The 59,089-nt window shown below is 44.4% G+C and overlaps 2 protein-coding genes across 3 annotated transcripts; both read right to left on the reverse strand.

The window, feature by feature from the left end:
* Positions 1-1,681: 1,681 nt before the first annotated feature.
* On the reverse strand, positions 1,682-5,509 carry C7H3orf62 (chromosome 7 C3orf62 homolog). Its single transcript, XM_069472040.1, has 4 exons — positions 5,486-5,509; positions 4,766-5,307; positions 3,419-3,510; positions 1,682-2,346 (listed from the first exon to the last, which is right to left on the reverse strand). The coding sequence occupies exons 1-4, from the start codon at positions 5,507-5,509 to the stop codon at positions 2,081-2,083; spliced, it is 924 nt and encodes a 307-aa protein (XP_069328141.1). The 3' UTR covers positions 1,682-2,080.
* Positions 5,510-5,744: 235 nt separating this feature from the next.
* On the reverse strand, positions 5,745-53,940 carry USP4 (ubiquitin specific peptidase 4). Of its 2 annotated transcripts, XM_069475685.1 has the most exons (22): positions 53,811-53,940; positions 51,749-51,876; positions 44,846-44,976; positions 43,501-43,627; positions 42,729-42,874; positions 42,537-42,598; positions 34,654-34,794; positions 33,733-33,850; positions 30,476-30,649; positions 28,929-29,087; positions 26,687-26,911; positions 25,161-25,244; positions 24,482-24,576; positions 18,749-18,940; positions 18,008-18,096; positions 15,451-15,678; positions 12,255-12,325; positions 11,874-11,992; positions 11,414-11,563; positions 10,236-10,339; positions 7,210-7,298; positions 5,745-6,821 (listed from the first exon to the last, which is right to left on the reverse strand). In XM_069475685.1, exons 1-22 carry the CDS (start codon positions 53,909-53,911, stop codon positions 6,660-6,662), a joined length of 2,895 nt encoding a protein of 964 aa, XP_069331786.1. In that variant the 5' UTR covers positions 53,912-53,940; the 3' UTR covers positions 5,745-6,659. The 2 variants fall into 2 exon arrangements, with proteins under 2 accessions (XP_069331786.1, XP_069331787.1); XM_069475686.1 differs by lacking the exon at positions 34,654-34,794.
* Between the last annotated feature and the right edge of the window lie 5,149 nt (positions 53,941-59,089).

A 59,089-nucleotide genomic window follows, 5' to 3' on the forward strand; every position in this document is an offset into this window, starting at 1 on the left:
TCTATGATGATTTTTGAGTCTTTCCTTGTTTTTCATGACCTTGACAGTCTTGAGTTCTAGCCAGGTATCCTGTAGAACGTCCCCCAATCTGTGTTTGTCTGACATTTGTCTCCTGATCATAAACTAGGGAGATGGAGATTTGGTAAGAATACCAGGGAGGTGAAGCACCCTTCTTATGGCATCCTATCAGGGTGTGTGTCACACTCATGTAACATTACTGGTGAGGTTAACTTTCAACATCTGGTTAAGGTAGTGTATGCCAGGTTTCTCCACTGTTAGCTTGTGATTTTTCTCTTTCCTTAGTCTTTGAGAAAAAGTCATTAAGTCTAGCCCACCCTCAAAGGGTGTTGATAGGGTGGGTGGGAAGGGATGATAATTAAGCCCCACTCCTTCCATAGGAGAGTATACACATCCACGTATATTTGGAATGTACTGTTTTGAGAGTTTTTTAAATATCAGTCTGACATCTCTCCATACAGACAGCCAAGGATGTTGTATTTCTTCTCATTTGTTCCCATTCTTCCTGCTTTGGAAGAAGAAAATGGCCTCTAACTCCACAGGCTGTGAATGCTTATTGAGGGTGCTACCTTCTGCTGGGACTGAGTGGCAGGTGGCCTGGGAGGAGCCTCTGGTTAGCCTTGTCCTCCCCTCCTGCCCCAGGTAGGGCAGTGACCACAACTGGGTGGGAACCAGTGCACACCCACTGGGGAGGCGCACCTGACCAAGTGGCTCGGGTCTAGCTGCACCACAGTTTTTGGGGCACTGGCAGGTCCTGGGCTGAGCTCTGCTAAGGACTGGATGTGCAGCTTCCACCTTTGAGCCAGAGGACTCACTAGACCTGTGGTAAAGGGGTGTTGCTGGCTCTGCAGCCTCTCCTATGCCAGGGTCACTGGCCTAGAAGGTGGCCTGGTGGGCACTCAGCTGTTGGGCCTTTCTCCCCAGCTCTTTGGTTTGTTCAGGCTTCCAGTCTGCCAAACAGCCCAGTGCCAGCCTCCTCGCCCCCATCCTCCTTCCTGATTAGCTCAGAAGGTGGCACTTCCCTGAGACTCAGTTTCTGGGATACATCAAACCTTGCCCAACAGCTTATTAGGTTTCCTGAGAGAACATCATGGCTTTGAAACATATGTCCAAATAATTTCTGATGATGTCCTTTCTTTCCAGGGGTGGAGCTGGAGCCAATAAACTTTTGATACTCTGCTGACCTCAGGAGGGCAATGGCCTGGCTCTTTTCCCCTCCCTGCTCTGTCTTTCCCAGCAGGGTCATTGCCATAGGAACCACCTGTGGTCCCCAGGCCTGAGGTAGGAGGGATGAGGCTCAGGTAGAAAGGTGGACGGGCAGGACCTGTACTTACCTTTCCCACTCCATTCCCCCTCAGCTCAGGACCCAGGTGTCTGGGGGTGTGAAGTGTGGTAGGGAGGCCTCACAGGAATGTCCTGTCAGGAGGAAGCCAGGGATCCTGCCAGCTCTTCTGATTCAACCAGGAGCCCTCTGCAGAAGCCTGTAAGCTGGGCAGGGACAGGGATGGGGGAATTGAGGGGAGGTAGGTCTAGACATGGGGAGGGCATGAGGCCCATGCAGGGAACAGGGAGCTATGTGTACAAAGTATACAAGGAGAGAAAACTGTGTAAGGGTGGCAGAGAGCCCAGGCCAAGGTCTAGATGAACCCTGATTCCTCTGCGTAGGCTGGTCTGGCCCTGGATGGGCTGGTCCCAGGGGTGTACAAAGCCCACCCTGGTAGTGGTTCCTGTACTTCTTTAGGGGCCCATGGAAAAGAACACCAAAAGACACAACAGAGGCCCACAACCCGCACCTACCTTGGGTACTGGGTATATTGAACATTAATTTAAAAAACATATTCAAGATGTCAAGAAAAGTCAAAATCAACAGTAGGAAACATACTAGAGCAACAGAATTCAAAAACTGGGCTCTCAGCTCAAAAAGGGACATAACTGGGAGTTCAAAAAGGTTTTGCGAACCCTTTAAAAAATGTGGCCCCTGACAACCACCATAGCTGCTTCTGCTCAGGCTCCTTAATGGCAGCCTCCTGCTGTAAAGAATCAAAGCTAAGATCAACTGTCCTTAATCCATTTGGTATTTAAAAGAGGTCATCAAATTGTAGTCCTCTTCCAAGTCCAGAACAGTCTCAACTACATTATGATCATCGAAAGCCTGCTTGAGACTACCAGGGTCAGCATCCAGTGCCTTCTGAGGGCTCTCGTCCATAAGCAGAGCCCAGGCTTCCTCCTTGAAGGGTGAATCTTGGCAGCGACCGCACATATGGTTCAACTCATTTTCGAATTCTAGTTTTCCAGCCAATTCTTCAATAGTTCGGATGCTTGTATGGTCTTAAAAATAAGAATATCCAGTGAAACGTTTTTGAAGACATTTCAGGCACAAGTTAAAAACCAAGAATTGAATGGGTGGTCACTCTTCAGGGATTATGCAAAGCCAGGCATTTCTGCCTCAGGGCAGGCAGGCTGCCAGAGTGAGTTGCAAAGTAAGGTGGGCCTGGTGCCTCCTTTCAGGCCCAAGCATTTATCAAGCCCCAACTACCTGCCAGTCTCCAAGAAAGGTGTAAGTGAGAGGATACAGAAATGCACATGCTCATCCTGGCTTTCAGGGACTTTAGGGTAATCAAAATGCTGCCTGCTGCTGGTGAGGGCCAATGAAGATAGTGGGCAGAGGCAATAATGATTTCAGTTCACCTCCTGGGACTATCAGAGGAGACCCAGTCCACTGAAGTCACAGGCTGGCAGGGGTCTTATTAAATACTTTGTGGCCTACAGTGTGTACCTCCCCTCACCAGGCCTCCCTCTCCTCTCCCATAACTAGAGACCTTCAGAGCCAACAGCTTTAGGCAGCGCCCAAGGCTACGTATCCCTTCACTAGGAGCTGTTTGTGTATTGTGTGGGATGAGTCGCTTAAAAATAGGGCACATGTAGTTCACACGAAGTATATATAGATTTGTGTGTAGAAAAAATGTCTGAAAGAATGTATACTATACTATATTAACAGTGGCTATCTCTGGGTGGTAGAATTATAGCACAGCTTTTGCCTTCTAATTTTTCTTCTAATCTTCTACTACCCACCCTAGCTGGACTACTCTCCTTCTCTTTGCCTATGTCCTATTCCCTACAAATCTAAGCTCAATCACCAAGTCCTGGTGGCCACCATCCCTTACCTTATGGGAGTCACTGTAACTAGACACTTATGAAATGACCTGATGGACGCGTCATGATCTTACTAAATGATCAGTTCTATGAGGGTAGGGCTCTGTGCTGTGCAGAGTGTTGTGAGTTAAACAAATAAATAGAGAAGAGAATTTTTTTTCAATCTGAGACATTTGCTGACTCACGGCCAGCAAGAAGGACCTATCCTCCCTCCCAAGGAAAGGACAGACTGGCCCTATGTACTCACCAATCATGTCAAGTAGATCTTTTGTGACCTCTTGGTTAGAATTGTTGAGTGGCATGTTTGAGTCAACCTTCAAATCTTTCTCCATATCTTTCCTGCAGACCTCAGGTGGGGGGTGGGGAGGAAGGTGGGGAATTAGACACTCTTTCAAGAAAATACTAGAGGGAACTCAGATAATCCTAAAGACAAAAACTTACTGGTGATTTCAAATTGTCATTTATACTGTGATTAGAGGGCAATTCATTTATACTGTGATTACAGGACAAAAAGAAACTGCTAAATCAGTGAAGAAATTGACTAATAGTATCATCATAATGACTCATAAGCATTACAGACTGCATTAATGTTCATGAAGACCAACATTATTCGTGGAGCTGAAACAGTTAAATGGTCTCTGTATACCCTGCCTATGGGGCAGCCAAGATGGCAGGACTTTGTCCTTTCATCCTGTCATCCCTTCTCCAAGTCAAGGTGCCTGGGACCAGGCAGTTTGAAGTTACTTGGAAGAAAAAAAGGTCAAGAGGAGACTTTAACCTGGTGATAGTACAAAAAGCTCTAGGGTGGGGAGGGGAGCAGAGGCAAGGATGAAGCCAGGAAGTAGGGCCCAGCCTTTGATTCAGCCTCTCCCAAAAGTGGGCAAAGGAGGGTATCAAAGGCCCCAACTGTCCAGGTTCAAACATAAGAGTTAAGATGGAATTTTTTTGTTTCTACCTCGGGTACAGTGGCTCATGCCTGTAATCCTAGCACTCTGGGAGGCCAAGGCAGGAGGATTGCTCGAGGTCAGGAGTTTGAAACCAGCCTGAGCAAGAATGAGACCCCATCTCTAGTAAAAAAATAGAAAGAAATTAGCTGGACAACTAAAAATATATAGAAAAAAAATTAGGCGGGCATGGTGGCGCATGCCTGTAGTCCCAGCTACTCTGGAGGCTGAGGCAGGACGATCGCTTGAGCCCAGGAGTTTGAGGTTGCTGTGAGCTAGGCTGACGCCATGGCACTCTAGCCTGGGCAAAAAAAAAATATATATATTTTTGTTTCTATAGCATAAATAAGCTTACTTTAAAAACCTGGTTACTTAACATTCATTACCCCTCTGGATACTACAAAGTGGTTTCCATGACTGGTTTAACATCCAGGACTGACAACCAGCCCTTCAACCCAAAAACATACACAAAACATAATTGTTTTCTGGGTCAGATTCTGAAGAATGTCTGTAAACTTCCCAAATACTGTCGTAGAGCTCCCAAGAGGAGGCAGGAGCACTGTCATGAACTAAATCTAGGATCTTCAACATTTTTTCTAGAAACAAGAATCCTCTTAACTGTAGCTATTAAATTATCAAATTAGATTCACCTTAAACTTTCTTTTCTCCAGTTTTCCCCATCTCCTGCAACTCTCCAAAACTGTCTTTCAGGTGCCAAAATAGAGGAATGCATGAGCACATTTTCTTTGCTGGTCAGAGGTTTTCTTTTGGGGCATAAAGCATGTGGTTTTGCATTTACTGGGACATGGTTTGATGCAAAGGCAGGGTTCTCATCCTCAGGAGCACGTGGGACAGCCTCAAAAGGAGCAGCAGCAGAGCAGGCTGCCAAGGGATGTCTTCTGCAGAGGAGTCTGTGCATGGGCAGTGAGAAGGAAAGCGGAGCAGCGTCCAGCTCCGGCCTCTGCTGGCCTGTGCTCTCCTGGGAATGACTGACTCCTTCAAAGGCTCGGTCAATGGCTGCGGTCAGCTCCTTTCTGCATCTTCTTAGTTTTTCAGACATTTTCCCTAAAAGTGACCATGTCCTTATGTAATACACTGGAGATGCACAGAGCAACACAACGATGTTACAAATGAGGTTGCAAACCACCCCTGAATGGGGCGCTCGCCATGATTTCCTTGAGGTTGACCCTCGCTATAGCAGGAGGCCCCGAAGCGGGGCACTTTCTTCCCTTTCCTCCCAGTGTAGGCGGGTGTGGCCCACAGTTCTCTGGGAGAAACTCTGATCTGGCAAGAGCCCCAGGGCCTCGCCCGCCTCCCGTGGTTTCCCGACCCCTGCCGCCCGCCCCACCAGCTCCCACGCTCGGTAGTACCGGCACCCACGGCTGCCCGCCCATAGCCGTGTCCTCACCGCGCAGCGGCAGCGACACCGCCGCCGCCACCCCTGCCAACGGTCACCGCGCACTCCCGGATCGCGCGTGCCCCGAGACCAGCGCCCTCCACCCCCCACGGATTAGGTTAAAGGTCAGACAAAAAAGCCCGGACGACTGTTCTTCAGGCCCACACCCAGGTGGCCGGGAGGGGAGGCATAGGCCCCCACCACACAGACGGAGGCAGCGGGACTTGAGTTCCGCCCCACTGCAGGCGGGGGCGGGGCGGGGCGGGGCCGGGCCGAGCCGGACTCGGCTACAGGAAGAGAGATCTCAAGAGATCTGGGCCGTATCTGAAAGTATCACCCCAAACCGGCATGAGCCAGAGCCCTTTCCAGGCCTGACATCTCCCACAGAGGTTCCCGTTCTCAAGCCAACATGGAGAGAAATGACTGGATGGGACACGGTACCCAGCAGTTTTTGTGTACCGACTTCTTTTAAGTGATAGCTAATAAAAGTTCCACACAATGTCTGTCTCAATTCATCAAGGACAGCGGGGGACACAACAGAACTCCTAGGTTCCACAGGAGGTTGAGGAGCAGGAGACCCCAACACTAAATATCTTCACTTCATTAGGGGAAGAAAGCTGAAAATTCCAAGATTACTCAAAGGAGAAACAAAAATGGGCTTCAGTGGCTAATTTTTAGAAAATTATAAACCCATCTCAGTACACACAGCAAGGGAGAAGGGGACAACACCAAGTTTACTTGAGGCTTGGTTGACTGTGGGCAGACTACTGGGGGGAGTAGTATCCGCATCAGAAGGAGAAATCCAGGAGCTCGGGCAGCCCTGCATGGGCTCTTCACGGCTGCACCACACTCAGAGCGTTCCTAGCCAATCTTTGGAATCCATCAGACATACTCCTGTGTACCCCCACCCTACCCTACTTTTCAGCTTCACAGGTTTTACAGAAATTTCTCACCACCTGTTTAAAAACAAAAATAATTCAGCCTTTTGACATAACCCTTCCAAGTAAACAGGGTCTTTTTTTTTTTCCTTCTGCTCATAAAAAAAGGGAATTTCCTCATCTGGTGTTTAGACTGAACACTAGCAGTCTTCAGAGTGTGAAAGATGTCCTGGGGGACTGCACTGGTGCTGCAGGGTGGCCAAGTCAGTGTCAGTTGGTGTCCATGCTATAAGCCTCGTCATCCCCCAAGCCCTGCTGTGAGCTGCTTGGTCTCGACCCTCCATCAGAGGAACCAGGAAAATTGCTGAGTGAAGGCATCTTATAAGACTCATCATCTCGACGCTGGTAAAATAGCACGTAAGCTGCTTTCGTCTAAAACACAAAAAAGGGGAAAGTCCATTCACTGGTTGGAAAAATCACCCATTTTCCCCAGCTTTTCTTTCACTGTTCAAAACCCTCAGGGATCTGCCACTTTGCCCTATATATCTACACGGAGGAGACTCGGAAGGTCGTTCCACCTAAGGCTGGCTGTGCTATCCCTGCCAGGGTATCAGGAGAAGGCAGGTGCCCTGGACATGGAACCCTGAGGAGAACTTATTAACAGAGGGTCTCAGAAGGAATGGCAGCCAACTCACTCTATCACACCTGGCTCCCACTGTCACATCAGGATGATGAAATGACCAACAAGTCAGACAAGAGACTCTTCCCGGCTTTAATCTGTTAAAGGAATAGTAAGAACCAGGTATCCAGGGCTACTCACCACTATTTGATCCTCAGAGGCCAGTGACACGTTGCTATCATCAAAGTAATACCATTTCCCGTTCAGTTTGTTCTTTGCGTATGCAGTGTCTGCCAAGTCAATAAAGAAAATAGTCTAGCAGTCACCAATTAATCTGGCTTGCACTAAGCACACAGCAAAAACAACTCAAAAACAAAACCCCTGACATTAAAAATAACTTACAGCTTTTGTCTTAACAACCAAAAAACAACTTTTTTCTAATCTATTATTTCTCAAAAAGGCTCTAAAGGCTTAAGAATGGAGTTGTTTAAACTGTAATTCTGGGAAACAAACCTAAAGAATAGATATCCAGTGTCAATCTTCAGGATGGCTATGTGTACTCATCAGAGCAAGAGGACCCATAAAAGGAGCTGATATGTCTAAGATTTAAGCAAAACAATAGCTCTCAAAAGCACATGCCAAGTCAATCCCCCCACCAAGTCAATCCTCCCACCACACGCAGGCAGATGGCTACTACCATCAGCAGAAGGCTCTCAGTGCTCTGGAGCCTACCGACCAGTCCCAGTTAGAGAAACACTGGGTGCTTGGGTTTACAGAGCTGGGATGTGAACAAGAAGCCTTAAATTTATTTTTCTCTAAAACTGTGAGTCAAGAGTCTGGTTGGGTAACAATTCCTCACAATGGTCCAAACATTTCCCACAGCCAATGCTTCCTGTCTTAATTTTTATGCTATTTCCAAGCAGGATGTGTTTATAATAGCAATCCCAGCCGCAATGCTTAATTCCTGCTCCACCCAGACTCTCAGAAACTACAGAATCTAATGAAGATCTGGTTTCTAGGCTCAATTTATTGTATGACTTTGGGCAAGCTGTTTAACATTTCAGTGTAGCACCAACTATACCAAGTGGTGGCGAGGAACATCGGAAAAAGCAACAGAGAAGGTGCTCAGGGCCTGTTCAGGCTATCTGTGCTTGAAGTAACAGCAGCAACAGTGGCTCTCAATCCTGGAGTTCCAACTGTGGGCCCAATGTGAACCCTCACACAACCAGTCTAACCTCATGGATGAGAAAACAGAGGCTGAGAAACTTGCCTGAGTGGTATGTCTGGGTTTTAAGACAGCAGCTAAAATGAATACATTTGACCAGTATGCATGAAAACAGACAGGTATCAAAATTAATTCTGGGAGAAAAAAGCAAGTTGCAGAACAGTGAGCACTGCAGGATATGGTATGATCAGAGATCTTTAACAGCCACTTCAGTATGGCCCCAATTTTCATGCAGGTACAATTTTTATTTCCTAGCCTCTCCTGCAGCTACATGTAGCAATGTGACCAAGTTTACAGCCAATGAGATGTATGCAGAGAAGCTGATGGGGGCATCTGGGAAGTCTGCTTAAAAGGGAAAGTTGACCCTTCCCCCCCCCCTTTTTCTGATGGCATGGAATGTAAGTATGAGGGCTGGAGACTGAGCAGCCATCTGCAGCCAGGTGGGGATACAGTGAATGGAAGGCAGGAGAATAGACCACTAGGCCAAGAGAAAAAGTTTATTAGTGCAGCAGCTAAAACTGGGGTTTAGGGCAGTTCCATAACCTGCTGGAGGTATAAATGAAACTGACACTGCCCACGGTGTCATCTCTTGGGGTCCTAAAAGTGGATGTGCTGGCAGCTGGCCAAAAGGAGATACAGTAGAGGAGATGTGAGCAAAGCCAACTCCTCACTCCAACATCACTAGCACTTTTCCATAAACAAGTAACAAAATGTACTGGGGTCTTTATAAAAGTAAACCTACATGTTATAGGAATTTTGGAAAATAAAGTAGAGCCAAGAGAAAAAAGTAAACATTTTGGTGTCTCTTCTTCCAGGCCCACCCCCTTCCCGCCCCATACATTCCTTTGCTTTTTGGTTTAACATAGTTGTGACACTACCTTCTATAATGATACAATTTGTTTTCACTTAATGTACCATGGACACATCCCATGTTGTTACTCATTTTATTTTGAAATGGCTACGTATTCTTCTACCAAATAGATGGACAATAGTGCCAACTGTTGGTCACCAATGCTGTTACCTTTTCATAGTTAGAAATAGGTAACTATCTTTGTGTATAAAGCTTTTCCCCAATGTCAAGTTATTTCCTTAGACTAAATTCCCAGAGGTAGGGTTACTGAATTAAAGAATATGAAAATTTGGCCGGGCGCGGTGGCTCACGCCTGTAATCCTAGCACTCTGGGAGGCCGAGGTGGGCGGATCGTTTGAGCTCAGGAGTTCGAGACCAGCCTGAGCAAGAGCGAGACCCCATCTCTACTAAAAATAGAAAGAAATTATATGGACAGCTAAAAATATATATAGAAAAAATTAGCCGGGCATGGTGGTGCATGCCTGTAGTCCCAGCTACTCGGGAGGCTGAGACAGGAGGATCGCTTGAGCTCAGGAGTTTGAGGTTGCTGTGAGCTAGGCTGACGCCACGGCACTCACTCTAGCCTGGGCAACAGAGTGAGACTCTGTCTCAAAAAAAAAAAAAGAATATGAAAATTAAAAAGAATTAAAAAAAAAAAAACAGGCCGGGCGAGGTGGCTCACGCCTGTAATCCTAGCACTCTGGGAGGCCGAGGTGGGCGGATCGTTTGAGCTCAGGAGTTTGAGACCAGCCTGAGCAAGAGCGAGACCCCATCTCTACTAAAAATAGAAAGAAATTATATGGACAGCTAAAAATATATATAGAAAAAATTAGCCGGGCATGGTGGTGCATGCCTGTAGTCCCAGCTACTCGGGAGGCTGAGACAGGAGGATCGCTCGAGCTCAGGAGTTTGAGGTTGCTGTGAGCTAGGCTGATGCCACGGCACTCACTCTAGCCTGGGCAACAGAGTGAGACTCTGTCTCAAAAAAAAAAAAAGAACAGAAGGGAAGCAGTATTGAAAAAGTCTACAGTCTGAGGCCTCTGGAACTGTGTAAGTGCGCAGGGCAATGACTGGCACACAGGAAAGACTGGTGAGAGATGACTGGCCAAGGGCATTTCAACATTTCAGAAGAAAGCAGATGCCAATACTTACAGTGACCAACCCCCATGGCTCCATAATGGTTGGACACAGCAATGAGGTCGTACACATAAGGCCTTGCTGACAGGTCACAGACAAACTCAGACATATTCAGACCTCTAAGCACAAAACAAAAACAGCTCTTAAATATGTTAAAATCAGAGAAAGAAGTAACCCAGCAACCCCTTTTATGAAATAGGACCAGAACACAAGGAGGTACTCAAACTGTTTGAGAAGGAATAAATGAAAAGACCATGATAGAAGGCACCCTAGGGTCTGTGTTCTGACCACTGACATATGCAGGTCAGAAAACGAGAGAAGCCTCCTGGGTAACTCCAACACCAGACCAAATGGTGAGGAAATGGTCTGCAGACAGACAAAGACAGCTTTAACACCCATGCAGAAATGGCTAGTAGTAAGAGAATTACAATTGGTGCCACAATAATTTCAACTAAATCCCCAAACAGGCCCCAGAAAGCAGCCCCCACCAGCATTTTGTTTTAAAAATTTCAAGCATACAGAAAAGTCAAAAGAATTTTACAACAAATACTCATCACCTGCCACCTAGATTCTCCTGCTGACAGTTATACTTCATGGATCTATCCATTCCCCCCAGAAAGCATTTTAAAATCTGTATTTTATGGGGAACTCCTATCTTGTTGACTTACTTTCCTGTCTCAGTTACAGATGGAACCCTGGGGCCTGAGAGGATATGAGTAGACAGCCAGTCCCAGTCCTCACCCCAGGAAGAGGACCGGGGTGGGTCTGCAAGCCCACCTGCAGCGCCCGACAATAACCTGATTCTCCCTGGAGTCTCCTCTCTGGGTGTCTTGCCCCTGCTGGAGGAGCAGCACTGTGGTTGTGCTGCCCCTACTGAGGCCGGGCCCCTGCAAGCGATGGATAGGATAAACGGGCCAGTTACATGGCATGAGGGACTTGAGGGGAAGCAGAAATGGCAGAGATGACCACCAGCACCCTGAGCCTGGGGCAGTGCTTCTACCGGAGAGTCTTTTCCCTGAAAGATGGGAAGATGGGGAGGGAAGGGGTAATGACAGTCAAGAGCTGACACCCCAGAGCCCAGCAACACACATCCTAATTTGGAAAAGTTTTTCATGGCAAACTTCTCAGCCAATCAGTGCCCAGATTTCCTGCTGTGTTTCAATTTTCCTAATAGTGCAGTCACAGGAACCCACCTGACTGGGAATTCCACAACTGTGTCGAGTTTATCCCTCCAGTATCTGTTGTAGGAGAAACGTTTGAGGTGGACCACCAGGATCTTGGGCAACGACCACAGGTCAAACTTCTTTGTGGCCTGCTGATGCTTCTTACAGGTGGGACAGTACCTGAAAAGAAAAATTTCCACTTAGCGGGAGAGGCAGGCAGCCAGTGCCATCTGGACACTCCTACAACAGCTGCCATCCTTTCAGGCAGCACTCAACACTACTGCTTCAGGGCAGGGGCCTGCCTTCAAGAACAGCGTGATGGCCTTCTTAATCTGGAAAACATAACTCACAGAGACCTATGTCATAGGGTTGGCCATGTGAAAAAAATGACATGTCCAAATAAAAAGGTTTTTTGTGTGCACAGATGGCCCTAGCAGATCTCAGAGTCCTGCGGGCATGGTGCCTCTACCCAGAGTCAGGAGCTGCATACCAGGGGTCATGCTCCCCAAGGGTCTCCATGGTGGTGAAGAGCTCGATGCAGTCTCTCAGGGCCACTGCGGTCTTCTTCTTCTTCTGTGTCTGCAACATGCTCACATGCTTCTCATATGTCTGTGAGAAACAAAGGATTGAGTTCTGGGACAGACAGATCTTACTGGACCAAGACACAAAGGGCTACAGAAGTTCTCCTGCTTGGAATATAGGGTATTTTCTAGAGCCTCTGAACATAAATTGACAAAATCCTGAAGAATTTTTCATTCTCAGTCTTAAACATAACTTGTTACATTGCTGTCCAACTGGTGAAAGTGATCCTAATACAAACCCAAAATAGAAACCAGCACACCCCACTGACCAGGAACCCTGAGTCACCCACCTCAGATTCTTGCTCATCATAATAAAGGCTCCGGGTCTCACTGTCCCAATCGATGGCCAGTGTGGATCGAGCTGAGGAGGAGGACCAAAGTGTCATTCATAATGGAATGGCAATAGGAGCAGCTCCCCAAGTAGGAGTGAGAGTGGCCACATCAGGCTGCATCATCACCACCTGCTCACCCATCACCAGCCACTGCCAAAAGCAATGCTCTGCCTTGGGCCAGCCCTTCTGAACCCAGCCCCAAAAAGCCTTCGGCAAAGATTTCTTCAGTCCTACAGATAATGCCCACAGGCACTAACTAATTCTGAAAGGTCATGGGTCAAGATGGAGTAACAGGGACCAGATTTACCCTCCCACCTTAAACCACAAAAAAACCTGACAAAATAGATAAAACAATTATTTTCAGACATTAGAGCAGGAGGGAGATCCCTGAGAGAAGAAAACAAAAAAAGCAACCCCTACACTGTCTCCGCTACTGCCTGGAGACAGCCACAGCAGAGAAAGAGGGAGGAAAGATGGGAAGACTGAGTTCAAGAGTCAAAGACTAGAGACTGAGAAGGTGCTTAGAATTTGCAAGACATTGTACTAGAGAGGAAGCTGCACAGGACAGAGCTACGGGGAGAGACAGAGAATCCAAAAATGTCTCAATAAAGCTGTTATTTTAAAAAAAACTGGCCAGGTGCGGTGGCTCACACCTATAATCCCACCACTTTGGGAGGCCAAGGCAGGAGAATCCTTGAGGCCAAGCATTTGAGACCAGCTTCAGCAACATGGTGAGACCCCATCTTTTTTTAAATTTTATTTTATTTACTTTTTTTTTGAGACAGAGTCTCACTCTGTTGCCCGGACTAGAGTGCCGTGGTGTCAGCCTAGCTCACAGGAACCTCAAACTCCTGGGCTTAAGGACTCCTTCTGCCTCAGCCTCCCGAGTAGCTGGGACTACAGGCATGTGCCACCATGCCTGGCTAATTTTTTTCTATATATATTTTTAGCTGTCCAAATCATTTCTTTCTATTTTTAGTAGAGACGGGGGTCTTGCTCTTGCTCAGGCTGGTCTTGAACTCCTGACCTTGAGTGATCCTCCCGCCTCAGCCTCCCAGAGTGCTAGGATTACAGGCGTGAGCCACCGCACCCGGCTGAGACCCCTATCTTTATAAAAAACAGAAAAATTAGCCAGGCATGGTGGCACAAGCCTATAGTCCCAGCTACTCAGGAGGCTGAGGCAGGAGGATCGCTTGAGCCCCAGTTCAAGGCTGCAGTGAGCTATGATCACCACTCCACTCCAGCGTGACTGACAGAGCAAAACCCAGTCTCAAAAAAAAAAGAAAAAAAGAAAGAAAAAATGAGGTATAACAACAATAGTAACAAAAAAAAAAAAAAAGCAAGCACAAAGACAGCTAGTTAACTAGGTAGGTTCTCTTCAATGAAGGGAGCTGAAAGACACAATGATGTTTCTTTAGCTCCTTCCATCCCCACCCTGTGGAGGCGTCCTCACTGGCCAATCATGATTCTCACACACAGCGCACACCACACCCCCGTGGATGCCTCTTCCTTTCTGTACAACAGTGCCCATTACAGGCTCCACATGACAGACAGTCTACAAAATCTAGCTTTCCGAGTCCCAGGCTGGCGGGCATCGCGGAGTGAGGGGTGCTGGCTATCCGCTCTGGGGGTTCGAGGCTAACTGCTCCTTCGCTGTCCCCGCTGCCACCGTCTACACTCCATGTTCTAGAGAGAAAGAGAAGATGGTGGGCCGGAACAGCGCCATCGCCGGTGTATGCGGGGCCCTTTTCATCAGGTATTGCATTTACTTCGACTGCAAGAGACAGAGTGACCCCAACTTCAAGAACAGGCTTCGAGAACGAAGAAAGAAACAGAAGCTTGCCAAGGAGAGAGCTGGACTTTCCAAGTTACCAGATCTTAAAGATGCCGAAGCTGTTCAGAAATTCTTCCTTGAAGAAATGCAGCTTGGTAAAGAGTTACTAGCTCAAGGTGAATACGAGAAGGGTGTGGACCATCTTACAAATGTAATTGCTGTGTGTGGACAGCCACAGCAGTTACTACAGGTGTTACAGCAAACTCTTCCACCACCAGTGTTCCAGATGCTTCTGACTAAGCTTCTGACAATTAGAGAATTATAAGTGCTCAGAGCTTGGCTGAAGATGATGTGGAATGAGAAACAAATGTCAACGTAATAAAATCTCAGTTAAAAATCTTTAAACATTCTTAACTCGGAAATTGAGCAACTCTGGGGGAATAAGGGCAAATATGCTTGTTATGGACTATCCCACACTGAAATCTACCAAAGTTCATGTTTACTTTGGGTAGATCCATTTGTCTGTTTTATTTATTTTTCCCAGTGAAAAGTGTATTTTGATAGAGAGCTTTTCATTTTATAAATACACTACAAGTTACTGGAAAAAAAAATAAATAAATAAAAAAATCTGGTAGGGCACGGTGGCTCACACCTGTAATCCTAGCACTCTGGGAGGCCGAGGCGGGTGGATCGCTCGAGGTCAGGAGTTCGAGACCAGCCTGAGCAACAGCGAGACCCCGTCTCTACTAAAAATAGAAAGAAATTATCTGGCCAACTAAAATATATATAGAAAAAATTAGCCGGGCATGGTGGCGCATGCCTGTAGTCCCAGCTACTCGGGAGGCTGAGGCAGTAGGATCACTTAAGCCCAGGAGTCTGAGGTTGCTGTGAGCTAGGCTGACACCACGGCACTCACTCTAGCCTGGGCAACAAAGCAAGACTCTGCCTCAAAAAAAAAATAAATAAATAAATCTATGACCCTCTTCTGGATGGGTCATATTTGATGAATACTATTACAGAACAAAAGAAATATACGTTTGCATTTACTCTTGTAAGTGAACAAGTTTGGGGAAATGCTGCTACCAAGGGCGGCCACAGGAAGTGTTACTGACCCAGAGCAAAGTTCCGGAGAGTGGATTAAGTGGAGAGAGATCCACTTTCCTTTGAGGTCATCAAGCACAAAGAAGAAAAGCCTGGAAGGGGGGGTGGGCAGTGTCTCTGAAAGTCTTTAGGGGGCTTCAAGCCAAGGATCATACAAGTGTCTACTCTGGAACCACACAAAGACAGTAAAGCCCAATGTAGTAAGTGTCAAATGCAGGATTTTCAAATGGATCCTAAGTCCCCCAAAGCCCAGTTTGAAAGGTCAGAAAAAGTACTTACAGTTGAGTTTAAGTAGTTTTCCATCAGTTCCAAGAGAATTTATGTCAGCTGTTCCATATGAGTTCACAAGACTGAAGGTAAAAAGCCTTTTTGGGCAGAGCTGGCCTTTGACCTTTTTTTGGGTGGTCTCACTGGGGTCACTTCCTGGCTCATCTTCCCCACTGCCTTCTGCTTCTGAAAGCTGCTCTTTACCTTCTTCCTGATGCTCCATTTCTTCCTCATCTTCTCCTGGCACACAAGTGAGAAACAGTATATATATAATGTGCCACCACTTCAATGTTAAAAATTTTATTTAATACCTAATTGTGGGCTGGGCGTGGGGGCTCATGTCTGTAATTCTAGCACTCTGGGAGGCTGAAGCAAGAGGATTGCTTGAGCTCAGGAGTTTGAGACCAGCCTGAGCAAGAGTGAGACCCCCCGTCTCTACTAAAAATAGAAAGAAATGATCTGGACAGCTAAAAATATATAGAGAAAAAATTAGCCAGGCATGGTGGCGCATGTCTGTCGTCCCAGCTACTTGAGAGGCTGAGGCAGGAGGATCGCTTGAGCCCAGAAGTTTGAGGTTGCTGTGAGCTAGGCTTACGCCATGGTACTCTAGCTGGGGCAACAGAGCGAGACTCTGTCTCAAAAATAAAAAAATAAGAACCCTGCAAACCCCATCTCTCATGGAGGTTCCTTTCCCAACTTAACTACTGAGGCAATGGCACTGCTCCTTTATGCACAGGTAAGACTGTCCCACTCCTACACTGGCAAGGAGAACCCTGTCCTGCCTGCTGCCTCTCAGAGAGGGACAGAATCAAAAACTGCCTCAACCCCAATGAGGGAAACACTCTGACACTGTAAGAATTCAGTCCCTGGGCACACCACTGGCTGCCAGTTAGCTGCATAACCTCAGGAACATCCTGCCAGTGCAGTCACAACTAAATGCCATGAAGTGTATATTACAGGATGATTAAAAAAAAAAAAAACAAAAAAGGCAAGGTTCACTGAAAGCAGCTACCCAAAGTCACTCAGAGAATCAGCAGTGAACCTCAAGGTCAGCAGCAACAGGCCTAACAAGGAGCCATGGCAGTAGAGGCTGTAAGTACTTAGTGGTTAAACAGGGTCTGAAGTCTATGCACCAAGACTCACTTGTAGGATTCAAAAGACAATCATTCTTCCTCAATAGAAACTGACGGATGGAATGTCTGAGAAGCAGGACTAGCTATAACAGCACATACTCACAAGGTGTTGTTACTGATAGAGCACCTATTACGTGCCAGGTACTTTACATGATCTCGTTAAGTTATTATCTAGACTCTGTGAAACGGTGCCATTTTGCAGACGGGTAAACCAAGCTTCAAAGGGAGGATGTGATTTGTTCAAGTCCACCCCAAACCTTGAACTGGGGATCACAGTGCCTCAGCTTCCAGAGCACCACAGGTCACACCGGCTCTGCTCAGAGACTACCATTACCACTCTGACACCTCTGTTTACAGGAGCTATGCACAAAATATACTCCATTTCATCCCTTGTGTGAGAACACAGCATTCTTGGCAAGAATAAAAATATGAATATAATAAAACCCACCCGACCCTAAAATACCAAAAATAACTTGGAATATGGAACCCTGTGGTCATTATTTCTAAAGCCAATTCTCACTTTCCAGGATTGGGTATCTTGGAGAAATCTGGGAATTTGTACTTGCAACAGAAAATTTATGGCACTAGCTTGGAGGACATTTCTGATTTTATAGGAATAAAGCCACTGAGTCACCTAAGTCCCAAAAAGAAGAGTGACAACCACAATGCAGATCAGACATGGCTCCCTGGTTAGGCACGAACTTGTGAGCACATGGCCACAGGAGGATAGTGAGGGCTCTAAGTTTCCTGCAATAAGCCTAGACTATTGCTTTTCAGGCTATGACTTGCCTTCTAGAGTCATCCTTCCCTTCTAGAGTCAGCCACCACTTGTGCATGGGTAGGAGGGAGAGACAGAGGAAGGAAGCGGGGGGGGGGGGGGGGGGGGAAGGAGGGAAGGAAGGGAAGGAAATGAGGGAGAAGTGCCCTCTGATTGGCTGGCCAAGACATCTGTAACCCCCAGGGAATGAAAGCTCACCAGCCAGGCTCGGCAGCTCCACACCAAAGTGGTATGTAAGGGCCAAGATAATAGCTCTGCCCACAGAGCTCAGATCGTGGAGGCAGTCAAGGGCTAGGTAAGCACCTACTTTGCAATTCCAACAGATCGGAATTCAAATTTGGGACTCTGCTTCATGACTTGGGCAAGTGACTCAATCCCTCTATGTGCCTGAGGTGAAACACAGCCTATATCGCCAGGTATCTAAGAAGATTCCATGAGGTACAAAGTTGGACAACGGGGAATGGCAGAGCAGAACAATGTAGACCTGGCTCCTAACTCTGCTGTTGTAGGCAGAGCCCCCCATCCAGCCTCAGAGTCTCCCTCTCCCACATGTATAACACCTTCAGAAGACGACGCAGATCAGGAGGGATCTGGTCAGTCACAGCCCCACAGCCCCACAGCCCCACAGCCCCACAGCCCCACAGCGTGGCGTGCTCACCTTCACAGCTACCCCTGGAGCCATTGCAGGCCCCTGGCTCCAAGGGTGAGCTGCCAGACTCATCAGGCAAGGGCTGTTTTATATAGCGGCTTAAAAATAAGAAAGAGAGAAAGGAAAAAATATTGTTAGTTGTAACATTTACCTATTTTTTCCACTATGCAGCTAAGAATAGTTCATAATTTACATATTCAGCTATTCACAAAGCAATTTATGTAAATAAAAGAGGTTTAAAATCATGTAACGGCTCAATAATTAAAGAAATGGAGAAGAACCCAAGAGATTAGATGTCTAATCTATCAAGCCAATGAAGACTCTGAAAGTCTATTTCAAGTTTTCCATGAATGTCACGTGGCATCATCATTTTAAAAAACATTTCCCAGTAATCACAATTAACAGTTACAAAACAATAGTGAAGCACTTCAGAAATACTATTTAATAGCTCTTAGCCATGGGGTTAAAAAAAAAATACTATTTACAAAATGCCATCAAAGGACTAGCTTCCCTAAAACAGGGGACTGACATGATTCCAAGGACCAGAGGCTTGAGTGCCCAGGGTCATGGTGCCTAGGATGTGCCATACGCCCCATCCGACTCCAGCCCTTCCAAGGGAGGTGGAACAGCTGCATTTCTTCCAGAGGTGAGCACAAGGGATCAATACAGCCACTCTGCAAGGGTTGTGACTACTATTACTGGGCCTATCTTGAACTCGGGTAACAACCAAATCCCATTCCTGACACCAACCTGATACGATCACAAACAGTCTGGTACAAAGACTCGAGGGTTAGCTTGTGCTTGGGGACAGAAACCAGCAGTGGCTGCCCATACAGCACTGCCCCGGAGGAAGTGCTTGATGCCCTTGACTTCCTCTCCCTGAAGTAGACTGGAAGTGTGACACATTCTGAGCCATCCATGGAAGTACTGCAGACCTCGTACCTGTGTCAATCACACAAAAAGGCACCTTTAGCAGCAGGTTCCTGTTAGCAATGGGGATCTGAGCTGCAGCTACATGGTGGCCAAGACTATGGTTACTGGGACAAAGCATACTTTAGTAGAAAAGGTGGATAAACCATTTCCACCATGATTTTAGAGGCTGACTCAGGAATCACAAGGAGGATTATTAGCACAACATGAACATACGCAAACCGAGCCTCATGGCTAACCATGAGGCTCCTTCCCCAACCAAAGCCTCATACTCTACGGTCCTTCAACTGGGACGGAACACAGATGATGGCCATCATCCAGACCATCACTCCTCTGGACAGAAAGGAAGATGTGGGGCCCCAGCAACCAAGTTCATCTTTTGTCACCAAGGAGCTCAACATTCAAAAATGCATTCTCAGTGCCCTGCCTTTAGTAAAACCAAACATTGTAAAAGGATGTATACCTGGAACATTAGCCAAAGATACTTTTTTTTAAACAAGGAAGCAAATTTATAAAACTAATTGTCATGTTTGTTCAAAAACATTGAAGTAAAAGAATCATATCTAATTTTTAAAAAATTAGAGATAACCAAAGAAACTGCTAAATACAAATCAACGATTTTGAAAAATGTATCTTACTTAGTGAATACATGGGATTGAGGAGATTTATAGATGTTTTATCCTGGAACAGATGTTACCAAAATTGCTGGCAACCGACTGTAGTCATTCCCTCTTCCTATAGGGGGAGACACAAACTTACTGATTCAATTTTTGAAACTATAAACACACACACAAACACATACAGACACACTCCTCCCCAAATGCCTGGCAAATAGTCCTGACTACAGTTTATGCAGAAAGAATTTCTAAGAATAACTCACAAAATGTCCAAGGTGTGTTCTAAGATAAGGACACTATAGTACAACATGATGGTTAAGAACCAGGCCTTAGAGTGAGACCGGCCCAGGTTCCAGGTCCACTGTTGCCATTTTCTGGCTGCTGAGATCCAGTATAAACACCCTAACTTCTAAGTCTGTTTACTCAGGGACAGTGGTATTACCCACTTTATAGGGTATGGTGAGAATGACATAACTTAGTAGCACAGTGCACAACATGCTCAAAAAATATTAACAGATGCTACTATTGCTTTCATAAGACAATTATCAATTCATGTTTAAAAGAAATTGTGAGGGCCAGGTGCAGCGGCTCAGGCCTATAATCCTAGTACTCCGGGAGGCCGAGAAGGGAGGATTGCTTGAGCTTAGCAGTTCAAGACCAGCCTGAGCAAGAGCAAGACCCCATCTCTATGAAAAACAGAAAAATTACCCGGTCATGGTGGCATGCACCCTATAGTCCCAACTACTGGGGAGGCTGAGGAGAGAGGATTGCTTGAGCCCAGGAGTTTGAGGTTGCTATGAGCTATGATGAGGCCACTCTAGTCAGGGTGACAGAGCAAGACTCAAAAAAGAATTTGTGGTTCATGCCTGTAATCTCAGTACTTTGGGAGCTCAAGGCAGGAGGATCACTTGAGGCCAGGAGTTTGAGGCTGCAGTGAGCCATGATCATGCCATCGTACTCCAACCTGGGCAACAGAGCAAGACCCTATCTCTTAAAAAAACAAAAATCAAAAAAGAATTTGTTTTCCCATTGGTTGGCCCTTAAACCATCTGAAGGCTGGGCGAGGTGGCTCACGCCTATAATCCTAGCACTCTGGGAGGCTGAGGCGGGCGGACTGTTTGAGCTCAGGAGTTCGAGACCAGCCTGAGCAAGAGCGAGACCCCATCTCTACTAAAAATAGAAAGAAATGATTTGGACAGCTAAAAATATATATAGAAAAAAATTAGCCGGGCATGGTGGCACAGGCCTGTAGTCCCAGCTGTTCAGGAGGCTGAGGCAGGAGGATTGCTCGAGCCCAGGAAGTTTGAAGTTGCTGTGAGCTAGGCTGACGCCACGGCACTCTAGCCTGGGCAACAGAGTGAGACTCTGTCTAAAAAAAGAAAAAAGAATTCTTCTACACACATTGAGAACCACATCAGAGATGTCATTAATTCCATAATTCTTGCTTCAACCATCTAAAATAATTTAGAAAATTCAAGAGAGGGATAGTCTTTGATATTTACCCATATTTACTCTTTCTGTTGTTTTCTTTATTCTTGATGTTCCAGATTTCCTTCTTTTATAATTTTTCTATTTGAAGAAATTCTGTTAGCCATTCTTTTAGAGTAAGCCTGCTGGTGACAAAGCCTCTTAGTTTTCTTTCATCTGAGAATGTCTTCATTCCATGAGGTATAGAAGTGTGGTTGACAGTTCTTTTTTTTTCAGCACTTGAAGAATGCTGTGCCACTTTTAGCATCTATAGATAGGCAATTCCCTGCCATTCAAATTGTTGTTCCCTTATAGGTAATGCATTGCTTCTCTCTAGCTTCTTTCAAGATTATTTCTGTCTTTAGTTTTCTGAAGTTTGATTATGATGTATCTTGGAACAGATTTCTTTGGGTTTATCCTGCTTGGGTTTCAATTAGCTTTTTGAATCTGTAGGTTTATATCTTTCACCAAATTTGGGAATTTTGAGTCATTATTTCTCCAAATAATTTTTTAGCTCCAATTCTTTCTCCTGTCCTACAACTCTGATGATATAAATTCTAGATCTTTCATTATTGTCCCACAGGCTCCATTCATTTCATTTCAGTCTATATTCTCTCTGTTCAGATTCAGTAATTTTATTGGTCTATCTTCAAGTTCACTGATTCTTTTCTCTGTCATATTCATTCTGCTCCTGAACGTATTCAATGAGTTTTGTTTTGGTTTTTTTTTTCCCCCTAAGAGACAGGATTTTGCTCTGCCACCCACACTGAAATGCAGTGGTGTGATTATAGCTCCCTTTAACCTCAAACTCCTGGGTTCAAGGGGTTCTCTTGCCTCAGCCTCCCAAACAACCACAAATGCTTGGGATTTTTTTTTTTTTTTCCTTTTCTTTTCTCTGTAAAGACAGGATCTTGCTATGTTGCCAGGCTGGTCTTGAACTTCTGGCTTCAAGTGATCCTCTTACCTCAGTCTCCCAAAGTACTAAGATTACAGGCATGAGCCACTGTGCCCAGCTTCAATGAGGTTTTATTTTGGCTATCATATTTTCCAGTTCTAAAGTTTCCATTTGGCTACTCTTTCTATCTTCTATTTCTCTGATGATACCTTTTTTTTTTAATGTTTCAAGTGCATTCCAATTGCTTGTTGAAGCATCTTTATGATGGTTGCCTTAAAATCTTTGTCAGCTAATTCCAGTATCTGTGTCATCTTGGTATTGGTATCTGTTGATTGTCTTTTCTTATTCAAATTGAGAATTTCCTTGTTCGTGGTATGATAAATGATTTTTGATTATACCTTAAGACATTCTGGATATGCTGCAAAATGATTTTTGTAGGCACTCAGCCTGTTTAAGTATAGTGAATATGTACAGGGTGCATGTTCAGCTCCCTTCTGGGTCCCACTGACACTATCCTGGCAGGGAAAGCAGGATGCTAACTAGTAATACCATGTATACCTCATTTTGCCTCTTTGCTGCCGGGTAGGGTTGGAAGTCCAGCTTCCTGCTTAGCTCACTGATACTATGGGGAGGTAGAAGCAGTTTCTCCTTTGGTATTTGGTTAAAGTAGAACTGATATTATCAAAAAAGGTTTTTGGTTCTGCTAGGCTGCTGTTTTCCTAGTCCTTTGGCTAGAAGGAGCCAGCTTTTCTTGGGGCTGTTTTTATATGTGCCTATTAGCAGATCTTGGTTGCAGGCTTTTCTAGCATCTCATCTGGGATATATTGAAAGCAATAAGGAAACCCAGGGAACTCACTGTCATGTCCTTCCTCAAATCCCAATATCCCTAGACAGTCTGCCACGGCACTCTAGCCCAGGCAACAGAGACTCTGTCTAAAAAAAAAAAAAAAAAAAAAAACAACCATCTGAAAATTCCTTTGTTAGTGGTGGTCTACCAAGTTCCCCACAGAGTGATGTTCCATTCCATTCAGCCCAGGTGTGTGCAAACACACTAGTTTACAGAATTGAGGGAGACCATGTTAAGGTATAATTTGGGATTATAAATGGCTATGAAATTAACAGGGTGTGGTGCCACATGCCTATACTCCCAGCTACTTAGGAGGCTAAGGCAGAATTGCTTAAAGCCAGGATTTTTTTTTTTTTCTTTTCTTTTTTTTTTTTTTGAGACAGAGTCTCACTCTGTTGCCTGAGCTAGAGTGCCGTGGCGTCAGCCTCACTCACAGCAACCTCAAACTCCTGGGCTCAAGCAATCCTACTGCCTCAGCCTCTCGAGTAGCTGGGACTACAGGCATGTGCCACCATGCCTGGCTAATTTTTTATATATATATTTTAGTTGTCCAGCGAATTTCTTTCTATTTTTTTAATAGAGACAGGGTCTCGGTCTTGCTCAGGCTGGTCTTGAACTCCAGAGCTCAAACAATCTGCCCGACTCGGCCTTCCCAGAGTGCTAGGATTACAGGTGTGAGCCACCTTGCCCAAAGGCCAGGATTTCAAAGCTGCAGTGACCTATGATCTCACCACTGCACTCTAGCCTGGGTGACAGAGTGAGACTCTGTCTCAAAAAATAAAAAAAAGGAACAGCTATGAAAGCTGACTTTTCCATGTCCTAGACTTCATTGAAGTATGAGCTGTCAGGGTCTCTGTGCAAGTGTGAACAGAAGTGGATCTTGGGCATGGCCAGAAACTATTCCTTTTAGAATGATCTAGAAGTCACAGGACCTAAAATGTAAAAGGAAGGAGCTATCTCCTTTGTGTAGTACATTCCTTAGCCAAAAGCAGAAACCAAAACAAAATCCTAAAAACCTATCTCAGAAGAGGCATGTTTCTGAGTGAGAGGTAAAGAGGGAGGAACAGCATGGGAGTGCTCAGTATTTCCTGAGCAAGCGGCTGTCTGGGAGCTGCAGGCAAATTTATGCCCCACCAGACTGCACCTAGGAGAGGGACACATACAATGACACAGACCAGCCATGAAGCAGCATGTGGGAAGTGCCGAGAAGACCTCTGTGCTGTACCCACAGAGATGGAAAAAAATGAGTCTCAGAGCTTGCAGAATGTTTGAGCTGAAAATGGCTATTTAAATCAGCCTTCACTGTCATTTCTGAGCTGGAGATGGTGGTATCATAGCACTTATCTGAGGAGCCATACCCTGTGGCAGAGAACGGACGAGATCTTCCTGCACCACACCCCTTCTCCTACCTGCCCATGACCCTCACGCAGCTATGACTCTTCTTGAGAAAGGCATCTCTGATAGTAGGACCATCTGAACGACCACTGAATGGGCCTTCTTCATAGGCAAACTGTGACAAAGGTGGTCTGTGCTGAGGAGAGTTATCAGAATGTCTAGCTCTGCAGAGCCAGTAGGTGCTCAGCACTGAAAGCTGCCCACAATTCCACCCAACTCTTGCACCCAGGCAGGCAATTCCACATGAGCACTGACTGCCAGCACTTCTGCTCTGGAGACCTGAACAAGGCAACATCCCTAAAATGTATCCGCAGAAACTGCAGAGTACTCACACGAAAATGTCATCCCGAGGCATGATGTGGTTTAAACCTTCATCCATTTGGAAAATTTTGTGGAACCGGTGATTATACACATCTGTGACCACCATCTAAGAATCAACAGTAACAAAAAGATCATAGGATGGCTAAGAGTGCCCTTACTAACTGCTTAAAACTCAGAAACAAATGGAAATAAAAAATACCTTACTCAAGTGTGGCCTCTAGAGAAACCCCCACACTACCAGCCCCAGAGCTTGGGGCCAAGGCCCAAGGAGGAGCAGCATGGCTGCCACCAGAACTGAACATGCTAGTAACACCTGCCCTCGAGTGGCAAGAAGGGTGAGGAGTGCTGACCAGAGACCAGTAGTTGTCCAGAAGCCTGTGGGGTATTCCAGGGCCCAAAGGCTCCACATCACCCTCAGCACACAGTGCTGAGAGCAGAGCCTTACTCCTGGCCCTCTGACCATAGCTACTGTAAACACAACAGAAGAAAAACAGTGTTTCCTAGAGCTGGAAAAGACAGTCTCAGCCACAGAGTGCACAGTGAACAACAGCCAAGAGCTGTGAGGCATCCAGACACAACAAATAATCACACCTGTGCTGGCCAATAACAACTACCCCAAAAAGTGGCTTCAAGGCTGAAAGGACTAGGCAGTACCCCTAATAGTGAGTTACACTGATCACCCTGCCTTACGTTTTCTGCAGCAATGCCAGACAGCCTGGAGAGAGCCTCGCACAGGTCAGACACAGCCCCCATCAGCGGCACAGTCACGCGGTACTGCAAGGGAGAGATGGTTAAGGTGACAGGGAGCCTTAGGTGAAAGGGTGGGAGATGAGCTGGGAGGAGCAGGCGTCACCAGGGGCAGAGGTGCCCTTCCAAAAACAGTATATGGTGAGGTCAAGGCCCAGATGAGCCAGCAGCAAACAAGCAAGTCTTCTGTGTTGGCACCTGCCTCAATATTCAGGCATAAAAATGGGCCATCTCTTTCCCTCTTTTAACATTGCTACATTTTATTCTTAACTTTTTGGAGTAGTTTGCTATTTCCTTTAAAGAATTGTTAAAATTATACAAACTGCCATCTTGTCCTACATTATCAGATAAAGAAACTAAAGTCAGAAGACTAAGCAATACAATCACACAGTGAGCTATCAGCAGGGCTGGACACTAAGACCTGCTGTTCACACATGCCACCAGACCTCTTATGCTCAGGCTCTTCTAGCTGATTTTATTTTATTTTTTTAAAGAGACAGAGTCTCAATCTGTTGCCCAGGCTGGCATGCAGTAGTGTGATCACAGCTCACTATAACCTCGAACTCCTGGGCTCAACCTCCTGAAAAACTGGGACTACAGGTGTGCGCCACCATGCCTGGCTAATTTTTTTTTAGAGATGGTGTCTGGCTATGTTGCTCAGGCTGGTCTTAAACTTCTGGCCTCAAGCAATCCTCCCCACTCAGCCTCTCCAAAACACTGGGATTACAGGCATGAGCCACAGCACCTCACTTCTCCTACCTGATTTAAGGGTGGACCTGATTAAGAAAAGTACCCAGCTTCTGGTTCTCCAACATTCAGATTCAAGGACCACTTAACAGGTCAACCAGGTTACTTTACATGTGTGAATGGAGCATGGGGGAAAAAGTGATCGAAAGCCCAGAGACCTTCACAGTAGGCCTTGAACGATACAGGATTACACAAAGTTGTGATAGAGGACAAGGGCACCCATTCAGGCAAACGCCAAGGTGACCCAGAGGCAGCCAACAGAGTTTCTAATGCAGCAGATAGGAGTAATACCATCAGGGTCTGGAGACTACCCACAGTGAGCGGTGCCATGAGGTGGGAATTCTTTTTTTTTTTTTTTTTTTTGAGACAGAGTCTCGCTTTGTTGCCCGGGTTAGAGTGAGTGCCGTGGTGTCAGCCTAGCTCACAGCAATTTCAAACTCCTGGACTTAAACGATCCCACTGCCTCAGCCTCCCGAGTAGCTGGGATTACAGGCATGCGCCACCATGCCCGGCTAATTTTTTCTATATATATATATATATATATTTATTTATTTTAGTTGGCCAGATAATTTCTTTCTATTTTTAGTAGAGACGGGGGTCTCGCTCTTGCTCAGGCTGGTCTCGAACTCCTGAGCTCAAACAATCCACCCGCCTCGGCCTCCAAGAGTGCTAGGATTACAGGCGTGAGCCACCGCGTCCGGCCGAGGTGTGCATTCTGTTACCTGGGTAGGTCTGCAGCGAGGATCAGCAGGAACCAGGAAGACCTCCATAACTCGATCTTTCTTCAAGGGCAGTGGGAGAGTAAGATAGCAAAATGGGTCAAACGTCACAGAAACCTTAGCACATTCTGGGCAAACCAAAGTAGATTTGAAGAGGCCGTGAAAAGTGTCCACAATCACAGAATCATTTCTCAACCTGTGATTCTCCCAGGCTTCCTTTGCCACCACCTGGAAGGAGAAGGGATAGACAGTACATTCTCAACATCTCTCAGTCCTTTCCCCCTGCATACAAGATGATTCCCAACAAACCCTGAAATGGACCAGGAGGTAATCTGTATAGCTTGGTCCAGGCCAGTGAGGGCCTGAACTCAGCCTATCATACTCACACAACATGCCACTTCTGCACCCAACCCCACACTTTTAAATTCAGTGTCAACATGGGATCTACAGGAAATAACAGGTCTGTGTGTCCTCTGATGGAAAACAGAAGCCCTGAGAGCACTGTTAGGCACACAGACCTGACCAGGGCAAGTAAATCCTCCCACAGGGTTTCTAATAATCCAAAGTAAGGCTTTAGGCCGGGAGCGGTGGCTCATGCCTATAATCCTAGCACTCTGGGAAGCCGAGGCGGGAGGATCGCTCGAGGTTAGGAGTTCGAGACCAGGCTGAGCAAGAGTGAGACCCTGTCTCTACTAAAAATAGAAAGAAATGATCCGGACAACTAAAAAATATATATATACAAAAGAATTAGCCGGGCATGGTGGCACATGCCTGTAGTCCCAGCTACTCGGGAGGCTGAGGCGGAAGGATTGCTTAAGCCCAGGAATTTGAGGTTGCTGTGAGCTTGACGCCACGGCACTCTAGCCTGGGCAACAGACCGAGACTTGTCTCAAAAAAACAAACAAACAAACAAAAAAACCCAAACAAACTAAGGCTTTAACCTACACTAAAGTTCAGCTAAATCATGGTATTTCCATTAAGATCTAAATGCTACTTAAAAGCATTCATAATGATCATCCCAATGGGATAGAGTAGCTGAAATACTAAAGTCCTCTTTCATAGATCAGAAAATCAAGGCAGGCCGGACGCGGTGGCTCACGCCTGTAATCCTAGCACTCTGGGAGGCCGAGGCGGGTGGATCGCTCAAGGTCAGGAGTTCGAGACCAGCCTGAGCAAGAGTGAGACCCTGTCTCTACTAAAAATAGAAAGAAATTATCTGGCCAACTAAAATATATATAGAAAAAATTAGCCGGGCATGGTGGCGCATGCCTGTAGTCCCAGCTACTTGGGAGGCTGAGGCAGTAGGATTGCTTAAGCCCAGGAGTTTGAGGTTGCTGTGAGCTAGGCTGACGCCATGGCACTCACTCTAGCCAGGGCAACAAAGCGACACTCTGTCTCAAAAAAAAAAAAAAAAAAAGAAAAAAAAAAAAGATCTAAATGCTACTTAAAAGGATTCATAATGATCATCCCAATGGGATAGAGTAGCTGAAATACTAAAGTCCTCTTTCATAGATCAGAAAATCAAGGCAGGCTGGGCGCGGTGGCTCACGCCTGTAATCCCAGCACTCTGGAGGCTGAGGCGGAAGGATCGCTCGAGATCAGGAGTTCCAAGACCAGCCTGAGCAAGAGCAAGACCCTGTCTCTACTAAAAATAGAAAGAAATTAGCCAGACAACTAAAAATCTATATAGAAAAAATCAGCCAGGCATGGTGGGACATGCCTCTAGTCCCAGGGCTAAGGCCGGAGGATTGCTTGAGCCCAGGAGTTGGAGGTTGCTGTGAGCTGGGCTGACGCCACGGCACTCCAGCCTAGGCAACAGAGCAAGACTCTGTCTCAAAAAAAAAAAAAAAATCAAGGCAAGAAAGTATAAATGCCCTAAAAATATTAATAAATTGTTTTAATACTCATGAATGGATTTTAATGAGAGTAGCAATAATCCTAATGGCCCACACCATAGGCACTTTAATTTTCACAGCGCCTTAATCTCTAGTTCACCAATGAAATAGTAAACAAGCTGACTCTAATTTGAAAAAGCTCAAGAGGGAGCGTGAGGAGTTACAAGAGTTAGGCCCTTTCTGACCTGGAATGTGTTTCTCTACCAGAGACCACAGCCCCATCACTAGCAACAGTGAGAGGCAACTAGGGTCCTGGTACCAATACTCAAAAACCAAAAGGATGTTCCCATACTCTCAGTAGGAGGCAGCTTCTTTGGAATATTATTGTTCAGACATCTTCAACATCATACCGCATCTGGCCGCCCATTGGCATCCTTCAGCTCCAGGTAGGGCTTCTTCTTTACTCGGTTCAGATCTTCATGCAATCCGTCTAGAAGAAAGGCTAACAGCTCCTGAGAATCTTGTTGCTGGTAGCCAGAAAACTGAGGGGCAAAACGTCCCACTTGGGTCTACAACAAAAGCAACAGCATTCAAAGGCACAATATATAAGGAACCAGTGAAATCAAATGGGAAATTGTCATCAAAAATAGCTTTGCAGAGTCAGTTAGGCAGCAAGAGAGAATACCACCTAGCAGAGGAGCCTGATTAACTCCTGAAGAGCCTACAGGAGGCCAGTGGTTCCCACCAGGGAGAAGGCTGGCTCACACAAGACAGCCAGGACAACAAAAGACCTGGAACCTGGGCCATGGCCCTAACCACTAGGGAGGAAGGGTGGCACCTTGAGTAGCCACACTCAAATACTGACATGAATCCTTCTACAATGTTCTTCTCTGGTTCGGAGTCTTTGACTCCTCTTTGAATCACAAATACACACATCTTTCTTATCACATGCTTCATAGAGGCTCCTCAAACCCCAGTGGTGCAGGCTAACAGGATTTCTCCTATTTCAGCATATGGAAGCAAAGCACTTCCCCCTCAGCAGGAAAAAACATTTAGGGCAATGGAAAGCCCAAGCTGCTCCAAGTACCCACTGCAGTTTACCCACCCATAACCTCCCAAATCTTCCTGGCTGAGGAACCCCAGTGAGGATTGCCCCTCAAATCACCTTCCTAAGAATGGTCAGCCCAGTTCCTGACTTAGTGGGGCCAACTCAAACAATAGGGATGCAGGGTGGTCCAGGCTCAGAAAACTTGGGAGCAGCCTACAGATGATACTGAAAGTTGAACTTTTTCTTTTTTTTCCAGACAGAGTCTCATACTATCACTCCAGGTAGAGTGCAGTAGCATCATCACAGTTCACTGCAACCTCAAATTCCTGGGCTCAAGCAATTCTCCAGCTACTTGGGAGGCTGAGGCGGGAAGATCAATTTAGCCTAGGCCTCTGAGGCTGTAGCAACAAGCTATGATAGCGCCACTGAACTTCAGCCTGGGTGACACAAAGAAACCCTGGGGGGTGGGGTGTGTGTGTGTGTGTGTGTGTGTGTGTGTGTTTAAAAAAAGACAAGTGTATGCTTGTGCTAAATTGACTGCATGACAGAAAAAAAGGGTTTGACAATGTGGTGCTTTTAGTCTCAGACCCCATCTTAATCCCAAAATGAAAGTAAAGGAATGCCTCATCATAACACTAAACCATACAAGAAAAAGGAAGTACAGGTGAGTATCCCCAATCTGAAAATGTAAACTCCAAAATGCTCCAAAATCCAAAATTTTTTGAGCACTGAGATGACATTCAAAGGAAATAATCAATGGAGGATTTTGGATATTTTGCATTAGGGATGCTGAACCAGTGAGTATAACGCAAATACATCAAAATCTGAAAAAAATCCCGAAATCCAAAACACTTCTGGTCCCAAGCATTTCAGATAAGGGATATTCAACCTGTATGTATTTCAGCCTACCTTGAACATGCGAGGTGCCACGTGGGCATCCCTTCCAGACCACATCTGCTTTATGAGCTCTGCGTAGGCCTCTGCAATCTCCCCCTTCATCCCCAGAGGGTTGTCTCTGTTGATTTCGGCTTCATACTCATCTTTGAGAAAGTAGTCAGTCAGTGGTGCGGTGTTGCTCAGGCACTGAAACAGAACATGATCAGAGCGTACACTCCTTTTAGGGAGCACACAGATTTACAAGATAAACCAACCTCTAAAGAGCCACTGAGGGTCAATCCCAACAAAATGAGGCACTCAGCAGATTTTCTGAAGGCTTACAACAGTAAGGCATAGATTCAAGGACACCAAGCTCATGGACCCCTTGCAGTGAACCTCATAGGGACAAATTCTGAGAGGATTTCATGTGCACTGCCTAAGACTTTGTCTCTGCTACCTGAGGGCAAAAGCTGAATAATTTTTTATTCAATGGAAGGTAATAATTTTTAAGATAATTTTTTCTTAATGGAAGGGACTGGGAAATTCCAGTGTTTCATGAGAAGACAAAATATAAATAAGCTGAAGGCAAAATGTCTTACTATAGAACCAAAACTCGGGGGGTGGGGGGGTGGCGGGGTGGAATCACAATAATTAGATAGTACAGAAGCCAATAAATAATATCATTAAACAAGTGTATACTAATTCTAATCCTTCAAATTCAAAAATGAACTTGGGCACTGTATCTTATCAAATGCTTTTTCTGTATTTCTATTGAGATAATCAGATAGTTTTCTCCGTTATTCTATTACCATGTTAAATGACACTGATTAATTTTTCAGGTGCTATACCAATCTAATTCTCTCGGCACAACCTTCACTTGGTTATATGTTATTACTTTTATTATCACTGAATCTGATTTGCTAGTATTTTATTCAGGTTATATGTGTCTATGGTCATGAGATATGACAGTCTTTTTTTTTTTTTTCTAGTCAAGCGAAGCACTGGGAGTGGAGAAGAAACAAAAGAAGACAGTCATTTTTTTTTTTCTTTCTTTTTTTAAAACTCCTTATCAGATTTTGGTATCAGCGTATGCTGCCTTGAACAATGATTTGAGGAGTTGTCTCTCCTTCTCCATGGGAGTTTGCATATGATTAGTATCATTTCTCCCTTAGATCTTTGAGCACATTCACTAGTAACATCATCCAGAACAAAAATATTCTTTGCTGTAAGGCTTTTAATTTCTTAATCAATTTCTTTAACAAACTTGGGACTAGTCAGATTTTCTATTTCTTCTTGTGTGAGTTGGATAAATTGTGCTTTTCAAGAAAACTCGCTATATCATCTACATTGTTGTAAAGCAGGCAAAGAGTTTTACTATCCTCTAGTAACCTTTTTAATGCCTATAGGATTTATAGTGATACTCCTTTACTCATCTCTGGCTTTAGTTATTGGTATTTTCTCTCTTTTCTTCCTGATTATTCTTCCTAGGGGCTTATCAGTTTTATCAGTTTTTTCAGAGAATCATATTTGGCTAAACTGTAAATCTTCTCTGTATTTCATTAATTTCTGTTCTTATCTCTACTATTGCCCTCCTTCTGCTTCCTTTGGGTTTCATTTGTTCTTTTCCTAGCATCATGAGACAGATAAATCATGGAATTTTAACCTTTTTCCCCTGAATATTTACATCTAGAGCTATGAAACTCCTCATTATTATTGTCCTCACTCAACAGATGAGGAAAATTGAGGGCACAAAGAGTTGAGAAAACTTGTCCACGAAAAGTCAAATGTCAGGTCTCTTTTATTCAGTACTAGGCTATTCCCACCACACCACAAGTAAAGAAAAATTATTTCCAAACCCAAGGGTTACTAATCTTTTAACAAATCTTTTATCTTTTCTCTCATACTCCAAGAAACTTCAAAGTTAGATTGTAAGTCTTGTGAGGACAAAGCATGTCTGATTTGCTTACCACTTATTCACCATGTGTAGTAAAGAATTTTGCCTTGCCCAAAGAAAAGGTCTAGCTTTTGCTTTTGGTTTCTGGGAAGTAATCTACTGACCTTTGGAATGTTATACCAGATAGGAGTGTCTTTGTTTGCCTGGTAGGCCTTGGGTCATACTGGATAAAATAATAATAGAACTTTGGAGGTGGTGGGGAGGCTGACCACACCCGTATACACTTTGGGTGAGGGCTAAGCATTCCAAAAAGACCAATAATGTGACTTAGAGTAGGGGCTTTGGGTCACATGGTGTCAGTCCACCTGGGTGATCAATCAATTATACTTAAGTAACAAAGTCCCAATAAAATTCTGGACATCAAAGCTTGAGTGAGCTTCCATGGTTGGCAGCACTCCATGCATATCATTATATCTCAATGCCAGGAAAGTAGTAAGTTCTGATTCCACAAGTAGAGAACAATAGAAGCTTGAATTTTTGTTTATTTATTCATCAAATGAACTTGGACCCTCCTAGATTCTGCCCTATTTGCTTCTTCCCTTGGCTGACTTTAATCTGTATCCTTTTCCTACAGTAAACCATCATCATAAGTATAATAGCTTTAAGTGAGTTCTTTGAGCCCTTCCAGCAAATTATCAAAACTGAGGGTGGTCTTGGGAACCTCCAAACTTGTAGCTGGTTTTGGAAGTGAGAGCAGTCTTGAGAACTGCGCCTTCCTAATTTTGAAGTTGGACTCTAACTCCTTGTAGCCCATGTCCATCACAGTGCTGTCACGTGATATATCTGATGAATGAATAATGTTTAATATTTGATGAATGAATAAATAAGGTTTCAAACGGAGGGTTTTAGGATTTTCTCCAGTAAGGGGCATGGGATAAGACAGATATTTTTGGTGAAAAGGTAGTCAGCCTTCAGCAAGACATAATTTAACTTGGCATCAACTACTCTTAGTTCTTCTCTTCCGATCATATACCATCCAGGCAAGTACTTCAGTACTTTCTATGTAGATCATACCCCAATTGTAAACAAAATTCAAAATATTTTTACTGTAAAACCAAACATAAGATTAATTTAGAAGACATATGGGGGCCATAAACACTGAAACTATTCTGTACCAGCCAAGAGATTACCGAAGCACTAACAAGGAGTAGAAACTGAACACACTAAGGGTGCTAAAAAAAAAAAAGAAAGAAAGAAAGAAAGAAAGAAAGAAAAAACAGAAGGACTAAAAGGGGCGGCTGGGGAACCCCTGGCAGAGGATCCACCCAGTACCTTTTCAGGCCTCTCCCACCCAAGTCTCAAGACAGTGTTATTTGGATGGCACTTTCCCCTGTACCTGCAAAGCAGAATTCATGAAACAGGTGTTCCCCAGGTTTCCAAGTCCACAGAGTCCTGGCTGTATATGAGACGATGGGGGCTCCTGACAATTATACGAAGCAGAGAAGCCAGATCCACTGGAAAACACAACCCACATCAACAATAAAAGCAATTGGCTACACACATGTCCTCAGGATACCTTTTGGGGTTCCTCTGGGGCCCCTAGAACTCATGTCTGGTAGTAACCCCATGATGCAAGTTCTCTCTACTCCCCTCTCCAGCCCTCCAGACCTGCCACCACCATTGACTTGACGTGCTAACAGCTGGTAAGCAACACCCTTAAGGAAAGAAATGCTATTTGAATTTTCCCCTCTTAGGTTTTGCCAAATGCTAATTTTGTATCCTTCCAGAAGACTTCCAGGTGACTTTAGGGAAGAACATTTAAGTTACTGAGATCAAGAGCATATATCTGCCACTGCCCACCAGGCCACACCCAGCCTTGACTGGGCCTGAGTGGTCATGCACACTCTTGCCTCACTTTCTTCTTCCACCTTGTCTATGCCATGTGGCAGGTGCTCCTGAAACACATGGAGAAATGATCATGGCCATCCACAGCTGAGAACTGTACCCTCACAGCTATTCTGTCATACGGCCAGCCCATCCCTTCACAAACAAATGCAGTGACATCCCCTGACCCAATATCACCAGTGAGTCGAGCTGTGGGGAAAATACCAGCTCACAGGAGGACAAGCAGCGCAGGTCAGAAACAGGAAGCACACTTTACCATGAGTATGAAATGGAGTGAGAAACCACATGCAGCACGTTCCTGTGGGGAATTCTAACTCCACTATGCTTAGTGTAGCAGCAGATGAGCTCTCCAGGTACAGCCTGGGAAAGGACTCAGAGGGAAGGGAAGCAAAGTGAAAGGGCCTGCTCTTACCCCCTGCTGACACCGGAACTGTGCATCCCAGAGGTGTTAGTGCTATCACCATTTGCAATGGGAGAGGCAGACACTGAGGAATAGGGACTTGCTGATGATTTTGGAGAGGTAGTAAAATTTCTGCTAGGCACAGTGCTTGATCTGGGAGAGAGAAGCAAAAACAATGCCACTGACTTTTTGCAAAGAGCAAGCCCTATTTAATGCCTTAGGTCTCTTCTCAAGAAATAAACATTCTCCATATTCAGTTACTTAAAATAAATTGCAAAAAAACCTGTTTTCATGCTATTTCAAGATAAATTTTATTTAAGAAAGAGTAAAGAAACTAATTGGTCTTCCTGTCTCATTAGTCCACATGGTCATATATTGACTCTTTTAGTGTGATAAACCACCAGATTGATCTTTAGGGCATCCTAGTTTGATTTACAAATCATAAGCTTCCCCGAATTTTAAGAGTTTCCAGTGAATGGCATAAAAAAAAATGGCAATAAGAGATGGCTTTCTCGAAAAATGCTTGACACAAATTAAATAGTTGGCTATAAAGACACTAGAACAGGAAAATGGCAATTTGGTTTCATTATGTCATTCAAGGGGAATCACTTTTGTTTCTTCAAATTTGCCAAATGTGAGTAACCTCTCTGTTTCAAACTCATGTTTCGATATTTTTCACAGACTCTTAAATAATTAGACTTATTCCTACTTTCTGATTAATTAATTCAAGGTCTAATTGCTCCAAATCTTAAACTGCTATCGATTTTATCAATGTACTAGAATCTACATAAGAACATATAGAAGAAAGTGAATCTTTCTGCATTGTTTCAAATATGTTGAACTGTGATTTTCCTTCTAGAATACTGGGTTATTTTTAGAATACAGAAAATTATTGAAAAGATGTGCTGTCCCAGCACAGTACCCAGACTCATGGGATCTGATCTCAATCAGGCTTCCCTGTGAGAAGAAAGTGAAACATGGCAGCAAAGATAAGGTTTGATCCTAAACCCACACCAGCAGTGGGCAGACATCAGGAAATTATCCAGGGGCCTAAGTGGGCATCAGGAACCAACTTCTCCTCCACACTGAGGCACAGTGAGGGAGAGGGAAAGAGGACTGACTCCCCCACCTCTCACCTTCCCATGGGGAAATGCACCATCTGTAATCCTGAAGAGAATTTGCTTCACAGAGCCTCATCCTCACACTGCAAAGGAGTCCAAGAACTCAGGCAACTACATGAAGTGAGACTCATCAGAGCATAGGCCACTCTCTTCCACCACACAGGAGACTAAACATGCATTTCAGGCCTGTCCAACATGATGTCTAACAACATTTCCCAGCCTCCTATGCAGGCAGGAAAGTATGCTGCCCAAGGCTGGTCTGATATGCAATGGCAGACTCACTCAGTCATCTCAGGACTGAAGACAGGTACTACAGGACAGTTCAAATTTTGAGGTACAGAAAATCCAGGTATACAGTCTGACACTCTCCTTTTCAGTAACTGCACTCACTGGTGATTTATTCTATTGCCTTGAGCTTAAAAGGGCAAAAATCCACACAAACCATTACACACATCCAAGACCTGTCAATTTTTAAGAAACAACATTTCTGGTCGAAAGAAAGCGATCCTCTCACCTCAGCCCCCCAAAGTGCTGGGATTATAAGCATGAGCCACCACACCTGCCAAGTTTGTCTTTTGGTCAGTGAGTTTAACCCACCTACAGTGATTCTAATATTGTTATTATACTTAATTGAACTTAATTCAGTCTCCTTATTTCAAGTTTTCTAATTACTGTGTTTTTTAGTAGTTTTTTTCTCCCTTCTTTCTTGTCTTCCATTAAATTTCCTATTGCAGGTAGTTTGCTAGTTGTCTCCTGATAGCAATTCTTCCCTTCTTTTTTAGTTTAAAAATCCCAATTTTTGGCTGGACACCATGCAGTCTTGCTAAAAGGCACTTCCCAGCCTCCCTGGAAGCCAGGTATCATCCTATGACTGGCCAGAGAGATGAAAAGGGAGGTTTGATATATGATTTCTGAGAAATGTCCTTAAAAGGAAGGGGTATGTTCTCCTTCCCTCTTCCGTCTCTCAGCTACTGGAATGCAAGTATAATTACTGCAGCTTTAGAAATTACCCTGGATCAGAAGGTGGCCACTTTAGAAGTAGAAGCCACACACAGTAGAACAATAGGACAAAGCAGTTAGGTTTCGAATAATGCAATTCAGCTGGCACTAACCGCCAACCTCAGAAATTGTTTTAGAAAGATGTCTCTATTTTGTTTAACATGCTAATTTTTAGGTCTTTGTTACCTGCCAGCAAACCTTTCCCAACTGAAACCCTGTGTTTCAAAGTTATAAATTCTAGTTTTATATTTCTACTAGTTGTTCATTAATTTATTAGGAGCTTTAGCTATTTTTATTTTCCCTGATAAATTACTTAAACTTATATTTACCTTTCCTGTCCTATAAGAGAAGCAGTTCAGGACATTCTCATCTTTCTCTGCTCTTTATTACCGCCCATCCCCTCACCTGTCTTCCAGGTTGGGATTACCCAGAATTTATCTCTGGATTGTTATGAATATTGGTTGCTTTCTTAAACCTTGATTATTTTATTAAACTTTTGTTTTTGTAGGTACAAGGTTTCATTGTGTTTCTCAGGCTGGTCTTGAACTCCCAGATTGAAGTGATCCTCCCACCTCTGTCTCCTCCCAAAGTGCTAGAAATACAGGCAGGAGCCACTGCGCCCAGCCTATTTTTAAATTTTATTGAAATATTATATAGACAAGTACCAGCCAGGCAAGGTGGCTCACGCCTATAATCCTAGCACTCCGGGAGGCCAAGGCAAGAGGATCGCTTAAGCTCAGTAGTTTGAGACCAGCCTGAGCAAGAGCCAGACCCCATCCATCTCTACTAAAAATAGAAAAAATTAGCTGAGCAACTAAAAATAGAAACAAAAAATTAGCCAGGTGTGGTGGCAAGCGCCCGTAGTCCTAGCTACTCGGGAGGCTGTGGCAGGAGGATAGCTTGAGCCCGGGACTTTGAGGTTGCTGTAAGCTAGGCTGATGCCATGGCACTATAGCATAGGTAACAGAGGGAGACTGTCTGGGAAAAAAAAAAAAAAAGTATTATATGGACAAGTACCTAAGTCATATGTACAAAAATCAAGAAATTTGCACCAAGTGAATACATCTGTATAACCAGTACTCAGTCCAAGTGACAGTACCCGCCCCCAGGTGTCCTTCTCATGCTCCCTTCAGTCACAATTCTTGCCAAAAGTCACCACTATCCTTGAACCCCAGAGGTTAATTTTGCCTGTTATTAAGCTTTATGTCAACAGAATCATATAGTATTGCCCTGCTTTGTGTCCTCCTTCTCTCATTCAACATTGTTTCTAAGACTTGATGTTGCTGTGAACTGATACACAAAATTCTACTGTGTACATATACTGCAATTTACTTATCCATTCTACTGTTGGTGGGCATCTGGGTTAGCTTCAAAGTTTGCGATTATGACAAGCAGTGATATCACAAACATCCTTGAACAGGTCTTTAAGTGAACATGGCATGTATTTCTGTTGGTTGTAAGCCTAGGAGTAGGATCACTGAGTTGCAGAATATGCATATCATTCTACATTTTTTTGCCTCTTTTTCTAGTGGTCTTGTCTGACTTTTTCTTATTAACTAGTAGGGGTTTCTTTGAGATTGTGGATACAAGTAATTTATGAGACATATATATTGCAAATATCTTCTCCTACTCTGTGCTAGCCTTTTTACTCTTTGATGAATAGATCTTCTTAATTTAAAATTCCATCCACTTCCTCCTCTATAGTTGATGCCACTGTGTCTTGTGTAAGAAATTTTTGCTTACTCTGAAGTCATGAGGTCCTTACTTTTCTGACCAAGACAGCACTTCACTAGTTGTGTACTCTCCCTCACACCTGATGGATTTTACTGCATGCCCCTGGACTCTAGCAGTACTTCTTCCAAGAGGTTTTTAAAGGAGCTCTGTGTGGGCCAGGCAAGGTGGCTCACACCTGAAATTCTAGCACTCTGGGAGGCCGAGGTGGGAAGATCACTTGACCTCAGGAGTTTGAGACCAGCCTGAGCAAGAGTGAGACCCCATCTCTATAAAAATAGAAAAAAATTAGTCGGGCCTGGTGGTGAACGCCTGTAGTTCCAGCTACTCGGGAGGCTGAGGCAGGAGGATCACTTGAAGCCAGAAGTTTGAGGTTGCTGTGAGCTAGGTTGATGCCATGGCACTCTAGCCCAGGTAACAGAGCAAGACTCTGTCTCAATAAAATAAAATAAAATAAAAAATAGAGGAGTTCTGGGTGGAAAACCTTGTCAGAGAAAAATTATTTCAGTTTTTCTTTTTTTTTTTAACCTGACATTGTGAACATAAAAATTATTTCATCTTTACATTTAAATAATAGTGAAGCAGGATACAAATTTCTAAATTGCTTCTGACCCTGAAAAAGTATCCCTTAGATCCACTGCTGCTATTGAGAAGTTTGATATCAATCTGCTTCTTATTCCTTTAAGAGACTTTTTCTTTCAAAGTGATTTAGAATTTTCTCTTCATCTTTGTTGTTCATTTCACCCTACTGTGTCTAGGTTGGGATGATATGTCATGTTTGGTATTCTTTAAATTTAAGATCTTTATGGTTGGTCTGATGGTAGTGGGTTATCAGAACTTATTAATATTAGTGTCACTAAAGTTGGTATACAACCCCCCACTGCTAAATTTGACTGGCTAAAAAAAAATTTAAGATCTTTTATGATTTCTGAGAAATTCTAGGGTCAGTATTTCTTCTAACATTATCTTCCCCTTGCCTTATCAATTTCCTCTCTGTTTCTGAAATCCCTATTATGTTGATAGTGACATACAGATATATATTGATATGGATATATGGATCTTGACGTCCTCCACAGCACCACCTTTCTTCTATTATTTTTCACCTCTTTATCCCTTCATAATGCCTTCTAGAATTCAACCAGCCCATGTTTACTGAGTCTCTAGCTACATCCATTCTGGCTACTCAACCCATCCTCTGAATTCTTTGTTTCCTAGTTTACATACTTGTTCCTGTTTCATGTCCCCATGTTTTTTTTTTTTCTTTCTTTCTTTTTTTTATGAGACAGAGTCTTGCTCTGTTGCCCAGGCTAGAGTGCTGTGGCATTAACCTAGCTCACAGCAACCTCAAACTCCTGGGCTCAAGCAATCCTACTGCCTCAGCCTCCTGAGTAGCTGGGACTACAGGCATGTGTCACCATGCCCAGCTAATTTTTTCTATATATATTTTTAGTTGTCCAGATAATTTCTTTCTATTTTTTTGGTAGAGATGGGGTCTCGCTCTTGCTCAGGCTGGTCTCGAACTCCTGAGCTCAAACGATCCCCCCTCCACCCCCCCCCCACCCCCCGCCTCGGCCTCCTAGAGTGCTAGGATTACAGGCCTGAGCCGCTGCGCCCGGCCCCATTTTCTTGACAATATTTATTACGCTTATTCCATCCTCTTGTGATTCCAGGAACATGAATTCTGCTCCAACTAGTACCAGCTGTCAATTTGTCATTTTCCTTTTATGCTGACTACCCTTGTCAGCCTCTAGTTCTGACTCCTTGTCAGCTGCTTACCAGATGAGATGGCAGTGCTCCTCCATTCACTGAACCCCCCAACAGGCTCCTACCTCACATAGAGGCAAAATTAGAACCCGAGTCTCTCAAGAACCAGGAGGCCTACCACCTCCTCAACTCCTGGGCCTCATCCTCCTCCACCCTCCTATCATGCCCCTTAGCTCCAGCCAAAACAAACTTCTGCTGGTTTTCAACCGGGCATGCTTCTGTCTCAAGACTTCTGTGGCTACTGTCATCTCTACCTTACTATGTTATTGTCCCCATTAAGTACCACACTCATTGCTGACTTCCTTACCTTCTTCATGACTGTGTTCAAATGACACCTCAGTGAGGCTTCCCCGTTATCCTATCTAAATCTGCCCCTTCCCAAAAGCCCAGGACTTGCTAATTCTTCTGCCTGATTTTTTTCCATGGCATATATAAACATTGGACACACAAGATTTTCTTATTTATGTATTTTCTCCTCCTCGAGGATAAAGAGATTGTCTGTTTTTTCACAGTATTCCCAGTGCCCACACCAGTGTCTGACACTAAGTGGGGTAGTGAGGAAGGGCGATATATCTCAGGAATTCCACTCTGGGCTCACTCCCCATTGGCCACGCCTTACCAGGAGACTCTAATCTCAGGTAATCTCAATGAGGCACTGCTCTTTTCCAAAAGCTCTCTCCTTTCACTGGACTCTCTTAGGCCTCTGAGTGTGGCAGGGATAGGGAGAAGCAATGTTGAGAAGAGAAAAAGGCACAATTAAAACGGTCTCCCCTGGCCAGGACTGCACTGAGCTACCAATCTTACCTCACAGACTGGAATTCAATCACCTTTTGTTTCCCTGGGGGGATCTTGCAGTTTTTATGTTATTTTCTCTCAGTTCTGTGGCATTTCTAGTTCCAAGAAGGGAGATGGCTGTCTGGGCTGTATTAGTTTCCTATTCCTATTCCTACAAATTACCACAAACTCAGTGGCTTAAAACAACACAAATTTATTATCTTGCAGTTCTGAAGGTCAGAAATCCTAAATCTACGAACTAAAATCGAGTGTTGGCAGGGCTGAATTCCTTCATGAAGGCTTTGGGGACTTTTGGAGGCTACTTGTATTGTCTGGCTCGTGGCCGGTTAAGTCTTTCTCACGTTCCATCACCCTGACTCTGCTTCCATCCTCACACCTCCTTGTGTGACTCTCCTGACTCCCTCTTTAACTCACAAGAACCCCTGTGATTACACTGGGCCTACCTGGACAACCTCACTGTCTCAAGATCCTTAATCACATTTGCAAAGTCCCAACTAACATATTCATAGGTTTTGGGTTTTACACGTAAACTAACATATTCACAGGTTCTGGGTTTTACAATATAGACATCTTGGTGGGGGAATCATTATTCTGCCTACCACAGACATTTTGTCATCTTGTCAGGAACCAGCGACCAAGGTTTCTTAAACTGGAATCTGTGGCTGGGTTTCAGGGGGTCTATGAAACCCCTGAAACTGTTTGCAAAATGTTGTGTCTTCATGCATGTTTCTCAAGAGAAGGCTTGTAGTTTTCATGGTTCTCAAATCGAAAGCTATGAGCCCATCACTATGTAATGGTCACAGTCCAAGGTCTGACTAAGGAAAAAGGGAAGAGTCCAACATTGTCCCCATAACTATTAGAATGCGGACATGATTTTCCTAATTTACATTATAAAGAATATTTATCACTTCTTTCTTTCCCCTTCTAAAAACATGCACAGTTCCACATACCACATGAACATCTCCTGAGATACATGCACCTAGAGTCCAAGATTAGCAGCTGAAGAAATCCCCCAGCAAGCTAAAGGGCAACAATGGCCACTGGATAGAGTGGGATGGAATCCACCTATCACCTTTAAGTCATACATAAGACCCCATGTCTAAGTCCTCTTCTTTTCCATCAAAGCCTCTAACTACAGGTGGAGAAAATGAAAGAACTTGGCAAATAACAAAGCCAGCTCTTGGCAGAGCAGCAATCTCAGATCCTGGTCCCTCAGATCTCTTCCTCCTCCTCTCAGTCTCAAAAAAAAAAAAAGATGCTCACCACCTTGCTGAGGTATCCTGACAGGTTTCCCTTAGATGGTATGCTGCTTACCAAAGGCCAGGGTCTTCACCCAGGATTGAGGACTCTGGATATGAAACTTAGTGTGTTTTTTTCATCTGATTCAGAACAATTTTTCTTTTCTTAGTACAAGTAACTGCCTCATGAAAGACTGTCTCTCTTACATATATGAGCCCAGACACAAGGGAGATCAAGTTCACTTACTTTGACTGCAGGGTCTGCCTGGGCCACGTGCCATCTTCATTTTGAGGCTCAATGACTAGCACCTGAGTGAAAGGGGAAACTAAATCAGGAGAGTTTACACCACTACACATCCAACATGCTTAGGACCAGATGGTGTGTGTCCACACACCCTGGGCAGAGCTACCTGCTGGGGTATGGCCTGGGCCCTCCTACCTGACCCTGGTATAGCCCAGCATCCTGGACAGTGTTGTCTAGCTTGCTCAACTGCTCATAGGTGTTGCTCATGTATTTGTTCCAGAGCCGTGTTTCACGCTCCGCAGGGATGTTGAACAGCTTTCGCATCTCCTTCTCGATGGTCGCTAAGGACAGGCAGAAACATCACTCAGGGCCTTCTCCAGATGCAAGGCTGAAGATAGCCATGGAAAACCAATGCTCACCCTCCTTCCTTTTTGGATGCCCATAGGTGCTTTGGATCAAAAGTTCTGACTGACCTCAGGCCCTTGATAACCCCTAAAGCCAATCATCTTCCATGGGGATCCTTTTCCATTCATATGCCGAGAAACTTTGCCTATTCTTCTTCTCTGATGATGTGGTTCCCATTTATAGCACAGAAGCAACATAGAAAGTGAGAAAGCTTATCTTTGGACTTAAGACAGATCTGGTCTCAAAAACTAGCTCTGCCACTTTCTTGCTAAGATTTTTTTAATAAGTTACTTTTTAACTTCTCTGAATCTGCATTACTTCATCTTCATTAGCATATGACAAATGGGCAAGGACCACGCTGGGTGTTCTATAGAACAGGATTCCCAGGCTTGGCTCTTCACAAGAATTCCCTAGGGAATAGGCTCCCACGTCAGGACTGGCAACCACAGCCTGAGAAGATCTGCATAGAAAATATGAAGAGGGCACCCCAGCTTCCTTCCCATCAGCCACAATGCCCTGCACTCTCTCACCAGATAATTGGGACCCCAGCCCGGCTGCTCACCAATGGTGTCTGCTTTGCTGAAATGGCAACTTAGCACATTGGTGGGGTCACTGTTCTCACAAAGCTTCAGTTCCAGCAAATACACTTCGACTTTGCAGTGTTTGACAAACAGGCCATGTTCCACAACCTGCAAACAAGAGGCAGGGGTGAAGGTACCATGGCTCCACACCTGGGCAGTCTTGGAAGCAACACATCTCATCAGTAGCAAACCTACTGATGACAATCATGAGTAGAAACTTATGATAATCAGTTTTCTTCAGTGATCAAGGGATCAGAAGTACAGGTTTTTAAAGCCACCAGTGACTGTACCAAGAATTTAAAAATCTTTTTTCCATTCGTTACGAGCAAGAGCATCTTAACAGAACCAGAGAGAAGACTATTCCTCACTGGTTTTAATGCCACAATAGGGCCTCCAGGCAGGTCTCAGGAGGTCAGCTTTGAACAGAAAGGTCTTCTTTCAGACTTAGCAAAAGTATACTCTAATCGACTACTCTTGTCCCTTAAAATACATGCCTAAATATACAGAAAAATTACCTTTCGTATCTACAATAAAGCACTGGGACAACCACCAGATATTACCCAAAGTTCACAAGCTAATTAACCCATTAATTCACAACTAATTATCAGAAGAGCCACAACTTGCCCATAAGGCCAGACACTGCACAAAACAGAAGTCATTGTTCATCTCTAAGTAGGGATCAGGATACCTCCCTTGCAGGATTTGTCAAACTAGAGGACTAGAGAATATAGGTAAAGCCCTACCTCTACAAAATCTTAAAAAAAAAAAAAAGCTGGGCATGGTGGTGCACACCTGTAGTCCCAGCTACTTGAAGGCTGAGGTGGAAGGATCACTAGAACTCAGGGGTTCAAGGCTGCAGTGAGCTATGACTGTGCCACCATGCTCCAGCCTGGTTAACAGAACGAGGCCCTGTCTCCTTAAAAAAAAAAAAAAACTAATTACTCAACAGTTAAAGACTCTAATGGATGGGGAAAAAGAGGTATCAGAAAAGTTTAAAGATAAAGAAGCAGGACATTACTGTATGTCCATATGCCCCAAATGAGCTTTCTCTCATAGAGCCTTCCAGACAGTGCACTGATGGCAGCACTGGACACATCCAAACCACTGGGTAGCTCTGATGTTTGGAGGCCACTCACGTAATATCCTGGGTGAGCAGTCTCACTTACTACTAGTCACAACTACGATTCTCTAAAGAGAACCAGAAACAAGGCCTCAAGCACCTTACGTATGTTCATTTTCCTAGGAAATCAACTTCCTAGGAAGTCAGTATTCCCTAGGGAGCATCAGCAGACACTGACCAGCATTTGTGACAATTCACATACTCACTTTTCTGACAATGGGCTCCTGGCCTTCTACACAGCCATACCAGTTTAGCAATTTATTCCAGGCCTCAGTTGGGACCAATACATAGTCTAGTTCATCAATTAAGTGTTCCTTCAAGGTCTGACTCTCAGGATCTGAAAAAGGAAAACAGCACATAACTCACTACTTTAATCCCCCAAAATGGCTGTTTTACGTGATTCTTAAGTATTTTTCAGAAATAAGAAAACTATTTACAGGAACAGGTACAAAATTCCAAAATTCTGTTACTGGCCATAACACACAGCAGACCTGACTACTCTTTGTCCTCAGCCATATTTTCTCAACATTTTATGAGGAACCTTTATTTCTTCTGTAATTGGAAGAAGAGAGTATAAAAGAGAAAAACTCCAATTGACATTTCCAAAGTGCTTCCAGATTCCAGAATTAAAACTGTTAATCATGAATATTTACCATATTCATAATGATAGCACTTTAAAGTCAGACATCATCTTCCCCTGAAAGATCTATTAAGAAAGCAAATAAATGAGGATTGAAGTTAAATTTATTTTATCAAGAGTCATTTAGCATTATTAGTTTTAAACATTCCAAGTCAAAGGCCAGCTGGACACTCCCCAGTGGGGTGGAGAGAGAATGTACGTAGCATGCTGAACATTCATCTTATATACACCACAGAGAGGCAACATTACTGAGAGTCAGAAGTGAACATCCATGGTCTAAAACACACTCCCTCAAGGGAGGACCAAGGGAAGACTGATCACCTCTCACCAAGGGAGTTTTCCCTGCCAAGCCTGTGTCCATCAACACCCACTCCCAGAACAATTAAAGCCACTGTTCTCTCCCACACCAGTGAAGCCATGAAAAGTGAAAAAGTACCCACAATGGTGTAACTCATCTGCAACTTAAGGCAGACAACATTAAAACAAAAACAAAAACCATACACAGCATTCACAAGTGATTAGGGCTTCCCACCATCCCCCCCATTAGTTTATGCCCCACTCCATCATGTCTTCCAACCTTCTTTAGGGCAGGTTTCCAACCTGACCCACCTCTGCCTTTTTCATTTCCAAGAAAAAAGGAAAGAAACTCAACAACCTTGGAAAAAGAGAGAGAATACCAAGGTAAGACAGATAAATGGATAAACAAGATAGTAAATATATACAACAGAGTATCACTCTGCCTTAAACAGTAATAAAATTCTGATACGTGCTACATTATGAATGAACCTTGAGGATATTATGCCAAGTAAAATAAGTCAATCACAAAGAGACAAATACTATATGACTCCATTTATATGAGGTATCTAGAGTAGTCAAAATAGAAACAAAGTAGAGACCGGGCCCGGTGGCTCACGCCTGTAATCCTAGCACTCTGGGAGGCCGAGGCGGGTGGATAGCTCGAGGTCAGGAGTTCAAGACCAGCCTGAGCAAGAGTGAGACCCCGTCTCTACTAAAAATAGAAAGAAATTATATGGACAACTAAAATATATATATACAAAAAATTAGCCGGGCATGGTGGCGCATGCCTGTAGTCCCAGCTACTCGGGAGGCTGAGACAGGAGGATCGCTTGAGCCCAGGAGTTTGAGGTTGCTGTGAGCTAGGCTGATGCCACGGCACTCACTCTAGCCTGGGCAACAGAGTGAGATTCTGTCTCAAAAAAAAAAAAAAAAAAAAAAAAGAAACAAAGTAGAAATGGTAGTTGCCAAGGGCTTGGGGATAGCGGGTAATGGGTACGGAGTTTCAGTTTTGAAAGATGAAAAAGTCCTGCAGATTGGATGCACAACAATATGAATACACTTAACACTACAGGCTGGGCACAGTGGCTCACACTTGTAATCCTAGCACTCTGGGAGGCCAAGGTGAGAGGATCACCTGAGGTCAGGAGTTCAAGACCAGCAAGAGCGAGACCCCGTCTTTACTAAAAACAGAAAAAATTAGCCAGGCATGGTGGTGTGTGCCTATAGTGCCAGCTCCTCAGGAGGCTGAGGTAGAAGAATAGCTTGAGCCCAGGAATGTGAAGTTGCTGTGAGCTAGGCTGATGCCACGGCACTCTAGCCCAGGAAGCAAAGCGAGACTCTGCCTCAAGAAAAACAACACTACAGAACTGTACACTTAAAAATGGTTAAGGCCGGGTGCGGTGGCTCACGCCTGTAATCCTAGCACTCTGGGAGGCCAAGGTGGGCAGATCGCTCAAGGTCAGGAGTTGAAGACCAGCCTGAACAAGAGCGAGACCCCGTCTCTACTAAAAAACAGAAAGAAATTAGCTGGACAACTAAAAATATATAGAAAAAATTAGCCGGGCATGGTGGCGCATGCCTGTAGTCCCAGCTACTCAGGAGGCTGAGGCAGGAGGATCACTTGAGCCCAAGAGTTTGAGGTTGCTGTGAGCTAGGCTGACTCCACAGCACTCTAGCCCTTGGGCAACAGAGTGAGACTCTGTCTCAAAAAAAAAAAAAGGTTAAGATGGTAAATTTTGTTTGTATTTTAATGTAATTGAAAATAAAATTTTAAAAAATACCGAGAAGAATCCTCCTCATTGGTGAGCCAACTACCCAACTACCTTCCACAGCAGCTCTGTCATGATTTTTTTTTTTTTTTGAGACAGAGCCTCGCTTTGTTGCCTGGGCTAGAGTGAGTGCTGTGGCGTCAGCCTAGCTCACCGCAACCTCAAACTCCTGGGCTTAAGCGATCCTACTGCCTCAGCCTCCCGAGTAGCTGGGATTACAGGCATGCGCCACATGGCCAGCTAATTTTTTCTATATATATTTTTAGTTGGCCAAATAATTTCTTTCTATTTTTAGTAGAGACAGGGTCTCGCTCTCGCTCAGGCTGGTCTCGAACTCCTAACCTTGAGCGATCCGCCCGCCCTGGCCTCCCAGAGTGCTAGGATTACAGGCGTGAGCCACTGCGCCCAGCCTGCCATGATTATTAACACTGACAGATCAAACCTTTTCTGTTCAGGAACAGGACAGTCCAGGGGTAGTACTTATGAGTCTGCTTGAGATAGGAGCTTCCATAAAAAATTGATACCTAATCTCCAAATTTTTCTGATTTGCACATTAAAACTCATAAAAGTTATTCATTTGTTGTCTTACTTGGGGAATACATTTTCTTCATTTCTAATACTAAGCATCATGCAGATCTGCCCACTCGTACCATGCCATACAGCAGGTAGAAATCCTTAAATGTCCAGAAGGAACCAACAGCTTTTAGTCTCATCAAGCCCAAGTGTATCGGTTCTACAAAGCTCTTTTCCCTCTGTGGCTCACTGACAATTTACCCAAACATGTCATTCTTATGACACTATGTGGCAAGTACTGGAAATTTAATGGAGTTTTCAATGCAGTTCACTATTTTCACTCAAAACTGGATCAGTCCAAGAGCATCATGATAAAAATCAAATAGAGGTTATGAAATGAGGATGTATCCTCTACAAATTTCTTCAACAAAGAGGCAACTATGGAGGAAAATGAGAGCACAGTTTGCTGTGCCACAAGGACTCCATCTGATATATAATAGGGGCATGGATGGAAACGAGAGAAAGGGTGGTCTGCAGAAAGCATCAGCAAGGAGATGTTCTTCCCTCTCCTTCCCATACTTTCCAGAGTCTTTTCCAATGCACTCTCATGATCTTAGGCATTGGGCAACCAGGCTGAGACTGGCAGATGACTGACAGCCTAAGAATAATTGGGTGAGGTCCCTTGTTACAACAGGAGGTCTGTTCTCATCTGTGGCAAATGTATCTTGCTCTTGTTCTGTCAACCTATCTTGTTCTGTCTCAATAAACTTCGTTTCACACTTGTAAAAAAAAAAATTATTAGGGTAAACTTCATTTGTCAGAGACTGGTCATTCCTGCACTGTCAATGTTCTACTCTGAATATGCTTCTCACTTCCCAAGCACACAGCTGACATTTCAAGCCAAAGCCCAGTGACATGAAATTGGGGGACCACAGAAGGAATGCTTGCCCTTAGGTGAACATTATGCAAAAAGACCTCAGAGTCCAGCTGGAGGATTTTTGTTACTATTAATATTACTACAGGCATACCTCAAAGATACTACAGGTTCAGCTCCATTCTACCAAAATAAAGCAAATATTCCAACAAAGCAATTCACACAAATTTTTTTGTTTCCTAGTGCATATAAAAGTTAGTTTACACTATAGCCTATTAAGTGTGCAATAGCATTATGTCTAAAAAAATGAATTGGGCCAGGCACAGTGGCTGACACCTGTAATCTCAGCACTGTGAGAGGCTGAGTCGGGGGATCATTTGAGGCCAAGAGTTTGAGACCAGCCTGAGCAACACAGAGAGATCGTCATCTCTACAAAAATTTTTAAAATTAGTCTGGCGTGGTAGTGTGTACTTGTGGTCTTAACTACTGAGGAGGCTGAGCAAAGAGGATCACATGAGCCTAGGAATTTGAGGTTGCAGTGAACCATGATCATGACACTGCATTCTGGCCTGGGCAACAGAGCCAGAGACCCTGTCTCACCAAAAAAAGTAAAAACAAAAAACAAAAACACAGCAATGTACATACTTTAATTATTAATATGTACTTATTGTTAAAAAATGCTAACGATCATTTGAGTCTTCAGTGAGTCATAATCTTTTTGCTAGTGGAGGGTCTTGCCTTGATGTTGATGGCTACTGACTGATCAGATCAGTGTGGTAGTTGATGAAGGTTGGGGTGGCTGTGGTAATTTCTTAAATAAAACATCCATGTACTCGCTGGAGTTAACACTTTTTATTTCCTTCAAGAACATTTCCTTTGCATTCACAATTTGACTAACTGGCTCAAGAGGCCTAGCTTTCAGCTTGTCTCAGCTTTTGAGATGCCTTCCTCACTAAGCTTAATCATTTCTAGCTTTTGATTTAAAGTGAGAGATGTGTGACTCTTCCTTTCACGCGAACATTTAGAGACCACTGTAGAGTTATTAATTGGCCTAATTGCAGTATCATTGTCTCAGGGAATAGTGAGGCTCAAGGAGGAGAGAGACAGGGGAACAGCTGGTTGGTGGGGCAGTCAGAACACAAATATTTATCAGTTATGTATACCATCTTATACAAGCACGGTTCACAGTACCCCAAAACCGTAACAATAATAAACATCAAAAAACACTGATCACAGATCACCATAATAGACACATAAATAATGAAAAAGTCTGAAATGGTATGAGAATTAGCAAAATGTGACACAAAAAGTGAGCACAGGCTGTTGGAAAAATGGCGCCAACATACTTGCTTGATGCAGGGTTGCCACAAACCATTTTGTAAAAGCACAGTAGCTGCAATACGCAATAAAATGAAGCACAATAAAATGAAGTATGCCTAGATTTAAAACCTTAAGAATTCTCCATTTCAAAAAGAGAGGATAAAGGACAAAATGTGAACATGATGCAACGATTCCTTGGGGCAACTTCATTTTATAGCACCACCATCCAACCCACAGCAGGAAACAAAGCAAATGACATTGTTTATGTCATTTAGACATTTTATAACTCTCCTACAACAAAGTCTGAGCTGAAGCACTGCTCATTTTTAAAAATATCCAGGTTAGTGTTTGGTACATGGATCAAGTCTCATGCTTTTTTTTGCCTTCCTACTGCCCTGATTCTGGACACATTCAACAAATCACCACTGTCCTGACTATAAGGAAATCTAAAGTTAGGCAGAACAAAGCCTGGGAAAAACTGTCATCTCAGTTCCTCAAGGTGTACAAGCCAAGCCTTGGTGTGTAACATTATCACTTTTCCCACAGTTAACACTAGGAGCTAACTGTGGTCATAATTCTTGTCTACTGACCTTCCACCTCTTCTTACACTATTTCTATGATAAACATAGCCATCATAAGAATTCTTGGCCGGGCGCGGTGGCTCACGCCTGTAATCCTAGCACTCTGGGAGGCCGAGGTGGGCGGATCTTTTGAGCTCAGGAGTTCGAGACCAGCCTGAGCAAGAGCAAGACCCCATCTCTACTAAAAATAGAAAGAAATTATATGGACAGCTAAAAATATATATAGAAAAAATTAGCCGGGCATGGTGGTGCATGCCTGTAGTCCCAGCTACTCGGGAGGCTGAGACAGGAGGATCCCTTGAGCTCAGGAGTTTGAGGTTGCTGTGAGCTAGGCTGATGCCACGGCACTCACTCTAGCCTGGGCAACAGAGTGACACTCTGTCTCAAAAAAAAAAAAAAAAAAAAAAAAAGAATTCTTGATGAACACCGACGGGTCTAAAATTTGTCCCACTGTGAAGATAATAAAAGATTCTGGTAACCTGTCATGGGATTAGAGTTGAAAGAATAAAAAAAAGTCCGGGCCATGGTGGCTTACACCTGTAATCTCAGCACTTGGGAGGCTGAGGCAGGAGGATCACTTGAGCCCAGGAGTTTGAGGTTGCTGTGAGCTATGATGACGCCACTGCACCCTACCTGGGGCAACAAAGGGAGACTATGCCTCAAAAAAATAAATAAATAAATAAAATAAATTCTGGTTCCCAAATTTCAGATGCAATTTCAAAATGATATCTTATTGGAGTCCACCTGCTCAAGGCCTCTTGGGCATGGCTCCGGGTGAAAAAAAAAAAAAAAAAAAGTAAAAAAAATGATATCTTATTGCTTTCCATTCCATATATTCATCTAAAATCTGAAATCTCTAGTAGAACTAATTTGCAAAGAAAGACATTTAAAATGTTAGAAGCATGCTCTTGTCAGAAGCAGTTAATTTCAGAAGAAAAGCAGCTTAACTGCTCCCTAAGAGTCTGTAAAGTCTTCTGCTATAGATGCAAATTGAGGATACCTGGATACTTCCTCACACTGGAAAGTCAGGCTCACAATGTCCACATTATAGATACACATGACCTGAGGCCACTACCCAGGTGAACATTTAGCTAGAAAAGCAACATTTACTGCACCTGAAAAGAGTCCAGAGTTGTCTATAGGGCCAGGAAACAGGTTATGTTCACCCACATTGTACATATCCCAGCTGTCAAAGCCCACATACTTCTTCCACTGCTTGAACCATCGGCTGTCAATAAGATACCTAGAGAGAGACAAAAATTTACTGTAGCAAAAATTTGAGGTTGTAAGTTTCTAGCCAGGTGCAATGACTCACACCTGTAGTCCCAGTTACTCAGGAGGCTGAAGCAGCAGGATAGCTTGAGCCCAGGAGTTCGAGACCAGCCTGGGCAACAGAGCAACACCCTGTCCCTTAAAATAAAAAAAGTTTCTGCAGCGGCTGCCTTAATCCTTTTTATGGTCTTTCCATGGGGGAACACATAATCCTCACTAAAAACACACTCACTAGAGCAGGAGCAGGGGCCAGGCCCTACATGGCACAGAGGGCCTGGCCCAGGGCAGGCATCCATTAAGTGAAATGATTGCTGAAACAGTGAATAAATAAAAGGAAGAAAATAACTGGTTTCAAAATGCTTACTTAAATGGAGTCTTTCTGTGGGTAAAACCATGTTTGCTAATGAACAAGTCGTTGATTTCATAATGTTCTTTATAGAGGTCCTTATCCAGGCAGACAGTTTTGGTCATACTGCTTTGCTTGACATAACCAGTATTAAACTAATTTTCTTTCTAAAAATGGGATAGTAAGACCAACCGTTTCAGTTTTTCTTTGAAGGACCAAATGAGATATACAAAAATGTACACACATACATGTATGTACATACATATACATACACAAATATACAAACAATACTGCCTAGGTATGTTCATCTTGTCAAAAAGCATTAAGTTGTGCTTCACATTCAACTTACTGCTTTTTACACTTAAATATAAGCAAATCTGATTACATTTTAAAAGTATCACTCTGCTGTTTCACAATTAAGACAGAGGGAGGGGAAAATCTCTCTCGGGTGACAAAGAACAATTATACTGGTTGTTTTTTTATAATTTTATAACCAACAATGTGAGAAGAGATCACGCAGTTTCCCAGAGGCCACAGGAATCTATAAATACATCCAAATCAATAAAATGCTATCTTCCCTCTAAATCCCTTGAGGAATACTTTCCATACAATTTCACTGTGTGATTTTAGTCTATCTTAAAGTTCTCTGCTTCTGCTGAGTATTCTTTGTTACCCCTATGCAGGATAACTGCAAAAGTACCTTGGCTTGCCCTGTATTTCACAGCTTGGCTAGTTCAAGATGAACACCATAAAGCCATATCTGAACTCGTCCTAACCCCAGTGTTTCTCTTTCCTGTTCAATTACCCTGTAGATCAACACCACAAAGGTTCCTTAAAGACGGATATCGCTCAATCATATTCAATGTAAAGCCTAAGGCCTAGTTTTCTACTCCCACACAATAGTCAATCTACTAGTGGAAAGTATTGCCTCTTCTACTAAACAATTTATTAAAAAGCCTCACATCTCAGCCTTTCTCTTCCAAATCCTGGACTTTTAAATCTTCTAACTCTAAGATCTAGGCTATCCTCCCCTCCCACTCTGAGAAACTGCTGCCACAAATATTTTTGACACTTGCTACCAAAGTAATCTAAGGCTTTCAGACATTTGTTCAGCTTCTGACCTTGACATCTGTTCAACAGTTTACAAGTTACAAAGCATGTACTTCTGATCTTCACTTCAACCCACGGAGGGCAGTGAGCTACCGTGCTTTTAACTGTAAGGAACAGAGGTTTTCGCCCAAGGGTACAAAGTAGGTCCTCAGTTGTAAAGGGCTCTCCCCACCCTCACTCCCCTTCTCCACACTGCAGCCCTAGCCCCCGCCAGGCCTGCTTCCTGGGGCTCTGAATGGGCCGAGACGACCCCCCCCAGCCCCACCCGTGCTTTCCCAGAGCTGATCCTGAGGTTCGTCTCCTGAGGGGCAGGTGTCAAGCCACTCTTTCAGAGTCACCAGACACCGCCCCCGCCGGCCCCTACCCAAGGCGAGAAAAAGGGGCCTGGCCTCAGGGCCAGATCCCCGGCCCCCAGCACCGCGCGTCGGAGTGGCGGGCCCGCTGCTCACCACTGCGCTCCCCGCTGGAGCGTAGTCCTCATCAAAGCTCCGACCTCGGACTTCTGGGTCTCCGCATCTGGCCGCTCTCCACAGTCGCTGCCTTCCGCCATCTCGTCCACTGCCCCGACCTAGCCGGCCCGGACATCCGCCCAGCGCACAGCGGGCTATGAGCCGCGCCTACGCACGCACGCACGCACGCACGCACGCCCGCCCGTGCGCGCGCCCCACCCTTGTTCGCGCGGCTGCCTCGAGCGCCTGCCGGTCTAGCTTTTACTCCCTGCCCCCACGCGCAGCTTCTCTCTTCCTCGTGTGGCGTGGAGAGGGAGGCCTACAGTAGACTGTTGGGGGTGGGGGGAGGAGCCGGCACTTCCTCACGCCCTGCCAGCTGCGCTTTGCACCAGCTCCCCGCAGCTCGACTGCCCTGTGGCTGTCGGGCACACCTTTCTCTGCTCTGGGTGGCGCCTGCCACAGCTCCGAAGCTCTGTTCTGCCGGGCAATGTCAGGAGTCAGACATTAGGCCCCGTGACCCTTCGGGCAGCTCACTCCGCCTTCGGGGTTATTCTGGGCCTAAATAAACGCAGGCCAGATGCAAGAAGCCCTGTTATCTAGGTTTTCTCATTTTAAGCCCTACAATTCAGCTGAAGACCCTAGGCGAGTCAGCTGCCCAAACGTGGTATTGGGGTTCCTGCCCCGGCGGCCCTACGGGGATTTCCAGCTGCACCAACACCTTGAGACTGGACGGTGTGGTCTAGTCATTAATAATCGCCTTAAACAACCCGAACGCCAGAATCATCTGGCCCACGGCAAGATTCCATCAGCACGCCACACTGAGCTTCTTGCTTTTTCAGGGAGACAACCAGACAGAGAAGGGTGACAGCAGAAGTCAAAGGAGAAGTCCAGATGTGTACTCCACTTTAGGTGCCCAGGCATCTTCTTGATTGTTACTGAAACAAGATATAATGTCCTGAACACTATGTTTTTCACTCGACCCCACACACCCCCACTTTTTTTTTTTTTTTGAGACAGAGTCTCACTCCGTCTCCCTTGGGTAGAGTGCAGTGGCGTTATCATAGCTGACACACAGCTCTCCCCTCCTGAAGCGGAAAGTAAGCCCAGAGCAAGGCAGCAGCCAGGCAGGTGGCCTAGATGTCTAACAGTTCCTGCCCTTAGAGAAAAATAAGATACATAAGACCAGGTTCCTATCCTCATACAATCTAGTAGATGAGAAGAGAGCTTTCAAAAATAACCCCAGTGACAAGCAGCGTGTGGTAAGTGCCATTAAAGGGAATGAACCAAAGGCTGTAAGAATGTCAGGCACAACCCCAGCTGTAAATGAAAGTCTTTGACTTGAGTAGCATTTGAGGGTGTTCTTGAAGAAAATGTTGGCAGCATGGAGATGAGGGTGCACTTATAGGAGGGAAACTAGAGGGATCGGAAGAGAATTTCCAAAACAGGCAGTACTGGATCAAAGAGTGGGGATTAGGGCAGTTGAGCTGGGCAAGACTACAAGAGCCTCAGGGGATCTAAAACTAGATAGGAGGCCAGAGGGACCACATGTCCTGCCTTAAAAGGCTGGCAGGCATTGTAGGAAGTTTTGGAGCAGAGACAAAACGGCTGAGGGTGCTTTACACCCACAGTGGTGCAACCCAGACAGAAACCCATTAGGAACTTCTCACTGGGGAAGTGGCTCTGAGGAAGAAGAGGAGAAACGGATAAGCCAGGTTCAGTGTTGGGAGTGGAGGAAGGGGAGTTGGCCCAGTAAACGTATGATAGGTCATTTGAACAGATTTACTATTTTTATGTTGGGTTTCATATAATTTAAATTAATTTGCCTTCCCTGAGACTTCCGTAATACACAAATCTGATAACAGAGGCTCCTTGGCAGTTGGATAGATAGCAGGGGAATAACCCTCTGATAGAAACAGATACCAAAAAAAAAAAGAGAGAGAGAGAGAGAGAGAGAGAGAGTAAATGTGGAATTAAAACTAAAACTGCCTTAAATAGGCTGGGCATGGTGGCTCATTCCTGTAATCCTAGCACTCTGGGAGGCCTAGGTGGGAGCATCACTTGAGCTCAGGAGTTTGAGACCAGCCTGAGCAAGAGCAAGATCCCGTCTCTACTAAAATTAGAAAAATTAGCCAGGTGTTAGTGGCAAGCACCTGTAGTTCCACCTACCCTCAAGGCTGAGACAGGAGGATCACTTGAACCCAGGAGTTCGAGGTTCCAGTGAGCTACAATGACACCACTGCATTCTACCAAAGGTGACAAAGTGAGACTCTATCTCAAAAAAAAACAAAAACAAAAAACTGCCTTAAATAACCATGTAGCAATTAATCTTCTACAGATGAGTTGCCACCATGTGATGATGATTCTAGATCTGGGAAGCCAACCCTGACAAGACAAGTCCCCTTCTATGAAAGTTCTTTGAAACTGTTAAAAATGTTATCAAATGAGAAAGAAGTACTACCTTTAGTCCTGTTGTTTATGCAAAAACAAAGTTGGTTACTGACATTAGTTCAGAACCTACATTAGAGGGTGTCTGCTTCTCTCTTCTTTTTTTAGCAGTTTCTCCTGTACCATTTATGGCAGTCTTAAGGAGGATAAGTAGGACAAGTCTCAGCACTACTAGAAAAGGGGACAAAACCTAATTATAAAAAATGAAAAATTTGGAAAATATTTTTAAGCCAGGAACTTTTCAGTGCTATTAAATGGCTGTAAAATAGTGCACTAATTATTAGTAGTTCCTTAAAAATTAAGATTACAAAGTGCTAGTAGTTAAAATTTGAGGAATAAAGTGAACTTGGGGGGGCAAGGACAATATACGTAACATAAACTTTTGTACCCCCATAATATGCTGAAATAAAAATAAATAAATAAATAAATAAAGTGAACTTCATAGTCAGAAGATCATCATTATTTCCAATGTCCTTACTTTGTTAGAGAATTTGCTTGTTTAAAAAGTGTTTTTTTGGCCGGGCGCGGTGGCTCACGCCTGTAATCCTAGCACTCTGGGAGGCCGAGGTGGGCGGATCGTTTGAGCTCAGGAGTTCGAGACCAGCCTGAGCAAGAGCGAGACCCCATCTCTACTAAAAATAGAAAGAAATTATATGGACAGCTAAAAATATATATAGAAAAAATTAGCCAGGCATGGTGGTGCATGCCTGTAGTCCCAACTACTCGGGAGGCTGAGACAGGAGGATCCCTTGAGCTCGGGAGTTTGAGGTTGCTGTGAACTAGGCTGACGCCACGGCACTCACTCTAGCCCGGGCAACAAAGTGAGACTCTGTCTCAAAAAAATAAATAAATAAATAAATAAAAAAGTGTTTTTTTTTAATGGAGAACTAGAAACAAATAAGCATGTGCCTGGTGTTGCGGCTATTGTGGGAGTGACCTAGGGGCTTGAGAGGAAATGAGAAGAGTGAATGATTCAGCTCAGGAGACATCTTAGGCCCAGGGCTGTGTTCTCTATTGAACAACTTCACCTTAGGGAGAAGTGTAGGCCTAGCAGGGTACCCAGGTCCCAGAAATGGACAATTCATACATTGCCAGGAAAGTTTGGGCCGCAAAACCAGAAAAGAAAGGGTTAGGTAGATAGCAAGGGATCTCTGACTCTCCTAGGGACAAAAGCAGGTGCCTTGCTTTGATGCTGCCTTGAGCAATTGCCCCACCAGGAGAAGGACAAAGGTGCCGCCCCCCAATTCCCCACTCCCATCTTGGTGCTCCCCCACCTTAATCCTGCCCCAAGCAACTGCCACACCTGGGGAGAAGGAAGAACCCTGCCAATCTGTAAAACAATGCTGGAATTCCCCAACCCTGGGGCCCCAGCAGCCCAGGCACAATAGGATCTGCAAAGAGACCTAGAGTAAACTAAGGCTAATTATCCTGTGGTTAACTGTCCATAAAAGTGGTTCAGTGGTGACATCTGAACCATGAGCAGGGCCTAATCCAGACAGTATAAAACAAGACTCCAGAACATTCATTACCAGAGCCTCTTGTTATGACAGGGGGCCCATTCGTAGTCTACTACTACACAGACTACTGCCATTTGTAGTCTGTGGCAAATATATCTTGCTCTTGCTCTATAAACCTATTTTGCCCTTGCACAGTAAACTTTGTTTCTTCTTGCCTTGCTTTTGGTGTGTCTGGTTATTCTTTGGCCAAGAAAAGCAGGAAGTAAGATAGAGGGAACAGGCCTGGCTTGTTGGTCACATATTGCTTAATCTTGGACTGTGATGATATAACAGAGAAAATGGCCTAAAAAGGGGTAAAAATGTTTTCTGTCTCTTCAAAACTCCCTCATCCTTTGTGAGAACTAAAACCTACATCTCTACCTCAGGCCAGTGGTCACGAGGGGCAGGAGAGTATCTTTTGTTCTTTGTGCCACAGGAGATATCTCAAGGGAATTGTCTGGGTGGAGGTCACCAGATCATCTTAGCCAAAGATGGAATTGAACAGAACCTTTAAAAGCTCTGTGCTTCTGTTCAGAAGCATGACGTTGGTACTTTGAGATGGGAGTCTGCCAACCTCCTCATTTGCTGGCAAATTAATAAACTCCTCTTTCCTTCTCCTCAAACCACTTGTCCTGGCCGGGCGCAGTGGCTCACGCCTGTAATCCTAGCACTCTGGGAGGCCGAGGCGGGTGGATCGCTCAAGGTCAGTAGTTTGAGACCAGCCTGAGCAAGAGTGAGACCCCGTCTCTACTAAAAATAGAAAGAAATTATCTGGCCAACTAAAATATATATAGAAAAAATAAGCCGGGCATGGTGGCGCATGCCTGTAGTCCCAGCTACTCGGGAGGCTGAGGCAGTAGGATCGCTTAAGCCCAGGAGTTTGAGGTTGCTGTGAGCTAGGTTGACGCCACGGCACTCACTCTAGCCTGGGCAACAAAGCGAGACTCTGTCTCAAAAAAAAAAAAAAAAAAAAAAAAACAAAACCACTTGTCCTCTTCTTCTGATGTGGCCTCAGGGACAAGTGCCAAACTTTCATTAACAATGGTCTAATGGAGGATTCATGATGTCTGACTATATGAACTTTAAGCTTTATTTGGTTCCAAATCATAAAAATTTTTGCCTTGGCTGGTACTACAGTTTTCTCTACACCAGACTGGACTTGACCTTTGCAAGTTACCCTTGGTCCACACATTGCCAGCAGTCACAGAGCACACATGGCAGTATTCACAAATATTGGACATCTTTTTTTCTTTTCTTTCTTTCTTTTTTTTTTTTTTTTTTGAGACAGAGTCTCACTTTGTTGCCCAGGCTAGAGTGAGTGCCGTGGCATCAGCCTAG

The sequence above is a fragment of the Eulemur rufifrons genome, chromosome 7 (assembly GCF_041146395.1).
Source record: "Eulemur rufifrons isolate Redbay chromosome 7, OSU_ERuf_1, whole genome shotgun sequence".
Classification (NCBI taxonomy): domain Eukaryota; kingdom Metazoa; phylum Chordata; class Mammalia; order Primates; family Lemuridae; genus Eulemur; species Eulemur rufifrons.

Coding starts and splice junctions, on each gene's coding strand:
- USP4 (XM_069475685.1), bottom strand. CDS start 53,911: ATGGCGGAAGGCAGCGACTGTGGAGAGCGGCCAGATGCGGAGACCCAG. Junction 51,877..53,810: donor CTCCAGCGGGGAGCGCAGTG/GTGAGCAGCGGG, acceptor GTCTCTCTCTAG/GTATCTTATTGACAGCCGAT. Junction 18,097..18,748: donor ACTGTTTGTGATCGTATCAG/GTTGGTGTCAGG, acceptor CTTATTTTTAAG/CCGCTATATAAAACAGCCCT.
- C7H3orf62 (XM_069472040.1), bottom strand. CDS start 5,509: ATGGGCGGGCAGCCGTGGGTGCCG. Junction 5,308..5,485: donor GCGGGCAGCCGTGGGTGCCG/GTACTACCGAGC, acceptor CTCCTGCTATAG/CGAGGGTCAACCTCAAGGAA. Junction 2,347..3,418: donor AGATCTACTTGACATGATTG/GTGAGTACATAG, acceptor CTTATTTTTAAG/ACCATACAAGCATCCGAACT.